At 38.7% G+C, this 57,219-nt stretch overlaps 2 protein-coding genes across 2 annotated transcripts; both read right to left on the bottom strand.

Annotated features, from left to right (window-relative positions):
* Window positions 1–940: 940 nt before the first annotated feature.
* On the bottom strand, window positions 941–15,839 carry mapk12b (mitogen-activated protein kinase 12b). The gene is made up of 12 exons (XM_063004653.1): window positions 15,646–15,839; window positions 12,854–12,983; window positions 12,665–12,723; window positions 11,393–11,504; window positions 11,256–11,285; window positions 11,019–11,066; window positions 8,929–9,043; window positions 5,274–5,345; window positions 4,580–4,659; window positions 4,397–4,475; window positions 4,116–4,289; window positions 941–1,697 (listed from the first exon to the last, which is right to left on the bottom strand). Exons 1-12 carry the CDS (start codon window positions 15,804–15,806, stop codon window positions 1,621–1,623), a joined length of 1,137 nt encoding a protein of 378 aa, XP_062860723.1. The 5' UTR covers window positions 15,807–15,839; the 3' UTR covers window positions 941–1,620.
* Window positions 15,840–20,093: 4,254 nt separating this feature from the next.
* On the bottom strand, window positions 20,094–56,107 carry mapk11 (mitogen-activated protein kinase 11). The gene is made up of 12 exons (XM_062994688.1): window positions 55,886–56,107; window positions 35,122–35,251; window positions 32,861–32,919; window positions 32,124–32,235; window positions 31,518–31,547; window positions 29,933–29,980; window positions 29,651–29,765; window positions 29,025–29,096; window positions 27,671–27,750; window positions 27,342–27,420; window positions 25,990–26,163; window positions 20,094–24,480 (listed from the first exon to the last, which is right to left on the bottom strand). Exons 1-12 carry the CDS (start codon window positions 55,996–55,998, stop codon window positions 24,407–24,409), a joined length of 1,086 nt encoding a protein of 361 aa, XP_062850758.1. The 5' UTR covers window positions 55,999–56,107; the 3' UTR covers window positions 20,094–24,406.
* Window positions 56,108–57,219: the final 1,112 nt, after the last annotated feature.

Genomic DNA, 57,219 nt, shown 5'->3' with positions numbered 1-57,219 from the left:
AATAATAAAGTAAAATAATAAAGTACAAAATAACCAGACCTCTTGCGGTAACACTCAAATTGTGCTCTATTGCATCTGGTTTAATTATCTCTGAGATGTGTCTAGAACTCAACTGGAGTCCACTTATTGAAATATAAATTGATTGGACATAGTTTACAAACCCTGTTTCCAGTTAAAAAATTCAAGTTGAGACATTTTGCAAAACACAGTAAAAAGAATCTGTGATTTGTTAATTCTTTTAATAACGTGACTTATTGTATTAAAACAACGAGTGAGAAATTTCATTACTGAAGAGAACTTTTGAGCAGTAATAATTAAGAGAGGTTTAGTGTTCCTATGTCGTGCTTTTAATACATTAAGTCACATTAAACATTTTTTTAAAGTTAATTGTTATAGACTCTCTTGGAAAAGCTGATTCTCACAATTTCTAAGCACCCTGAGCTGTAACACAAGTTTAAAAGTGAAACAGGAGCAAAATCCAGTTAAACACAGGTACATGTGGCCGCTTTTAGAGTTAATTAGACGGTTATTCCACACAAATGCAGATTTGTCTCATAGTTGCACTTTAATTATGTTTTACCGCACCGCTCAGCCCGAGTGCTGAACAAAGCGACAGTCGCACACACGTTGAGTTTAAGGGAAACGTTGAGTTTAAGGGTACAAATTTCTCGACAAAGGGTGTCGAGTTACAAAGATTTCGAGTTTAGGGGATGTTGAGTTACAAGGTACCACTGTACATGATGTTATTATGTATGCCTTGTGTAAACAGAGCACTAAGAAATCCAACATCATCCTCAACATCAGCAGCGATTGCTCTGTTCTGGCCTGCATTAAAACACCCCAACCCTGCTTAACCAGCCCAATGCTAATGTCAGCAAACTGATTAAGAACAGTTTTATTTAGGTTTTCACATAAAACATAAGACAAGTTTATGAGGCTGTACAATTTATTTTGTTTTACTGATTTTATGTCTTTTCTCATTGACAAAGAAAAATATACATTATTGTTTTACACCACCTTATTTGGACACAATTTAAATGTTTCAGTTTCACCCATTGCTAAAATGGGGGGGGGGGGGGAAGCAATTCATCATACTTTACACATGTATATGTAATATGACAAATTCCATATGCACTGAATTATTTTGATGAGTTTAAGACGGGCATTTTTTATTTTCTGTTCCAACAAGATTATGTCCGTATATGGTCTGACAAGTTTTGGCTTGCACAGAGCCCTGACCTTCACCTTATTTAACACATTTGGTATGAACTGAAACTTCAACCACAGGCCAGACATTCTTGTTTATCAGTGTCTGATCTCACAAATACTCTTTTGGCACAAAAAAAATTGTCACAAATTTTCAAATAAATAATTCAAAATCTCCAAAAACTCCAACGCCACAGGATAGGAGCTGATGGGGTGTGAATGTTCATGGTTTTAGAGCGATGTAAACCAAAGTCATGGTCAGATGTCCACATACTTACAAGAAATAAAAAAAAAAACATTCTGTACATAAAATATGTTGGTAAGTCTAAATGAAATACAAAAACAACACATATACAATATATATATATTTGTGTATGTTTTGCAGCACTGATGTAGCTTGGCAGATTTGTACATTCAGATTGTAGAATCTTTGGAATCTCTGAGCTCTTGCAGCGGAGGTTGGAAGGTAAGGATCTCTGTAAAGGTGTGTCCTGTAAAGAGACAGTTAAAACAGCTGAAACAACTACCTGCATTGATGCCTTAAACAATTTCTTTTACTTACTTATCCCATTTCTACCCACAAGACATGAATCACTTTACTGCTCACTTCAATCAGTGTGTAACATATATCATAGGTGAGTATAAATATGTTGTTACTCTTGAAGTATTGTTCATTTGAATTCATATATTTAACTTTTACTCAGTGCATTATTAAACACTCGTTATTATATGATGTGTGGAAAGAAATAGCAAATTCTTAACAGTGTTTATATTTGCACCTCTAAATGATTTCAGATTAGCCAAAATATCAAAACATAATATTAGACAATGGAAACTTATAAACACAATTAAACACATCATCCACCATTTCATTCATTTCATACCCAATATTAATTACCCACCACCCAAATAATACCTAATAATACTCTGTAGTGGTCCTGGGAGAGTCCTCACCATTGAAGAACAGAATGAAAGGGAGCTAACAAAGCATGCAGAGAGACAGATGGACTACAGTCGGTAATTGTAGAACTACAAAGTGTTCCTATATGGTGGAGATGACAGTGAGTGTAGAAACAAGGAGATGGTTTTAATGTTATGGCTTATATATATATATATATATATATATATATATATATATATATATATATACAGTATATATATATATATATACAGTGTATCACAAAAGTGAGTACACCCCTCACATTTCTGCAAATATTTCATTATATCTTTTCATGGGACAACACTATAGACATGAAACTTGGATATAACTTAGAGTAGTCAGTGTACAGCTTGTATAGCAGTGTAGATTTACTGTCTTCTGAAAATAACTCAACACACAGCCATTAATGTCTAAATAGCTGGCAACATAAGTGAGTACACCCCACAGTGAACATGTCCAAATTGTGCCAAAATGTGTCGTTGTCCCTCCCTGGTGTCATGTGTCAAGGTCCCAGGTGTAAATGGGGAGCAGGGCTGTTAAATTTGGTGTTTTGGGTACAATTCTCTCATACTGGCCACTGGATATTCAACATGGCACCTCATGGCAAAGAACTCTCTGAGGATGTGAGAAATAGAATTGTTGCTCTCCACAAAGATGGCCTGGGCTATAAGAAGATTGCTAACACCCTGAAACTGAGCTACAGCATGGTGGCCAAGGTCATACAGCGGTTTTCCAGGACAGGTTCCACTCGGAACAGGCTTCGCCAGGGTCGACCAAAGAAGTTGAGTCCACGTGTTCGGCGTCATATCCAGAGGTTGACTTTAAAAAATAGACACATGAGTGCTGCCAGCATTGCTGCAGAGGTTGAAGACGTGGGAGGTCAGCCTGTCAGTGCTCAGACCATACGCCGCACACTGCATCAACTCGGTCTGCATGGTCGTCATCCCAGAAGGAAGCTGACGCACAAGAAAGCCCGCAAACAGTTTGCTGAAGACAAGCAGTCCAAGAACATGGATTACTGGAATGCCCTGTGGTCTGATGAGACCAAGATAAACTTGTTTGGCTCAGATGGTGTCCAGCATGTGTGGCGGCGCCCTGGTGAGAAGTACCAAGACAACTGTATCTTGCCTACAGTCAAGCATGGCGGTGGTAGCATCATGGTCTTGGGCTGCATGAGTGTTGCTGGCACTGGGGAGCTGCAGTTCATTGAGGGAAACATGAATTCCAACATGTACTGTGACATTCTGAAACAGAGCATGATCCCCTCCCTTCGAAAACTGGGCCTCATGGCAGTTTTCCAACAGGATAACGACCCCAAACACAACCTCCAAGATGACAACTGCCTTGCTGAGGAAGCTGAAGGTAAAGGTGATGGACTAAACCCAATTGAGCACCTGTGGCACATCCTCAAGTGGAAGGTGGAGGAGTTCAAGGTGTCTAACATCCACCAGCTCCGTGATGTCATCATGGAGGAGTGGAAGAGGATTCCAGTAGCAACCTGTGCAGCTCTGGTGAATTCCATGCCCAGGAGGGTTAAGGCAGTGCTGAATAATAATGGTGGTCACACAAAATATTGACACTTTGGGCACAATTTGGACATGTTCACTGTGGGGTGTACTCACTTATGTTGCCAGCCATTTAGACATTAATGGCTGTGTGTTGAGTTATTTTCAGAAGACAGTAAATCTACACTGCTATACAAGCTGTACACTGACTACTCTAAGTTATATCCAAGTTTTATTTCTATAGTGTTGTCCCATGAAAAGATATAATAAAATATTTGCAGAAATGTGAGGGGTGTACTCACTTTTGTGATACACTGTATATATATATATATATATATATAAAATTAAGTTTGTGTTTAGTTGCTGGGGGACCTCTGCAGCTCCCCAAAATATATCACTGACTGTGAAACTAGAACTAAAACCCAGCATGTACAAAGCATTACTCTTACTCCTTCTGTACTCACGTTTCCACTGCTCCAGTAGAAGATCTGTGTTGTCCATGGAGTGATCGTAAGGCAAAGCTTCCGTTTCTTCTTCAGGCTCCCGAAAGTCAGTGAACATAGGGAGCTCCAGAGCCTCTGACGCACTAACACGCTTGTCAGGGTCCAACAAAAGCATTTTCTCCAAAGCATTTACCACTTAAAGACATACAGTAAGAATAGAATTGCATTTTAAGACTTCTACTGTAATAAAAATATATGAGATAATTATTGCCTAAGCAGTGTTCAAGTATTTTTCTGCTTACCATCTGAACTGGCTTTAAAGAAAATAGTATGCAAGTCTTTCTTTGGCACTTTGGGAAGACTCCTAATGTAGTTTTTGGCCTGTGAAAGTTACACATAGATGAAAGTTTAATAAACATACTTTACAACATTTCTGTACATTATATTGCATATTTATTGTGCATGTGGTTTTTCACACCACTTACATCCTGACTCTGTAGCTTCACGATAAAGTCTGGTGCTGGCGTCCCTGTGATCTTCATAATTTCTCTCAGCTGGTCCAGATCTCAGGCTCAGGGTCAAGGATTAAATCACACTGCAGCTAATCTGGTAAATCACTGGACCTTAGAGTTAAAACTATAGAAGTTGTAACGGTGTGAGTGTACTCCTTAGACTTGCTGTTCACTTCCAAGGCTACAGTTTAGTCCACACAAGCACATCAACATATGACACACCTGGTGATTTTTTTCGCTATGTTATCTTAACAGTAACAGCGACCAAACACTGTTCCCATGTGTATGTGTACACTTCCGATTTCTGTCATGACCCTTAACACTGCCTTTATAAGGTGTGATTGAGTAATAAAAGGTAAACACACTTTAATCCTGCCCTGATAAGTCTTTGTTCCCACTTACCAAAATCTCACCAGGTTCACCAGAAAATCTCGACAAGGCAAAAAGGAAACTGTAGTTTAGCTTGTTAAAAAGCTACTTTGTAATTGCTTTTCTGGGGTTTGTTGATGATTTTATATATAAATGACAACTATATGGTGATTCTAATAGTAACAAAAGATTACATTTAATTGGGAGTACCCTGACATAATATATAACACTGCAGCCCTAAAAATACATTTTTAGAAGTCAGGACTAATTTATTGAAATTAAAATGTATCAAGGATACGATCATTTCCTTTGAAGAGTGGCCTTCCAAGAATCATCTCTGCCATGATACACCCAACTGACCAGATATCAACTGAAAGACAAAAAAGTGTGTAATATGTAACAACAAGAAAAAGTTATCAAACCAATTAATTTAACTAATTTTATTTAATTCTACGAAATAGAAGTTGTGTTAAATTGGAAATTTGTGCTATGCTGATATAATCTAACCTTGTTTTCCTAATTGTCAGTTTCCACACACTAACTAGTTCAATTAGCTATTTCATTATAACAGCTAGCTAACACCTCATTTCTTTAGGACACGTACAGTCAGTCACAGTATCAAACTGTTATTCTTAATATGGCACCAGGCAGCTAAACATGTCTGTAGGAGAGCATTATGCCTATGATTTTTGTTGTTAATGACAAATTAGTCTGAGCAATTAAGTTTGTAACAATAGTACAACAAAAATAACAAAAGTAGTCAACAATTAGATGTAGATGAGATTTCTAGTCACATGTTTAGGGTGACGTATATTATGGACCAAGTAATACACTCCTCATACTTTTAATTCCTAAGTTTGATTCATTTGTAGTCTTTTTACTCAAGGCTTCATATAAAATGATTGATCATTATATATAGCGAACTTTGACACGTGTGCAGTAGCCAGCTGCATCTTTTCACCGGCAGGAGTCGAGTTCACATGCCATCAGCCTTGTGCACGGAGAGCCACACCCTGATCACATTATTCCTCCACTCCAATCAGCCAGCAGAGGTCGTAATTGCATCAGCTATGAGCTCCCTATCCAGCTCCTCACCCTAAATGAACAACAGCCGAACGTTGTTCATATAGCCGCTCAGCCCAGCCGGATGGCGAAGCTGAGATTCGATACGATATTTGAAATCCTAGCTCTGGTGTGCTAGTGTGTTTTACTGCAGCACCACCTGAGCGGCGATCATTATTAGATTTTGTTTATATTTTGAACAGCCTATGCTTGGTACCTGTATGAACCCATATAAAGTGAACCATGCCTTTTCATTTAGAATACTTTCATGTTTTTAAAAATTATTTTTCTTAGGGGGCACTCTTAAAGTAATTTCAATTATACCAAGATTAGTTTCAGAACTGTTTACATTCACAGTGTCTAGCAGGTGCTCTTATCCAGAGCAACATACAAAAGTGCAGAAGAACCCTGTTAAAAGAAAATATTAGTAGAAAAACAACAGTGCTTTTTATTTTTATTTTCTAATAAAAATAAAATAAGAAGACTAATTACTTGGTGCAGGGTTAGTTTCCAAAGTGAGTCTTTGTTTGTTTTTTAAAGACAGCAACAGACTAAGCTGTTTTAACAGACAGGGGAATCCCATTTCTCCACCTTGGTGGCAGTACAAAGAAGAGCTTATGTCTGTCTTTCTTGAGTTCTGAGGGGCGGATTAAGATGAGCCAGACTTGTGAAGCAAAATGTACAAAAAACAGAACAGGGTTTTATAAGAGCATGAAAGTAAGCCAAGGCTGATAGGCAGACATCCTTGTTTTAAATGTATTGCTGACATCTAGGGTGGCACGGTGGATAAGTGGGTAGCACTGTTGCCTCACAGCAAGAAGGTCCTGGGTTCAATCCCTAGGTGGGCGGTCTGGGTCCCTTCTGTGTGGAGTTTGTATGTTCTCCCCGTGTTCCTCCGGGGGCTCCGGTTTTCTCCCACAGTCCCAAAACATGCAGTCAGGTTAATTGAAGACACTGAATTGTCCTATAAGTGAATATGTGTGTGTGAGTGTGTATGTGTGTCTACCCTGCGATGGACTGGTGCCCCATCCAAGGTGTTACTGTGTGCCTTGCGCCCATTGAAACGCTGGGATAGGCTCCAACCCTGATTGGATAAGTGGTTAAGAAAGTGAGTAAGTGAGTGCTGGCAGCTACAGGAAGCCGGTGAAAAGAGCACAGCAGTGGTGTAGTGTGGAAGCATTTGGGTAGGTTTGTAGGTGCGTTTTGAATCAGCTGAAGTGGTCATATTTAGCTGTGGAAAAACCTGCCAGAAGGAAGTTGCAGTAGTCCAGCCTCATAATGACAAGAGACTGGACAAAAAAAAAGTGGCTGCCAGATGTATGGAAAGAACTGGCAAGATCGAAACAGGTTAGAAGCATGAGCTTAGAAGGATAGGAGTATATCCAGAGCAACACCAAGGTTTCATACATTCTCAGATGGTGTGATCTGAGTAGTATTAAGTGGGATGATTAGATCTGGACATAGAGATATACCCATGAATGTAAATCAGCTTTCTGGGGTTAGGCTTATGATGACAAGCTGACAACCATAGTAAGATCTGCCAGAAACACTTAGAAGCAAGCTAAAACTTGGGTGTCTGGAGGAAATAACTTAAATTGTTTTTCTCTTCACTAGTTATAACCTTTAGTTTAAATTATTTTGTGTATGTACGGTTTGTGTAAGCCCAATTCATTCGAATTATTCTCCAGGCCACCCAAGGAGGATGGATCCCTGCTGAGTCTGGTTACTCTCAAGGTTTCTTCCAGTAATTTTAAGGGTTGCCCTCGGCTTGCTCAGTGGGGTTTTTGGTCTGTTGGTTCTGGATGCTGCTTTGGATGTTGCTTTGAGACAATGTCTGTTGTAAAAAACACTAAACAAATACATTTGACTTGACTTGGCATAGCCCATTCAATGATTTATTCACTTCCTCTTCAGGAACTAAGGATGTGGCTTGTGTTTGATTGTTAGGGTGTTTTATTGGTGAAATCATATGACCAGAGATGTTCACAAGTCACAAAATACGAGTCCGAGCCGAGTCATGCGTCTTTAGGCTAGAGTCCGAGTCAAGTCACGAGTCTTTAGGCTAGAGTCTGAGTCAAGTCACGTGTCTTTAGGCTAGAGTCTGAGTCACGAGTCAATATAATATACACAAAACATACGTATATTGGAAACAAATAATATGTATGTTCAGATAAAAAACAACAACAGATTAGTGACTGTATTTTGCCGTTTTACTTAGTGCCTTTACTTTCCTAGGTACCAGTTAAAAGCTTAAACTGACGTTTTGTTTTCATTGCAAATTACAGCACAGTGGCCAAAATCCCAAACACAGCAAAAAAATCCATAATACCGCTTACCTTAGCTTATGTTGTTCCAGATACTATTAAATTCATAACCGTGTGTCCCATTATGAATAGAATCCGTTATTTTGTAAATGTGCTTATAATTAAAAACCTCCAAACTTCCCGGTTGTGAAGTAAAACACGAACTCGTTAGAAAGCCAATCAAGCGTTTCATTGACAATCATCTGTGTGACGCTGCAAACTAAATACATGCAAATAACAGCATTTCTTACAAAAAATTACAATCAGAAGGTCTGATTGGTTTAGAAAGCGGTTCTTACAATCATTAGCACCAATTCTGTAGGAGAATTTCATTCACATTAGCTGTTACTCTGAAGTGCACTACATATTCCACCATTTTAAGTGAGATTCATATTCAAAGTAGGAAGCGACGCGTGTGACGGAATTGTCACACGTAACTAATGTTGCTGACTTTTGTTGTCCACGAGTCGAGTCCGAGTCGCACGTAAGTCGACATCTCTGCATATGACTCCTACATTCATCTCTTCACACCTAAACAAACAACATTCCATGTGCTGTTATAAGTTTCACTGTATGGGTATGTGTTACCTGTCTGTGAGTAGTGCATCCAGTTGAGGATGACCTCAGGCGCTCTGTACCATCGGGTCACCACATAACCAGTCATCTCTGAGTCTGCTTGTCTGGCCAGCCCAAAATCTAAAATCTGCAGACATTACAACAGTACTATTTATAACTACATCTGAATAACAGCAGAGGCTAATAGCATGTCTTTAAACAGAGACAGTACCAAAAATATTACACTATTGGATAGCCCATAATAGCCCTTAATGTTTAGCCTGGAGCCAATTGCTTGAAAAGTCTGACACCACTAAAAGTTTTTTACCTTAGCTTTAGTTTAAACCCAAATAGACAAAGTCCATGTCATATGTAATTAAAATACAATTTAAAAAATATATAAAGCCATAATTACCAAACCCTGAATTAACTATCCTATCCTATATGAATTTATAATGGTATAGTGTACTATTTTGGGTCTGGAGGCATTCATTTTTTCCTTGTGTAGTGCACAAATGTAAAGAGTAAGTAGCAATTTGGAATTTGTGAAAAACTAAACATCTTTTACCCAACACAGCTTCAACAAATATGGTTCCTTTGATTTTTTTTTAGTTAAAGTAGGCAAATTTAAACTATTTCCAGTTTTAACAGTGATTATAAATATGTAATTGCCAGTTTTGGTTTTGTTATTAGTTTTAAAAGTTATTAAATATTAGTTTTAGTTATGAGTTAAGTTATTAGCTTTGGTGGTATAGGTCTCTTCCCATTCGGATAGCACCCTCATATTGTGTGGTTATAAATAACTGCTTGGATGCCTTGTAAACATGGCTTCTGAGTTCCTTCATAATGTATCTCTCTAAATGTCTGTTTATACCCTTGTGTGAGTCTGATAGCAGCGATATCATTGTGTATGTTTACATTTTTGGAGGACAGATTCACACTATATGGCAAAAGCTGTGTGGACACACCTCCTTATTACTGAGATAAGGTGTTTCAGCTGCACTTATTGCTATCAGGTCTATTAAAACATTCATTTATTCACTCACTGTCTGTTTAACCACCGCTTTATCCTATTAAAGGTCGCGGTGGGTTTGATTCACTGGATGAAAGGCAGGAAACACCCCGGACAGATCTCCAGTCCATCACAGGACTAGAGGGAATTAAATATCTCCAATTAACCTGACTGCATGTCTTTGGACTGTGGGAGGAAACCGAAGCTCCCGGAAAAAACTCACAAAGATATGGGAGAACATGCAAACTCCACACAGCAAGAACTGTGACCGCTCCACATGGGAATTAAACCCAGGATCTTCTTGCTGTGAGATGACAGTGCTACCCACCGAGCAACAGTGTATTAAAACAATTATTTCTGAATATCAGCTCTGCTACCGGTAGAATGGGCGCCATCTAGCTGGCACAATTGGCAGTGCCTGCAGCAGACAAAATTGGCCACAGAGCCTGCAGTGTGGGAAAAGGCCAGACTTAGTAGGTGGGGTCTTCAAACAAATTGTAAGGACTCTGGTTAGCAGACCGAGGTGCCTGTGCAGAAGTAGATGAGCCTCATGTGCGAAGCACGGCTGAAAAAGAAGGGGTTGAGGACCGCACACGAGTCGGAAGGGGCATGGAGCAGGAAAATATACTCTTCTCGAATGCAATCAGGATCCCCACAGTGGAAGAAATTAGTAGAAAAGGGGAGAAAATTCATAAATACACAGTTATATAAAATAATGTATGCTTCCAGTTAGTGGAGGTCCCTTTTCTGTTTTAATATGACTAAGTTCCTGTACACAAGTTCCATAGGGGCATGGTTTGACTTGTTTGTTAGGAGGAACTTTGGAGGGCTTTGAAAGAGCTTGGGCCTCAACCCCATTGAACAAATTGAAATGTCAATTGCAAGCCATGCCTGTGGAGGAACAAATACCTACACACACCAAAATGTTCCCAGAGGAATGGAAGCCTGTTGTGATCACAAATGGGAAGGCTTACTTTATGTTAATGCCCACAGTTTTGAAACTGGATGTCCAACAGCATGGTCAGGTGTCCACATTCCATTGGCCATATGGTACACATAACTCAAAGCTACTTATTTATATGTAAATTTTGCTATTTTAAATACATCATACCTTCAGCTCACAGTTCTGATTCACAGCTAAGTTTCCAGGTTTAAGATCCTGTCAACAACAACAAAAACACAAAATCTGTCAAAAAAAAAAAAAAACATTCAAACAAATGTTATATTTATTAAGAGAGAGAGACAGAAGTTCTGTGAACAAAGGATGAATGGGTGTGGGCGTTGAATAGAGTGGTCATCCGACTTCCCAGCCCCCACACATATAATTAACATGTCAAAGGTCACATACCCGGTGAATGATCCCAGCAGAATGAATATACTGAAAAGAGAAAGGCAACAAGTCAGAATCCAAGAAAAACACAAAGGAAACCAGTACATTCTTATGTCAAATGTCTTCAGATTTGTGAATCCATTTGTGTTTCTAACCTTCAACCCCCGCAGCATTTGATACACAAGAAACTGCACCCTGTCTTCACACAACCTTTCCATCTTCATCAGCTTTCCCAGGTCTGTGCCCATGAAAGGCATCACCAAATAACTGTCAGTATGAGAATAGGAATGAGAGACATTTGTGGACATGTGCAATACAAGAACTTGAATATCAGCAATGTGTATTCTAGTTACATTATGGTTAAATTGGTTTAAAGTTTCTTTAAAATAATGTAAGGATTTCATCAAATGTATCACATTATTTTATAATCCTTCCTTTATGTAAATATCTTTATTGTAATCTTTCAAATATAATACATTTAGTCATTTAGTGTCCCAAAGCCCAAATGTGCCAAGTTTAAGTGAGAAGATAGAAAAATAAACCATTAAATCCTGTATATTTGTTAAATTAACTTGATATTTGACATTTGAATAATTTATGTATAAAACCTTGCACATTATTTGATGTAAAGAATGATTTTTGACTGCATTTCCAATGTTGCAAAACTGACACAAGAATAAAGAAAATCTACTCTAAGTTACCTTTGTGGTGTGATGGCAAATGGCCTTCAACTAATATTTATTATTTAACCTAATATGCAGTCAAAACAGCTCTGATCAACTAAGACGCTGACTCCACAAGACATCTGAAGTAGTCCTGTGGTATCTGATACCAAGACATTCTGTATTGTGCAAAGTGGATCATCCTACAGTGCATAATAGTGCCATCTTCCCTCAGGGAAAGAATGCACACATGCCTCTCAGGATGTGTCAGACAAATAATCCTTCTTCACTGCGTTAGTGTCCAGTTCCAATACCTGCACAGCAGGTGTTTTCAACAGTTGACTTGAGTTAGCATGGGCACTTTGACTGAACTGCAGCTACACAGCCTCATATACAGAAGGGTTTGATGTATGTTGTGACACATTCACCTCATCAACAGTATTAAGATTATCTCAAATTTGAGCAACTGAATCTTTGCTGTTGGTCAATACCAGCCTTCTTGTATTAATGAGTCTTGGCTGCCCAACAACCTAGACTACTGTCGACGTGTACTCATCACAGCTACCTGTAAGGAACCCTTGCTCTTTTGGAGATACTTTATACCTGATCATATCTGCTGCAATAAACATTTATCATATAGCTGAGTGTGGCATGCACATCTGTTAAAAATGGCTTTGACATGTACATTGTGGCAGGGCGGCTCTTAAGTGTGATTAATTAAGCTGGTTAATTATTTAACAAAAAAAAAATTCTGAAATAACTTACAAGTCCTGCAGTCTGTCCAGAGATATTTCAGCAGTAAAGACATTCAACAGTCCAATAACCTGTTTTAGGTATAAAAAAAATAGTTAGTAAAACTGGACACTGACATTTATCAGGTAAAACTCTATGACTAAAACCCATCATCATCATCATTATCATGTAACTGAATAAGCTGAACCATGGCGTACTTACATTCTCATGTTTCATGTGTTTGAGCAGTCTTAGTTCTCTGTAAGCTCGCTTGGCAAAAAGTCGAGACTGAAATGGACGATGGAGTTTCTTGATGGCCACCCGTTCACCAGTCTTCCGATCAATGGCAGAACTATGTAAAAAAACATATGTATCACATTGAGGTTATGAAATTCATGACTGTAGTAGATAAACACAATTGTGAACACCTGATACAATAACATTTCCAAAACTATATGGTCCCCATTTGCAGCTATAATGGCATCAACATATCTGGTAAAGGTTTCAAAAAGATCTAGGAACTATGACTGTGAATATAAATACCATCTAATCACCAGGACATGACTAACTTGGTGTTACAACTTAACCCAGAGGTTTTGGGGGTTATCATACTTTACCAACCATTTCTTTATGAACCTCACATTTGTACACAACCAAACAGCCCTATTAATATGTTATAAAAGTATGAATTATTTATAGATATTATATTGCTTAGATAAATAGTTGTTTAAGAAATACTAGTTTTAAGTTTAATTTACCCTCTGCCTTCTATGTTTCCTATAAAGCCACATCCCCAAAATTCATGCAAACATAATGGGCAGCTAGTGATTAGTCATTTTGTGCTGATCTACTAAATATTGTCTGCCACTCTGAGGGCAGCCCATTGGCGCAGAAGCTAGCTGCCACAGGTTCCAAACATTTACAGGATCCCGAGATACCTTGGTGCCAGTCACTGTCTATGAGATGTCTGACATGGTCCCAAGGTGGATTTGTAAGAACTTTGGTCTTCTCTTACTTCTAAAAACAAGCATAAGGTGGACCTGCTGCTCTATATTGCTCTATATATACGTGAAGGAGAAATAATGTGTTTGATGCGCTCCAAAGTGTTTCTCAACTGTGAGCCAGGTTTTATTGGGAAACACAGGTGGAGGACAGATGTATACTGATGTTTATGGTTTTGAAAAAGGATGTCCAACATGCTCATGGTGCTCTCATCCTTTGGCCATGTAGTGTATTATACATTTTATAGAGCAGTAGTGATTGGAATGTTAAGGTTTAAGGTCCACCACTGCCAAGCTGCAACTGTTGGGAAATGAATTGTATCCTGTCCTGAATATATCTGTCAAATGGCTAAATGTTGATATTATGGTCAACTCTTAAAGGACCTGTGTGAGATTTTTTGTTATTAATGAAGATTAATTGATAAATAATCCATTAGAATAGTTATGTATATATGTGTGTATGTGACTTTGTGTGTTATTTTATGATCGGTGTAGAATCAATTAATTCACGTTATTAATTAATTAATATTACTTAAGGTGTAAATCATATATGTTATAAGGGATAGCCCAGTAATGTTTCAGATAGTTTTTATGTGTGTAAAAGGTGAATGAGGACAGCCTTTGGCAAGAGTGTGTGAGCAGGGTACTTGAGATGAGAAACAGAAAGCAGTTGATTCACATGTAACAACACCAAGGACATTTTGGGTGGGGGGGGGGGGGGGGGGGGGGAACTCAGAACATAACAGAAACAAAGTGCTCAGTGGTATTCTGAGAATCAAGGCCACCTTAAAACAAAAGTATTCATGATCAGGGTCACTTAAAAACGTATATTTTATTTGGAAATAATTAAATGTTTAAAAGATGACAAAATATTACATTATGGTGCTCAGTTGGCATAGAAATCAGATATCAATACTAAATTGTAAGAATTTGGTGGGAGGAGTTGAGTATAAATGGGACTGCACCACTTTTACTCACTCCTTGAGACAGGACTCAGTTCGTGATGGCTTTGTGAAAGCCTTAATAAACTTATTGATCTATCAATCTTCTATAATATACTGTCACAGTACTGTAAGTCGCATTGGATAAAAGCGTCTGCTAAATACTGAAAATGTAAATTTAAATCAATAACTGCTCCGTTCTTTAATCTGAATTAAAATAGGCATTTGGGGGAAAGTGTGTGAAAGTGTTTGCCAGACTAATGGGGCCATTTAGATGGATGGATGGATGGATGGATGGATGGATGGATGGATGGATGGATGGATAGATAGATAGATAGATAGATAGATAGATAGATAGATAGATAGATAGATAGATAGATAGATAGATAGATAGATAGATAGACAATTTATTGTATACATACAACATTCACTTACAGTATAAAAACAAGCAATAAGAATAAAAATGTACAGTATGGTACTATATACATGTAAACACTTTTTATGGTGTATGCATAGCATACAAAAATTTTTATTTATTGAGTTTAAATACTCATTGACCAGTTAGGACATAGACATTAGAAATAAACTACTTCATTCAGTTAAAGAAAAAGCAATTATAAATGTATCAGTTCCCTCAAAATAATAAGGAACTGAAGTTTGTTATAGACAAAGAAACTATAAAACACGAAATGAAGAATGGGGGTCGCCTGCCTAACGCGACCTTTCTACTCGTTAAACACAAACAATGCAGTGAACAGTTTCTTTGTCGTGCGCTCCCGTGAGAAAAAAATACTTTGGCGTAGCACTTTAAATCACAATAAAAGTTTAAAATGTTATTTATAAATAATATTAACATTTGTGCAAATGCCATGGCTGATATATCCTGAAATTATCCAGTTAGATAACTCAGTGCGTTTGGAAAGTAGTGCGCAGATGCGCTCTGTGCGCATTTACCTCAACACGTTCCTCAAATGTTACTTTTACTTTTACTTTAACTTTTAAAACAAAATATGTTCTAATTGTTTAAAAGCAATATTTAAAAAACCCTTCAGCACACGATGTGTTTACTCACCAAACGGTTCCATACGCTCCCGTACCCACTTGCAGGAGCTCTCGGTACCTCTCTGGTACATCCCATATTGTTTTATTAATCTCCTGCCGGTAGAAACCAGTCCTGGTCCGCAGTGACATTATATCCCAACAAGTTATTTTTTTGGATGTGCACTCTCTCATGGGTTCATGGCGCCCACGATCAACATCACGATCAGACACCCAAACTATAGAGCATTCAGGATCTCACAGACGCTGTGGGCGTTCCACTTCCTCTTCACCATACATACACAGTGGTGCAGCTCATTCACCAGTTAAAGTCCACTTGTAAGGCACATGTGCTTATTTAACTATTTCAGCAACTGTTCTTTTTTCTGAATGTTTGGACCATGTACACTGATCAGCCATAACATTAAAACTACCTCTATGTTTCTACACTCACTGTCCATTTTATCAGCTCCACTTACAATATAGAAGCACTTTGTAGTTCTACAATTGCTGACTGTAGTCCATCTGTTTCTCTACATGCTCTGTTAGTCCCCTTTCACCCTGTTCTTCAATAGTCAGGACCACCACAGGACCACCACTGAGCAGGTATTATTTAGGTGGTGGATCATTCTCAGCACTGCAGTGACAATCACATGGTGGTGGTGTGTTAGTATGTGTTGTGCTGCAGCTGGAGTTTTTAAATACCGTGTCCACTCACTGTCCACTCTATTAGACACTCGTACCTAGTTGGTCCACCTTGTAGATGTAGAAGTCAGAGACGATCGCTCATCTATTGCTGCTGTTTGAGTTGGTCATCTTTTAGACCTTCATCAGTGTTCACAGGACGCTGCCCACGGGTGCTGTTGATGGATTTATTTTTGGTTGGTGGACTATTCTCAGTCCAGCAGGGACAGTGAATGGTTTAAAACTCCATCAGCGCTGTTTTGTCTGATCCACTCATACCAGCAAAACACACACTAACACACCACCACCATGTCAGTGTCACTGCAGTGCTGAGAATGACCCACCACCCAAATAATACCTACTCTGAAGTGGTCCTGTGGGGGGTCCTGACCATTGAAGAACAGCACGAAAGGGGGCTAACAAAGCATGTAGAGAAACAGATGGACTACAGTCAGTAATTGTAGAACTACAAAGTGTTTATACTGTATATGGTAAGTGGAGCTGATAAAATGGACAGTGAGTGTAGAAACAGGGAGGTGGTTTTAATGTTATGGCTGATCGGTGTACTTCTTGCTTTGTCATACACTAATCATCGGTTTTCTAAGATAACACAAAATCTACTGGATCAAAAATCAAAATGTGTATAGGCTAAACACAACTGGTGTCTATTTAGACAAAATAGTAGTCACTTAAAAACGTTTCTAAAAAACATTTAGAAATATTTAAATACTGACAAATGTAATTTTCACAGAAAAACAAAATTAAATAACGGTGTCTATATGGCACAGAAACCAGAATTCAATACTATATTGTAAGGTGTCGAGTATAAATCACTCCCTGGGACAGAACTCAGTTTGTAATGGTCTTAAAGCCTTAATAAACTCATTGATTTACCAATTTTCTACAGCTTCAAGTGTAGCAGTGAGTAATTTCTCCTGCTAAATGTACTGACCTACATTTCTTTTGTGGTGAAGTTTTCATCCAACAGACCCCCCAGGCCTGCAATTACCATTTCAAATCACCCTAAAAGTGTTTTAACAGGGCTAAGTTCAGGGCTCAGTGCAGACCAGTGCACACTCAACAAGCCATGTCTTTATGGACCCCACTTTGAGCAAAGAAGCACAGCCGTGCTGGAATAGAAAAGGACGTATGCCAAACTGTGTCTACAATGTTAAAAGCATACACACGTACTGATTTTATACACATGAAACAACTGATCTCAGTAATTGGGAGGGGTGTCAATATATCATTGGCCATATAATGTACTTTTGGCCATATACTGTATTTGTGTGTGGCATCAAAGCACTGTAGTTTGTCACATGCTTAACAACTATTTTTGATTTTCTGATCAAAAAGTCTTAAGAAACATATACAGAGATCCCCAACTTTTTGGGGGGAGGGGATATAAAACACAACTGAATAGGGCTGGCAGGATTGTTAACAAAGACTAAGTCATTATTCTTGTCCTGACATAAAAGAACCCCTGAAGAGTCACTGATTTAAAGGACTGCAGGGAAAGAAGAATAAACAACAGACTTTACTTACTGTTGCTTTTTTTGCTTCACAGTGTTTTGGCGATCAAAATCAGCAAAATGAACAAAAACGGAAACAACCCAAGAATGACGTTCAGAATGAACTATTATGTGTTTTACAAATACATTGGTTTACAGAACCTCAGAAGCCTATGAGCTTTATTGTTTTCTGTATGTACTTGGTATTAAACAGATGAGTGCTAACCCCATTTTTGCAAAATTTGAGACATTTTGTAAAATGCAATAAAAAAAGGACCTGTGATTAGTTCATTCTCTTGAAACCTTATTTAACTGACAAAAGTAAAAAGATTTCCAATGTTTTTACTGACCAGCTTAATCCAACCTTTTAAATATAAACAAACTTTTACATTACATTTCTATTGTTTTGCAAATGAAATTTTGACACATTCTTGATTGATGCAAGACTTTATCTGCTCATCTGTCTGTGGTCGCCATTGTCTGATGTGCCATCCATTTTCAGATCTCGGCTGCAGGCAGGCCAGTCAAGTACACACAATCACCTAAATCCATGCGACTATATATACTGCCTGGCCAAAAACAAGGTCACACACACTGTAATATTTTGTTGGACCGCCTTTAGCTTTGATTACGGCACTCATTCGCTGTGGCATCATTTCCACAAGCTTCTGCAATGTCACAACATTTATTTCTGTCCAGAGTTGCATAAATTTTTCCCCAAGATCTTGTACTGATGATGGGAGATTTGGACCACTGCGCAAAGTCTTCTCCAGCACATCCCAAAGATTCTCAATGGGGTTCAGGTCTGGACTCTGTAGTGGCCAATCCATGTGTGAAAATGATGTCTCATGCTCCCTGAACCACTCTTTCACAATTTGAGCCCGATGAATCCTGGCATTGTCATCTTGGAATATGCCCGTACCATCAGGGAAGAAAAAATCCATTGATGGAATAACCTGGTCGTTCAGTATATTCAGGTAGTCAGCTGACCTCATTCTTTGGGCACATAACGTTGCTGAACCTAGACCTGACCAACTGCAGCAACCCCAGATCATAGCACTGCCCCCACAGGCTTGTACGGTAGGCACTAGGCATGATGGGTGCATCACTTCAGCCGCCTCTCTTCTTACCCTGATGCGCCCATAACTCTGGAACAGGGTAAATCTAAACTTATCAGACCACATGACCTTCTTCCATTGCTCCAGAGTCCAATCTTTATGCTCCCTAGCAAATTGAAGCCGTTTTTGCTGGTTAGCCTCACTGACAAGTGGTTTTCTTAAGGCTACACAGCTGTTTAGTCCTAATGCCTTGAGTACCCTTCGCATTGTGTGTGTGTAAATGCTCTTACTTTCACTATTAAACATCTCCCTGAGTTCTACTGGAGTTTTTCTATGATTTGATTTCACCAAACGTTTAGGTGATCGCCGATCACGATCATTCAAGATTTTTTTCCGACCACATTCCTTCCTGGAAGATGATGTTTCCCCACTGTCCTTCCACTTTTTAATAATGCGTTGGACAGTTCTTAACCCGATTTTAGTAGTTTCAGCAATCTCCTTAGATGTTTTCTCTGCTTGATGCATGCCAATAATTTGACCCTTCTGAAACAGATTAACATCTTTTCCACGACCACAGGATGTGTCTTTCAACATGGTTGTTTAACAAATGAGAAGCTACTCACTGCATCAGTTAGGGTTAAATAACTTGTTGCCAGCTGCAACATAATCACCCATGCAGTAATTATCCAATGGGATGCTTTTACCTATTTGCATAGTTAAAGCCAGGTGGTGACCTTTTTTTGGCCAGGCAATGTTCATTAATGTTCAACAGAGGTTTCCAGCCTTGCCCTACACAAACTAAGATTTCTCTGAATTCCATGAATCTTTACTTTGTATGGTAGATGGCAAAAACCTATATTATTTGCTATGTTACTTTGAGAAATGTTCTTTTTGAACAAACTGACCATTCTTTTATGACATTTGTCATAAAAAGTGGAGGGATAACCCATCTTTGCTTGTGAACACAGATGGATCCTGTTTTACATCCAGTCATGACCCCCTAATGTATTAGCAGTTAACCTGCTTATTGTGGAATGTTCTAAAACAGTGCAACTTGAATATTTTATAAACTTTTCACTCTTATTTTTTTCTAATGTGTTGCAGGCAACAAATTCAAAATGTGTTTATATACATAAAATACAATCAAAGTTATCCAGCCACAGTTTAAAAATCATTTCTTTTTAACTTATTATCAGTTATTTAAATAAATGTTCAAGAGAATGAACAAATCAGATTCCTGTTTTATTACATTCTTAAAAATGGTGTTTCCATCTTGGCTACATAAAAAAATCACAAAACATAAGGATGCTACACATCTACAAAGCTATAAAATATGAATATTCTCTACCAACAAAGCACAGGCAAACAAATGAATTATTACTTCTGGCTGCTCTTATTAGGGGTCGTCACAGCAGATTATTCATCTGCATATTTTTGAATCGGCATAGTTTTTACTCCAGATGCCCTTTCTGACACAACCCTCCTATTTAACTGGGCTTGGTACTGGCACCAAGGGTGCACTGATATGTATCCCCCTTAGGCTAGGTTCATTTAACACCATGCTCCTTCTGTATTGTGAACCTAACCTGGGATTCAATTCCCAGAACTCAGTGGCTCGTACTGATATGCCACACCAGCTTATGCCAAGTTCACACTACATGACTTTCCAAATAGTCAGGTCGCTGTACAGTTCACACTACACGACTGGATCTCTTGTAATTGGGAGTCTTTCAAGTCGGTGTGGCTTTCACACTACACGACTGGATCTCTTGTAATCGGGAGTCTTTCAAGTCGGTGTGGCTTTCACACTACACGACTGATCGGTGATAGGGGGTTTCACACTACACGATCTATCACCAACTGGTTGGAAGTTAATAAATATTTTTGTAATGCAGTGTTGGTATTATGGTTTGGCATGGATGATAAGTTCACAAATATTGTAAAGCTTGTGTGTGCCAATGTATTCTGATAGAAACTATATTATCCCCCTCACCACACTCATTGCCAGTCGCAACCGACTGATCCAGATATTCAACATGCTAGATATCTCTCCTCAGTCAACGGCGAACCACTCAGATCGAGTTGTTGAGTAGTTCACACATAGCGATTGAGGCCAGTCGGCGAGCGAAAATCTGGGCAAAAATCATGTAGTGTGAACTAGGCATTACTGGGTAAGAGGCAAATATAAAGTTAAAATATGACACCCCCACCCAACAAAAAAAATAATTCAAAATGCATTCAGCATAATACAAACCAACATAAAGCAAATCTAGTGAAACAAGTTCAAGTACTGATTAATAATATATAAAACATATGAGAAAAACACATTTTAATGTAAACATTCCTCAATAGAGGATATTAGGCCCAACACAGAAACACAGAATGCCAAATGGACTGTAATATCATAAACTCAACAACACTTCATTCTTTAAAAAAAGAAAAATACAGAAATAATAGAAAACTAAACAATTGTAAACAGATTTGTTTAAGAACACAATAAGGTAATCAAATTGTAATTACTTCATTATAATGACAGAGTGTACATGTGTAAACCAGTGCAGTGCAGTGTAGACCACCTGTGGATATGTAGCACTTTGTGTCTTTATTTTTAAGCTATTAAAACACCAAAATATCCATTCCTTACTATGTAAACTAAATAACTCCCAGCAAGCCTGCTACTTCCTCTTTCATTTAGTCAGTAATAAAATAACACATGAAAACACAACACAGCCACCCTCCACTTTTAAATCTGATCATTTTTAAACACAAAGTCTTTGAGGTACTACATGTAAGCTCTTAGTATTATAAGACGATTATTTCTAGATGGATTGTTTTGAATTGTGAGATACAGTATTTTTGTAGTCAACATGCTGAATATATTTGTTGGAAATAGTTAAATGCAGAAAGTTGACAAAAGGATGGAAACACAAGATAATACAATAGCTGTATGTGTAGTCATGTCTTCTTTTGCCTTTGGTTTACCACACCGGGATGAATACTGTTACACATTAAGAAGTTAAAGATCGGTTGGGAACATGCAACAGAGGTTTGATAGAGTATAAAATGACCTAAGACTAATTATTAGCATATTTCTGCTGTCCTGCATTACATATCACTTTTCAGTTTTGGCTGTTTAAACTATTCATATAATTTTACAATGCCGGACAATCATTCATTTGAGATGTATTTTAAAAACATTTGATTTGCCAGTGCCCTTTAAAAAGTATTAATTTGCCAGCTTCTTATCCATATAAATTGTCACTATTTGAGATTTTATCAATTGCAGTCAGGAGTTTCATTTCATTTTCATCACAGCTTTATCATGGTCTTGATCCTAGACACAAGGCAAAAATACCATGGACAGGGTGTCAATCCATAGTATGATTTTGGCTATCTATTCCACAGTCATAGACAATCGTGTCTGTGTAAACACCCGGACGGCTAATAGATTCACACCTAGATCTCAGCTTCCACAGTCGGTGGTCTTAATCAATTTGGCATTTTGGAATCATTTACATTTTTAGCATTTAGCAGACGCTTTTATCCAAAGCGACTCACAGTATACAATCTAAGCAATTGAGTGTTAAGGGCCATGCTCAAGGGCCAATCAGTGGCAACCTGGCAGTGGTGGGGCTTGAACCAGCGGCCTTTCGATTACTAGTCCAGTACCTTAACCACTAGGCTACAACTGCCCTAAATTTCATTTCTTTTCACAAACTGTTTCAAGTTGTGCCAGGTTGGTTGGGGAACAGTGATGTACAGTAATTTAGACGTCTTACCACAAGGGCCTATGACTGGACAACCTAAGCACATAATTTTTCTTCACCCTCTATTGGTTGGCAGTGTGCTGTGGGTCATTGTCTTGCCTTCTTTCCAGTTCAGTCTTTCTAGCAAAGATGCACCAATATGGACCAATTATTTATCTCAGCCGTCCTAGACAGTTGCCACTAAAGCCAAAAAACATGCCCATAACATGATGTTACCACCACCATGCTTTACTATGATACTACATATATGATGTTCTTGTTGTATTTATGCCACCCTTTCGATCCATGGCATTTACAATCAGTCACAGTTGTTAATGAAAACATTCAATCAAGGTGTTGATTATAAACAAATTAAGACAGGTGGTGGATGTTACACGTATTGGAAGCTAGTCCTACAATGTCTTACAATCTCGTTCTTAGATGAGTGAGTGTGCAATACACTATTTACAGTGTATTTATTCATGTGCCCAGTGACAAACTGATCCTAAATTGACATAAAAAAACTCATTTGTTTACAGTTAATTCACTATTTATCTAGTGTTTCCATTGTTTGGTGCAGCCACTGTACAACTCAGACATTCTTTTTCTGTAAACATGTTTTAGATTCCAGACTGATCCTTGTCTTCTTTCCATGGTTTGATTGCCAACTTACAACTATCCTGTACCAGCTACAAAAACAAATCATGCTCCCTCTAACAGTTGCATATGTAAGTCTGAATATGTTCTAGAGAATAGAAACACATTAGCTTCCAGCATCCAGGAGAATACGTAGATACAACACCACACACACATACACACAAGAAATTCACACAAGAAATTAAACAGTGGCCACACCAGACTGTATGATGTTTACATCCTTTTTATCATGTCCATTATCTTTTGCAACATGCCAACCCAATGCCTTTCTTCTTGCTGCTAGTATGTCTGTTGAACTTTTAAGGACTTGATTATGTCAATTCACATCTTTTGTTGGCGAAGCAGGTGCCTGACTGGCTAAACAGATGTACCATAAATTTAAGCTTCACTAAAGTTGCCACTGAACCAAAACCATCATGCACCATGTAGAGCCCTTAAATGTCAATACGGAGAGTAAATGTCTTGTATGGTTCGGTTGTTATTATTATTTTTGTAAGTCAAGTTGATTTGCTTGCTAACAGCAACTCATTCAACCAATGCAGACTGACAATGAACTACCAATTATTTTTTCTTCTTTTGGCTGGTTCCATGTTTACGGGTCACCGCAGCGGATCTGGTCTCCATAACAAATTTGCCACCGTTTTTACATGGGCTGCGCATGAGCTGATGCAACCCTCCTATTTTTATTTGAGCTTTGGACCAGCACTGAGAGCACACTGACAAGTACACCTCCCAGTGGCTAAACTGCTTCGGTTTTCCTATAGACATAGCCAATGACATTCGTGCAGATGTTTGACTGGCCAATAGCAATGCTGAAATTAAAAACCTAGATCTTAGAGGTAATGGGTAAGCGCATGTTACTGCTGCATGTAAAATTGGATTTACTTAAGTAATAACATCAATTTTTTATTTCAATTTCATGGTCTTAATCTGACACATTTCACAAAAGCAAGGCAAAGGGTAAGTGTCTGGTCTGGCCATGGTTTAATTCTTAAGGAATGCATCATTGTCACATCTAATAAGCGTTCAGTGCTACAACTTCTCGGTCTTGAGTAAACACACAGACAGAATCAAGAGAATCCTTCTTGTTGGGTAGCTGGCTAGACTTGCTGTTTGAAAGCTGCTTTCTTTGCTGTCCTTTACTGCTCTGCCTGGAGACTGTCTGTGTTGGTGACAGGTGCTTTAAAACTGTTCACCTCCTGAAACACCAGCTCTGTGGAAAGAGTATGGGAGGGTATAAAAAACAAACGTCTTTAGTTACTGACCAGTAAAGTATTTTAAAATAAAACTTGTCATGTTTGGCTAGGCCTAATATTATACAGCTTTGTAAAAACTGCATTGCATACTACAAGAGGTGCACAGGGTAGACATTTCCCAGGAGTTACAAGAGGTGCTTTATTTAACATAAATATTATATTTATAATTTTATCAAATTGTTTGATCGCCAATGGATAAGACAGTAAGACAATAATTTTACTGTTACTTACTACATATCTAGTGAGACATATCAATTTAAAAACTGTCTAGGAAATGCAGGAATTAATACCAAAGACAACGGGTGTTTCCCAAAAGACCTACTGATTCCACTTAGATTTCTAGCTCCAACATCCTTTATCCCATAACCTGGGATTCTAAACCAATCATAGTTGGCTATCTTAAAGGACATCTCATTTTTCAATATGTGCTCAGTGGAATAAAAGAACTAGGAGGTTTTAACAGATATGCTGTTTTATCCTACATGGAGGTCTTGAATCCTAGCTTGTGATGTAGCCTATAATGTAGTAAATTCTCCACCCCACTCTCACGTGGAGGAGCAATGGCAGGACCAAACAAAAGTGCTTTCAGATCCAATTCCAATTTATTTAACTTGATTTCATGTTTATTAAATGTTAACAAGGGGCGGCACGGTGGCTAGCACTGTCACCTCACAGCAAGAAGGTCCTGGGTTCGATCCCCAGATGGGGTGCTCCGGGTCCTTTCTATGTGGAGTTTGCATGTTCTCCCCGTGTCTGCGTGGGTTTCCTCCGGGATCTCTGTTTTCCCTCCCACAGTCCAAAAACGTGCAGTCAGGTGAATTGGAGACACTGAATTGCCCTAAAGGTGAATGAGTGTGTGTGTGTGTGTGTGTATGTGTGTGTGCATGTGTGTCTGCCCTGCGATAGACTGGCTCCCCGTCCAGGGTGTTACTGTGTGCCTTGCACCCATTGAAAAGCTGGAATAGGCTCCAGCACCTCCCCCCACGACCCTGATTGGATACACGGTTAAGAAAGTGAACGAGTAAATGTTAACAGGGCTGTTTTTAATAATGATTCAATAAGTCACTTGGGAGGGCATATAATTTTACAATTATGCTCAGCATTGATTCCTCTGTCTTTGTTGCCTTTCGTGGCTACCTTTCCTTGCGTCGTCAAAGCAAGGATTATAAGACCAAAAAAAAAAGAAACCAAGCTCAGAAAACAAAGAGAGGGCATTCATGAAACAGGATGCACCCAATATAATCACTCCTTAAACCAGGCTTTCATCTCTTTTACTAACTAGTTACTCCAAAATGAAATAACTATCTTTTTACATTCATTTCCATCACAGTTTATGAATACATATCCAGGTCTAGGTCAAGACATTTTCACTTTATGACCATTTTTTAATATTGCATTTTTAAGTCCTAATGACAAAGCTATGGTAAGACGTTATAAAGCAATGTTTTTTAATTTTAAACACAGACCCTTCCACTCCTCCAGGGTGCGGTCCTTGCTCTCTAAGGTCTGGTCATACAGTGTTGCCTCAGGCTCATCTTCAGGATCGTGATACTGGGAAAAATAAGGGTGGGACAGGGCCTCAGTGGCGGAGATACGCCTGTCGCAGTCTAACACCAGCATTTTCTTCAACAGATCCACCGCTGAGCAAAATACAGAGAGACAAGAGAGGGGTTAATTTTAAATAAGACAAAAAGACATACGAAAGTATACACGTGCATGGACAAAAAATGTGGACACCTGACCCTGAGTTTGTTGAATATCCAATTTAAAAACCATGGGTATTAATATAGAGTTAGCTCCACTTGTGTGGCTATAACAGCCTCCACTCTCCTGGGCTTTCAGCAATATTTAGAGGTAATTTTGTGGTGTTTCTGTGGTAATTTCTGCCAATAATCATCTGCAAGAAACTGATGTTGGATGAGAAGGACTGGCTCACAAATAAGTGTTCCATTCCCAAAGGTATTCATTAGAGTTAAGGTCATCACATCATGGCTTCATGGACCTTGTTTTGTGCACAACAACACAGTCATGGTAACAGGAAAGAGTTTTCCCCAAATTGTTGCCATAAAGTTGAAAGCAGATCATTGATTTTATACACCAGTTAGCAGCAGATGAACTCAATAATTAGCAGGAGTGTCCACATATTTTTTAGCCCGTTAGTGTATAGTATAACATATTAAATGTTCTCAAATCAACAAAATCTCCTAATTCAGTTCAGACAGGCAGCTCAAATCTAATTCACTGGCATCACTGGATAGACACATTTGCATAAGTACACAAAGATATTAGCAAAATATTTCTTTGCAGAGGGTCACGGCAGCTTAATTATCCAATAAATTCTTTAAGCGAGTAATTTTTAGATAGATAGATAGATAGATAGATAGATAGATAGATAGATAGATAGATAGATAGATAGATAGATAGATAGATAGATAGATTTGCTTTTATACCATAGCAACCAATCAAAATCCATTCAATACACCAATGCATATCAATTGGTCACTTCTAGTTTGCAGTGCCAACACTCTTGCTTGAAAATCTATTTGAGAATTTAATCAGACATGCTCTGCAGCCATTAAACACTGTTCTCTACTAAAAATCATCTTCCAGTCTGGAAATGTTAAGTGAACACATGCCACCCTCAAGCTACATAAAACAAGCTTATACAACATCAGAGATGAATGTGCCTGGAGGGGAACTGCACTGTTCTTTATGATTTAACTAATAAACACCTTTGATTGGTGTGCGCCATACTACAAACTCCCGATGATGAGGAAAATGCTACAAAGTAATAAAGTAAATTGATGATGAGTCTCACCTTGAGGATTGGCTGCTCTAAATATCTTCCCCAGATCCTGCTGGGGCATATAGGGAAGGGACTGAATGTATTTCTGTGCCTGGACCAAGAAAAAAAAGTCAATTAAATGTCGATAATTTGAGAACGACAAAGAAATATCCACATTAGTAGGCTGGAGATGGAGTTAACATCCCATTATTACATAGAACTCTAAGAAAATTTACCAAGCAATAAAACAATCTGCAAAATTGTATGTGCTCTTTAAACCAGTCTTTATTCTTCAGCTTAAAGATGGAAGATGGTTCTTGGTAAATCTGTCAGATTATAAATAAACTTGTGACCAGTCTTACATGCTCTGATGAGATCTTCTTCAGTAGGTCAGGGGTTGGAGTGCCAACCACCTCCATAATTCTTTTCAGCTGATCTATATCTGAAGAGGCAAAGTTAAAGAAAGAATACTGAATTGTAATCAAGCACTTGAGAATCTACCTGCCTGTTTTGTAAGAAAGAGCAACAAGCCTTACTGAAATGTAAGTTTTTTAAATTAATTCCACGGAAATTTATTATTCCGACTAGGCAAAACATTATGACGAAGTGATGGTGAAGTGAATAACACTGATTATCTCTTCATCACGGCACCTGTTAGTGGGTGGGATATATTAGGCAGCAAGCGAACATTTTATCCTCAAAGTTGATGTGTTAGAAGCAGGAAAAATGGACAAGCGTAAGGATTTGAGCAAGTTTGACAAGGGCCACATTGTGATGGCTACCCAACTGGGTCAGAGAATCTCCTAAACATCAGCTCTTGTGGTGAGTTCTCATTCTGCAGTGGTCAGTATCTATCAAAAGTGTGGTCCAAGGAAGGAACAGTGGTAAACCGGTGACAAGGTCATGGGCGGCATAGGCTCACTGATGCAAGGTGGGGAGTGAAGGCTGGTCCGTGTGGTCTGATTCAACAGATGAGCTACTGTAGCTCAGATTGCTGAAGAAGTTAATGCTGGTTCTGATAGAAAGGTGTCAGAATACACAGTGCATTACAGTTTGTTGCATATGGGGCAGCAAAAGGGGGACCAACACAATATTAAGAATGTGGTCATAATATTATGCCTGATCGGTAAATATCCATAGTTCCCAGCAGAAACCAATCCTCTGAATTACAAAAAAGTACTATCATACAGTTAAAATGTGCACTATATGGCCACAATTATGTAAACACCACTGGTAATTATCAAACATGTGTTTTAGCCAGAATTATTGCTAACAAGTATATAAGATCAATTATATACATATATTTAAGTACATATAAATAATAGGAAGGGTTTTCACTGTGCCAGCATGTTTCTTCCCATGTTACCAAAGCAAGGTTAATAAAAAGAGAGGTACTCCAAAGGCCCGCACAGACCCCTGTTCCAAACCCTAATGAACACCTTTGGGATCAACTGGAATGTGTATTGCAAGCCAGGCATTATCGTCCAACATCAGTGCCTGGCCTTAAAAATGCCCTTTTAACTGAACGTAACCACTTAAAGCTTTGCAGTAAGCTCTCTCAGAAGAGTAGTGTTAGCCATTCTAATGCCCATGGATTTAAAATGGGATGTCCAACAAACTCAGTGTCAGCAGTCTACATACTTTTGGCCATATAGTGCTCTTAATAAGAAATCAGCTCTTTTAAAAACACTTTAGTCCTTGGTAGATAAAGGATACAGTCATTGCCTGGAAACAATACCTTGCCTTTGATAAGCTCACCCATAATGCATCCCACAGACCATATATCCACTGAAAAAGAGAACAGATAACACAATACCAATCAATCAGCAAGACATGGCTGAAAAATCAAGATTTGATTACAATCATCACAACATTATAGGCTATATTATACACAGATATTGCTAATTGGTTAGAATGGTGGAACATGGGGTGTGCTTCACCATGTGGGGACTATTCCTCTTGATCCAAGAACAAACAGGTCCAATTTTGATTTGTCACTCCATAGAAATCCAAATTGTTCTGGGGTATTCTAACTGACTCTTCCTCAGCTTCTTGGTCAAAAGTCCTGTGCATTCTGGAGTCCAGCCATGAAGTGAAAATGAAAATGAAAGTTCTCTTATTATCTTCTTATACCCATTGCTCTTTTGGTGCAATGAAATTATCCCATCTCTGACAGCTCCTTAGTTTTCACCATGCTTACAGCACACTTAGAAATCATCTTTAGATGGTGTTTTATAACACATAACAGCTGAAGCAAATTAAAAGTGGTTATTGAGATCCCAATGCTTTAATCATGTTGTTAGGTCATACAGACCAGCAGTAATTATTTTGAGCTTTCTAACCTGTTTGATTGTAGTGCATCCAGTTGAGCATGATTTCAGGTGCTCTGTACCAGCGAGTCGCCACGTACCCTGTCATCTCATCATCTGTTTGCCTGGCCAATCCGAAGTCCAGGATCTGAAAACATTAGCAAATGACTAAGATAAAATAATAAAATCTTGCTTATGCAGTCAGTGCCTTAAGAATGAATATGTTGCAATATTTATTTGGATTGTATCCCAAAATAATTAAACTATCTCGGGCATCTATAACAAACATTAGCAATGATATGGTAAATTTCTTACCCTGAGTTCACAATCTTCATTAACGGCTACATTACTTGGCTTTAAATCCTAAAAGAATAGACAAAAACATACTGTATTGTAGCAGTGTTGTCTGAAAAAAGAAACATAAAGTAAACAGTATTTTTATGCATTATAGATGTATTATACCTATAAAAAATTATTGCACAATTTTGCCTCCAACCTCAATTATGACAGAAGTGCATTTAAAAGTGCTCTAAAACAGAATGCAATAACATCATATTTACAAATAATTGCAAAAATTTGCATCCTCTACATTGCATTGCATTTCATAACACACTAAATGCCAAATCTGTTCTTGGGGGTTGCAAACTTTTGCACACAACTGGAAGACAGCACTGCAGTACTGCATTCAGAAAATCAGGCATTGCAAATATGTGCGCATACAACCAAATTTTCACAATCAAATACACTTGTCATTGTCTGCCGTTTTTTGTTTCTGTGACTGAAAAAATGTAAACACACTGTAATAGACCCTCCTGACAGGGAGATTGTTAGGGGGCTCAGATCATGTCCAGTCATGTCTATTTGTTTTGCCATTTATAGATGGCATGGGACATGTAGATGCAAATGACTCTCTGTGGCGGTCTCTTTATTCAGAAAGTCTCTTTCTCTTATTAGCAGTAATGCACTGTAGCTGGGAGATCCTTTAAAATACCACTGTCGTTGGGCTTTTGATTGCTGGTTCATTGGTTTTGTATGATATGATGTCCATGTCTCAGTGATCCTGTACACTCTGCGAGGCCGGTATTCCACGGTCTTAAATAGATGCCTTTTTAAAAATATTTTTTTAAGGAACTTAGTGTTGTGGTGCCCTTTGGCCATCATAGAGTACCCACTCTGGACGGGCAAGCTGCCTCCAGAGGTGGTGTGACCACGCCCCTTTGAACAGATTCCTACAGACGAATCCACACTGCATGAGGGCTGCATCTGTTCTGCTCCTTTTTTGCCTTTATTTGTCATTTATACATAAACATGTGTACAGTACAACTTTCAATACTTTGAATAAAAGCATCTGCTTAATGCTGTAAAATGTCGACTAATGTACTTTGGAATACGTGCAGTCAAACTAATTCTTTTAAATGGGCACAGACAGTCATACATCCAATAATGTCATGTCATATGTATTTCATTTTCATCAACTGCTTTATCCTGGTCAGGGTTGTGGAGTCTGGTTCGACTAGAAAACACTGGGTGCAAGGCAGGAACAATCTAGACAGGGCACCAATCGCTTGGCTTTGGTCATCCCCCCTCAGACACTCAGACACAGCCAATCATGTCAGTAAACGCCCCGCTGGTCATTAACATTACCCATAAAATCCAGATTGGTAATAGATCACTGCATTACCTGAGCTCCCCTATAACTTTCTACACTATTGAATCAAGTTAGTGTATGAACGTTTTATACCCAGTATGCCCGTTATGTATGTGTTTCAATGTGATTTCGTTGCAGAAATCATTAATATTTCAAGACAAGTGCATTATTTATAAACTTTGAACTGTAACTGCTCCTGGTTTGTGAATATTTAGGAAGTGAAAAAAATAAGATAATATAAAAGAGACTTACTCTGTGTATGAGACCAGCTGAATGAATGTACTGTTTGGAAACAAGAAGAAAGAAGTGGGATTATAGATGTTTTTTCACATTCTACTTATGCATTATCTATATATTTTTTTAAATTTCTATTCATGCATTTTTCCCTTTTCTCACAGTCTAGTAATTTCCAATTACCCAGTTGTATCTCTCCACTACTCCTGCAGACCCCTACCCTGATCTAGAAGGGCTGTACCTAACACATGCCCCCTCCAACACAAGCAGTTTCAAAGCTTATTTTCACTTATTAGTATCAAGATTAGCATCACATTATGGAGAGCCCCGCCTCTGTGCAGGTGCCATCGATCAGCCAGCAGAGGATGTAATTGCAGCAGCACTTTTGCCCCACTTTCCAGTGGACATAGCCAATCTTGTCCATGTAGGCACCCAGACAACCAACAGCAACTCAAGATTTGAAGCTTGAGATATCAGCACTGGTGGGCTAGTATGTTTAACTGCTGCGCAGTGTAGATGTTGTAGGAACAATGTTAAGGAGAGAGATGAGTTCCTTCCCTCACCCCCCTTCCCAAATTCTCTTTTTACTTAAAGAGTGTAAATAAATGTTTATTTTGTTCATACCTTAAGGCCCCGGAGCAACTGATAAATGAGAAACTGCACATGCTCATCTGAAAGACGCTGAAACTTTACTATGTTGTTCAAGTCCGCTCCCATCAGATGAGTTACAAAGTAGCTGGAAAGACAGTTGGAGACAATGCATGACTTCAACAGGTAACATCACTGTAAATATGCACTAAAGACATCACTGTAAATATGCACTAAAGACATCACTGTAAATGTAAATATACACTAAAGACATCACTGTAAATATACACTAAAGACATCACTGTAAATATACACTAAAGACATCACTGTAAATATACACTAAAGACATCACTGTAAATATACACTAAAAGTCAAAATGCATGTGGACACCAGAATATCACGCCCATATGTGCTTGTTAAACAGCTTATTCTAAAACCATTATTAATGTGAAATTGGTACAAGACTTTAAAAGGCAGCTGCTGAGACTCAGGCAGTTTAGGGTAGGACTTGATTTGTAGTCACCCTTCCACCCGTCCTAACTTTTTTGCAGTGTGTTGCAGGCAAATTGTGAATGTGTTTCTATTTACAAAATACAATGAAGCTGATCACTGAAATCATTGGAGTTCTATGCTTTCTACCTTCATCAGTTAAATAAAGATTCAAGAGAATTAACAAATCACAGATTCCTCTTTTTATTCCATTTTATTAATATATCCCTGATTGTGACATGTACAATTGTTATGAAATACAAACTGTCATGTACAATACTTACACCTCATTAAATTCTTCAAGTGACGATGCAGGAGAGAAAACATCTAACAACCCAATAACCTACAAGACACACAAACACAAACACAATGGTTATTGTAATAATTACACAGCATAACTAACAGAAATATGTTGTTTATTATTAGTTTGATTAGAGAAGCATGTTTACATTATAACATTTGTATGATCAGCTTTATAAAAAATGTTTGGTAAAAATACCCAATATGACAGTTTGTGGCAGTTTAGAAATATTGCACTGTTTATTACAGGCACTATTTTGTATTCTTTCTGTATTGAATCTCTTTTTACTAAATCCCCATTCTCAGAAAAGTTGGGACAATTTGTAAAATGTGATAAAAAGAAGAATCAGTGATTTGTTAATTCTGTTTTCACTGATCAAGATCATTGTATTTTGTAAATATAAACACAATTAGAATTTGACACCTTCAAAAAAAGTTGGAACAGAGACAAAATTAAGAGTATAAAGTTTATAGTATACACTGATCAGGCATAACATTACGTCCTAATATTGTGTTGCCCAATACACAACAAACTGTTATGCACTGTGTATTATGACATCTTTCTATTAGAACCAGCATTAACTTCTTCAGCAATTTGAGCTACAGTAGCTTGAACCACACATGCTCCGCACATGCATCAATGAGCCTTGGTCGCCCATGACCCTGTCGCCAGTTTACCACTGTTCCTTCCTTGGATGACTTTTGATAGATACTGACCACTGCTTACTGGGAACACCCCACAACAGCTGCAGTTTTGGAGATTCTCTTCTTACACTTGTACATTTTCCTGCTTCTAACACATCAACTTTGAGGTTAATATATCCCACCCACTAACAGGTGCCATGATGAAGAGATAATCAGTGTTATTCACTTCACTTGTCAGTGGTCATAATGTTATGCCTGGTCGATGTATTTATATAAGCAGGTGAATTGGTAATAGGTAAGAGAAATAACTGATCATGGCTAAACACTGTGCCAAACTTCAGAAGAAAATTGCCAATCAGTTGAAAAAGAACATAGCAAGACTTCAAATAATTTAGTGTTTCATCATCATCATACTGTTACTAGTATTGTAAAAAAAAATTAGGAAATCTGGAGAGATCTCAGTCTTTGCAGGACAAAGCCAGAAACTACTGTTGAATGCGCATGACCTTTGAGCTCTCAGACCAGACTGCATAAGAAACCACCATGCTACTGTGATAATCATAGCCACATGGGCTCAGGAGTACTTCAGAAAACCATTGTCACTTAAGACAGTTCACCACTGCATCAGGAAATGCAACCTGAAACTCTATTACACAAAGAGAAAGACAGACATTAAGTCTATGCAGAAACGCCTCTGAGTTCTTTGGGGCCAAACTCATCTCAGATGGTCCGAACGACAGTGGAAAGTGTGCTGTGGTCCACAATGAATCCACAATTCAGCTTGTTTTTCTGGAAAAACATCCGACAAGTTCTCTGTGCCGAAGATGAGATGGACCTTCTAGTCTATTAATAAAGAGATATAAAAAAGATGCAAAAGCCAACATCTATCATGGTATGGGTGTACATCACTGCCCATGGCATGGGTGACTTTCATATGAGTAAGGCAAAACGATCACAGACCTCAATGTTTGCACACTACCACAGTGTGGCTTTGTAGACACAGAATGTGTGTGCTTGACTAGCCTGCTTGCAGTCCAGATCAGTCTCCTATTGAAAATGTATGGTGCAGCATGAAGTGGAGAATCAGATAAAAGCAACCACAGACGTTTGAGCATCAGAAGTCTAGTATCAAACCATTAAAAAGTCAAATTAATAGGAAAGGTGATGGAACACACACACACACACACACCTCTGTTCCAACCTTTTGGAGTGTGTTGTAGGTTAAATGTGTTTATATTTACAAAGTACAATTAAGGTGATCAGTGAAAACATTGGAAATCTTTTCTTTCTACTTTTGTCAGTTAAATAAAGATTCAAGAGAATTAACAAATTCCAGACTCTTCTTTTTATTGTGTTCACAAAATGTCCCAACTTTTCTCGAAATGCGGTTTGTATTTGAGTTGTTTGACACTTTCAGTGGCTCCTTCTTAGGCTTACAGCAAAGTGTGAAGTAGATCCAGAGGTTCCTACAATCCACCAAAACCATTTAGGACCATGATGGCCTTATTCCCCATCAGTTTCTTAATATACAAGTACATGTTTCTGTTATTTTGTCCACGCCATGTGTTAGGTAAATAGTTGTGTTGTGGAACTAACTCACATTCTCATGCTTCATGTGTTTGAGCAGTCGAAGTTCTCTATAAGAGCGTCTACTGTGGATGAGAGACTGAAACGGCCGAGACAGCTTCTTAATGGCTACCTTCTGACGGAGCTGCACATCGTACGCTGAGCTAGAGAAGAGCAGACAAGAGAAGACAGCATATATTACCAAACACAAACTAGATGAATGTACAGTTACCTAAGAGACTTGTAACTGGACATCCCCTTTAACTCAAAATCCTTGAAACTTGACGTCCTTGGTCGAGAAGTTTGTACCCTTAAACTCACTGTGTGTGTGACTGCCGCTTTGCGGTAAAACATCATCAAAGTGCGAATATGAGACAAATCTGCATTTGTGTGGAGTAACAGTCAAATTCACTCTGAAAGCTCCACATATATCTGTGTTTATCTGGATTTTTCTCCTGTTTCACTTTTAAACTTGTATTATAGCTTGGGGTTCTGAGAAATTGTAAGAATCAGCTTTTCTGAGAGAGTCTACAAAAAACTTATAAGTGGCTTAATGTATTAAAAGAACGACACAGGAACACTAAACCTCTCTTAATTATTACTGCTCATAAGTTCTCTCCACTAATGAAATTGTTGTTTTAGTACAATAAGTCACAGTAAGCTTTGTGCACCGGCACACTCTGCACCCTTATTGAACTTGCTAAGGAATACGGTATTCCAAGATCAAGAATCTCCATGATTAGGAAGCATAAGGAAACAATAAAGAAGTAAAGGTAAAGTGCAGATTTTATTGTATTTTTTGTTAATTTGTAACTGTTTTTCAATTGTATTTTAGTGTTATTATATTATATTTGTGTTATTTTTAGTGTATAAGGGTCAAAAACAACCCCATTATTTTAAATTAGCCTAAAATATATGCAGTTCTATGGGACCATGCATTAACAGGTTTCCCATACATCCTTTTGGGAAAAATACCTTGAAAATCAACACATTTTAAACTCAACACCACTCCCAGAACCAATTGATGTCGAGTTTCAGAGTACCACTGTATAAATTATTAATATTATTTAATCCAATCTTCCATCAAGACATAATAATACAGATAAATTCTACAAAAACTCATAACAACTGCCAAAACATTAATTCATTGCATTTACTGAACAGGTTGATTAATCATTTATAGTCCAGGCTGAAAAGTGTGTAAACCGTTGTGTATAATAAATGGTAGAACCTTGGAAGACACTTCCTCTAACAGCTATTTAAATTTGGACAGTGAAGATAATATATTTTAGCACAATACTTCTGACAAAACCTTTCTACAAAACCATTTCTGGGATTTCTTGAACTCTTGATTCTTTTAAAATCATTCTGTTGTTGATTCAGTTTTCTGTTTTGTGTTATTGCATCACCACTGATCACTGATTTGTGTTATTACATCACCACTGATGTGACAGGTGTAGCCCCATACCTGCTATATTTAAATAATGAATCCAATGTGCAGAATGCTTAAACAAGGAGGAAAAATACTGTGGCTAAAAGCCACAAAGCTTTTCACAAAAGATAACGGGTGGTCAAAATAAAAGTAAGAAAGTAAGAAAAGAATCTGCAGCCTGTAGCAGACAAAATCAAAACAAAAAGTGGTTGGCACAATAGAGTCAGCTGCACAATCCATCTGCATGTGGCAACCAAGTTCTCACAAAAAATAATATAGAGAGGGACCTCAGTAAAATCTGGGGGCAGTTATAAGAAGTGTGGGACAGCCACCATCAGCCAAAAAATCACAGCAACACAGTGAATTCCCTTGAAAGAAGATAAAGAATGATGACTTTCACGTTGACCAAAAACTGGACCAAACCAAGTCACCACCATTATGGTCTCAAAGAGGAAAGAAAGACCAGGTTGGCAACAGAGATACCAGCAACTCTGTGGGGAAGAAATCATTTATACCATTTACATTTTAAATTTTTGACATTACATTTGATCCAAAGCGACCTACAGTAGTCTAAGCAATTGTGGGTTAAGGGCCTTGCTCAGGGGCCCAACAGTGGCAACCTGGCAGTGGTGGGGCTTGAACCAGTGACCTTTCGATTACTAGTCCAGTACCTTAACCGCTAGGCTACAACTGCCAATTAAAAAGAAAGTCCACCACCTGGACTAAATTAATGCTCAATGAGGTGAAGACAGACAAATTAGCCATAATGGCAAGACAGATGGACATAACTGTAACCTGACAGTCTCTATGGAAGGTGGGCCCATTAAAATAGTGGTGTTACATCATACAAATTTAATTAAGGTATATGATTATTTATAGGTACAATTTTATATGTATTGTTTGCTAATTGTAAGCTGCATAATTTGAGGCAAAACACTAAATTATGGAAAGGAAAAATTATATTTTAAGCAATGATGTTGGCTGCAAATCTGCAAAATGCACTGCAGCCTCCATAACAGCTTAGTCATTGATCTGGTGAAAAAACCCAATAATTGTTTTGCAGGGTTTTAGAGTAGCCAACAAATGAGACGATATTTTGGTGTAAATACTAATTCCTGATGCCATATTTCAAAATTATAATGCAGATTATGCTCTATCAAATTCTGTTCAATGAGTGGTTTGTTAAACACAAGGGTGTAATTATGTTTTCTTCATGGTTTTCATGAACAATATATTTAAAAATATCTTTCTGCTCTGTTACTGCTCTGATTTGTAAAAACTGAGCCAGCTAAGCAATTATGTTTATTTGGATTTTTGTCTAATATTTTGTCTTTTTTCTGCCATTTCTTCTTTGTTATATAAAAACATATATATTATATGAATAAGTAATTCTATACAGAACATATATTAATATTTTTGTGGTCAAATAATCACATTAGTGTACAGCACAGTTGTAATAATCTTTTTTAAGCACTACATATTTTTATATAAATATATGTTAAACTTTGTCAGTTAACATAGTCCACCACTGCATCTGGAAATGCAACCTGAAACTCTGTGACCCAAAGTAAAGTGGTTTCTTCTCCTGCCATCAGCTTAATCAGAAAAAACTAGAAACGTGATGTGGCTTTGTAGCTTTTTTAAATGCGCTTCAGTTCCTATATTGATATTCAGCTTTACAGGGCAAGTGACTAAAAATCACACTAACCTTATTCTGATGAGTTGCTCTGAATGGTTTCAGTCAGGTTTATGTAGTCTGGACAATAGCTGCTGATGCCAATTCTCAAGCAGTTTCCAAGTGTTCATCAGTAAAGGTGGATTTAGACTTAATTATTTTCATATTGAAAAAGGCTGATTCACACAAGTAGGTTAATTCAAAAATGCTGTCAAATATGTGGCAGTCAAATATGTAGCACATTTTTATATGTTTGAATATTTTCCCCTTATCCAGCAAGTTCCAAAATTCTCCAGCAGAGGCCCTTGACTTCATATGAATGTCAAATTGTACGGTTAAAATGTCTCCGTCAGCAAACTGGCTGAATGAAAACTTTCTAGATTAGCTAGCGGTGCTGTAGGCGGGCTGAGTCGTAGCTATATTAGCAAAGTGTAAATTAAACAAACAGTGGCCACATTTCATGTAAATCAAGTTGAGCTGTTTGAATGAGGCGTGATCTACCAGCGTGTACTGTGCAATCGACTGGTAGATCGCAATCAACGTATTGGGCACCCCTGATCTAGACTCTCTGTCAGAATACATACTGCTAACCTGAAAGCATGGTTTGTTTATTGTCCACCGTGAAAAAGATCCAGACGTTAAAACATTGGTTCCGAGCTTCATTTCAGACATGTCACCACTGTCTGGAACACACTTCTGGACCTGAATGTGTGAAGATACCATTGAAACATGGCGTACCATGGGATTTTAGAGAGACCTACACGCCATAACCCTGTGCCTTCGAAAGCAGAGTGCATGTGCTTGGCTGGCCTGCCTGCAGTCCACATCTGTCTCCTATTAAAAATGCATGGCCCATGACCAGGAGAATCAGAGACTGTTGAGCAGCTGAAATCTAGTATCTTGCAAAACTGCAACTATTAACTCCCTCAGTTCCCAAACAATTAAAAAGTGTAATTAATAAGAGGGATGGTAAGCAAGCCCTAAACCAGCAAGACCTTTATTACAGTTCTGCAATTTAACATTAGGTTGTTCAAGCATTGTGGGCAAACAAAACCAACAATCAACAAAAACAAAAAGCTTGATTAGTCATTCAGAAGCATTGTTTTATCACCCAATGATTTAGTCGTGGCAAATTGTAGCTTATCTCTTTCTCATAATTTCCACCACCCCTACTCTCAATTGAGGGGGTCGAGGCGGTCATGCTCCTACACATTCACAGCTAATCGCTTCTTTTCACCTGCCAGGGGTGGGGTTTTCAAAAAATTTATTATCACATCACTCTGCCACCCATGATCAGCTGCCCCTTGTGGAGGTGACAGTAGAGGCTGCACATGCACCAGCGACAAGAAACCCTACTCCAGCCATTTCCTCTTCTCCCTACAGACATGCAGCCAATCATGTGTAGGCATCCAGTTGGATGATGTCCAGCCGCCTGATTCAGGAGCATTCTTTTACTAGTAATATAATACTATAAAGATTTATACTGCACTCTAGCTGACACTACATTTTAATTTTCTGTGCTGTTCTCACCGTTTCATTTTGTTAGCTCCTGATAACACGTTCTTGTACCATCTTGCCCAATATTTCCATACTTAGCACCTAAGCATGCTTCTGTTGTCTGACACTTCAGCATGTTAAATGAACCTTTGAAAGGTGACATCACATGATAACAATCCAGATCACAATGCAAACATGGGTCAAAAGCATAGTTAATGATTACATGAAACGTCTTCTTTCGGCCACTTCTGTTAGAGGTGGACACAGCGGATCAATCCTGCCCATTTACACCTTGCCATGTCCTAAACCAGGGGTATTCAACTAAAATTTAAAATGGTCCAGTTAGAGAAAATTTCTTGAAGCAAAGGTCCGGAATGTATATATATATATATATATATATATATACAGTTTATATATATAATGTAAATATATTGATATTTACATTTACATTTTCAGCATTTAGCAGACGCTTTTATCCAAAGCGACTTACACAATGAGCGGAACACAATGAGCAATTGAGTGTTAAGGGCCTTGCTCAGGGACCCAACAGTGGCAACTTGGTGGTGGTGGGGTATCAACATCTTGTATCAACATCTGCATGTTATCAATAACTGCCAAATCAAATGTCTGTTTATTTATTAGGATTTTAACGTCATGTTTTACACTTTGGTTACATTCATGACAGGAACGGTGGTTACTCATTACACAAGATTCATCAGGTCACAAGGTTATATCGAACACAGTCATGGACAATTTAGTATCTCCAATACACCTCACTTGCATGTTTTTGGACTGTGGGAGGAAACCGGAGCACCGAAGGAAACCCACGCGGACACGGGGAGAACATGCATACACAGAGAGGACCCGGACCGCCCCACCTTATAAAACCTTTCTCTTATCAAATTAAGAGAAAATAAAAATTAATTGTGCTCCAGTGGGAAGTAAGAACAGAAATGAGTCTGTCCATCGCGGATTAAATGCTGTAATTTCGCTGTACACGTTTCTTTTTTGGAGAGCGCCATTTGTCTCCTGTCTCACTCGTCTTTTTCTCAACTTTCTCCTGCACAGTTGTCTGTATCTCTCCCTTCGTTTTTTCTACATTCGCTATCTTTCTTTTTCTTTCCACCGTCTTTTCACATGTAACTCGCCTCTAACTCTCTCAACTGTCTGCACTGCAGTCGCAGTGTTTACCGGCTGGAATGCACAGACTTGATTGGCTGAGTGGTGTCACGTGATTGGTTCTCATCCGCTAAACCGCTACCGTAAAGACTACAAAAGCTGCGCCGGTTAAAATAGAAGCGCTCCGTCAGGTTTCAAATAATAACTTTCTGTTTTGGCTATAGGTCCGGGTCCGTATGGGACAGCTTCTGGGTCCTGACCCGGACCGCGGTCCGCCTGTTAGTGACCTCTGTCCTAAACCGTTACTGCATCCTCAAACCTCCTATTTGGCCCTCCTTTGGTCTCGCCTCCCTAACTTTGTCTCCAAAACTTCCTCATAAAAAGCACAGCATTTCTGTCACCTCACTGTCACCTCCCTTTTTTGTCATACAGCACAGTAGGCCTCACAACTATCTTGTAGACTTTATTTCCTTGTTTCTACACTCACTGTCCATTTCATCAGCTCCATTTACCATATAGAAGCACTTTGTAGTTCTACAATTATTGGCTATAGTCCATCTATTTCACTACATATCTTTTTAGCCTGCTTTCACCTTGTTTTTCAACAGGACCACAACAGAGCAGGTATTATTTGGGACGTGGATCATTCTCAGCACTGCAGTGACACTGACATGGTGGTGGTGTGTTAGTGTGTGTTGTGCTGGTATGAGTGGATCAGACACAGCAATGCTGCTGGAGTTTTTAAATACCATGTCCACTCACTGTCCACTCTATTAGACACTCCTACCTAGTTGGTCCACCTTGTAGATGTAAAGTCAGAGACGGTCGCTCATCTATTGCTGTTTGAGTTGGTCATCTTCTAGACCTTCATCAGTGGTCACAGGACGCTGCCCAGGGGTGCTGTTGGCAGGACACCAGTGAGGTGTTTAAAAACTCCATCAGCGCTGCTGTGTCTGATCCACTCATACCAGCACAACACACACTAACACACCACCACCAAGTCAGTGTCTTTGCAGTGCTGAGAATGACCCACCACCCAAATAATACCTACTCTGTAGTGGTCCTGTGGGGTCCTGATCATTGAAGAACAGCATGAAAGGGGGCTAACAAAGCATGCAGAGAAACAGATGGACTACAGTCAGTAATTGTAGAACTACAAAGTGCTTCTATATGGTAAGTGGAGCAGATAAAATGGACAGTGAGTGTAGAAACAAGGAGGTGGTTTTATGGCTGATGTTATGGCTGATCGGTGTATGTTGCATCATGGTCCTGGAGGAACATTGTTCATTATGTTCATCATATCAGCCAGCTAATACGACTAGTAACACAGACAATAGAAAAATACAGTGTGACAGTTTGGTAGAGGTGACTCGAACTTCATTGGTGCAGTTTGGCTTATTGTATTAGACTGACTGCTTCAGTAATGTCAAGATAAGCCTAAAAACAGCCTAATACCAAAACCTCAATGCGTACTATCTAAGCCTAGTGCATTTAAGCCTACATCACTTTTAAAAACCATGTGCTTTAACCAACCTTAGACAAAAAGCCTGCATTATGCTTGAAAGATGCTCTGAGAAGAATAGACCAGCTATGTAATGCAGTGCACGTGTCGTGAACAAACAATGAAAATCAATAAAAGTGTCAGGAGCATATTGCAAGGTGCATGTGACAATAGTTGGTGTAAAATAAAGCAATAAGCCACGAGAGACCATGCGTTACTGCAATTTTATCACGGGGAAGGTTGTTTTGTCCAGAAGACTAAAACGTCTTTCCTCATGATAAAATCATAGCAGTAACGCAGGGTCTCGAGTGGCTTATTGCTTTTATAAAACGGCGGTCAACATAAAATATAATAAAACTCTCCCAAGACCACTAAAGAGCAGGTATTATTTAGGTGGTGGATCATTCTCAGCACTGACATGGTGGTGTGTTAGTGTGTGTTTTGCTGGGTATGAGTGGATCAGACACAGCAGAGCTGCTGGAGTTCTCAGAGGACTGAGAATAGTCCACCAACCACAAATAACCAACCAACAGTGGTCCATGGGCAGTGTCCTGTGACCACTGATGAAGGTCTAGAAGATGACCAATTCAAACAGCAGCAATAGATGAGTGATCGTCTCTGACTTTACAACTACAAGGTGAACCAACTAGGTAGGAGTGTCTAATAGAGTGGACAGTGAGTGGACACGGTGTTTAAAAACTCCAGCAGCACTGCAGTGTCTTATACGCTTATACCAGTACAACACACATTAACACACCACCACCATGTCAGTGTCACTGCAGTGCTGAGAATGATCCACCACCTAATTAATACCTACTTTCTGGTGGTTTTGTGGGGGTCCTGACCATTGAAGAACAGGGTGAAAGCAGGCTAAAAAAGCATGCAAAGAAACAGATGGACTACAGTCAGTAATTGTAGAACTACAAAGTGCTTCTTTATGGTAAGTGGAGCTGATAAAATGGACTGAGTGTAGAAACAAGAAGGTGGTTTTAATGTTATGGCTCATCGGTGTATGTAGCCATTGTTTATAATTATTTAATTTGTAATTTGTATGTGCAACAGATTTAACCAGACTTTTACGATAATAAATAATTAGCTTTGTGCTTTTTGACTGATGAGAATATTGGGTACGTTTGTTTTCTTTGGCCATGATGTTTTAATGATTAAAACTGATAGTGTTTCATTTATTAATAGCATCCACCTGCTTATTTATATTTAAAATCGACCTGCAAACAAGAAGCAAGCTGCCAGCAGATAAAATGAGAAAACTACAGCTGCTGCATGATTTGGATTTCATTTATTCATGAGTTTTCATGTTTTATAAACTCTTTATTCTAGGAAAGCTTGCGGTGAGTACAATTTTCCCATAATTACTGGGCACAATGCAGTAAAACTCCAGCTAGAAATCGGATTTTACTGCTTCTGACTGAACTTTGGCCCAGTTTGTCACTGACCTTTTGAAAGCGCTGCCAAGGAACCAAATTGTGTAGACAGACATGGCAGACAGAAACTAGCTTTCACTGTTTCACAAAACCCTGAACTGTTTAATTGAACTTTAAATTAAAACCATGGCATTGTATGGAAAAAATAAGTATGGTGACCAGTGAGCTGTGAAATAGGGAGACCAGGTTTGCATTTTAGATAGCAATCCCAGATCTGCTAGTCTTGAAATCGCTTGTTTTTGCTTTGTAGCTTTTTAAAAAGAGTTAATGTGTCTTTTGACTGAAGCAGTAATGATTCTTTAACCCACTTCCTTTTTTATCTTCATACGTCTTTAAATAGCAACCATTGCTTTCTCATTTTAAACAAAAATACATTTAATACAAAGTTGAATGTGAATAAACTTGTCACTACTTTTGGTCAATACTGTGTATTGATTTTAAGCACTTGTCACTCGGAGGAATGACCAGCTGAAAGGGTTTTTACCATGTACAGTAGACCCTTGAGTTACGAACAGTTTACCATACAAACATTTTGGGTTACGAACGATCTTTTTCAACTTAACGTACAAACAAATTTCGGAATACGAACAGAAATTCGTGAAACATGTGACGTCACGAACACGTTGACTCCAACTGTCTCTCTCTCTATATATACATACAGTGAGCAAACATTCGGACAGTGGATGGTGTTTTTCCGATGTTTTTATATTTTGTAAAATTCAATATTAAAATGTCCCCAAAGAAAGTGCAGAGGAAGCGTAGTGGTGAGAAAATTAAAAAATCACTATTTGTTGTGGTATAATTACTACTGCCAGTAGGTGTAACTGTGTATCAGAGGGGACAGTGAGTGAGAGAGAAGAAGGAATTCGGCTCAGTAAAGTATTCTTTCTTTCATGCAGTTACACCTACAAAATACAATACTATTTAAATAAAGAAGGAAATAATAGAAAAATATGGGAGTTGTTGTTTCTGGTAGATACATTTTATAAAAATAAAGGAATTTATTACGGTGTAAGGTACAGCACACATACTGTACTGAAATGTGATGTGTGTCCAGTACTACTGTGTATTGTTGTTTATTATTGTTTATTACAGTAATGTCTATTCTATAATTTAAGATTTAAGGGAAAATATACTTGTATTTATAACAAAAAAGACCATTTAAGACATTAGAAAGGTTAGGTAAGGGGGTGGTTTGGGGGGTCTGGCACAGATTAATTCTATTTACATTATTTCTTATGGGAAAAATAGGACATTTTGACTTAAGACCAGCCCTTTGGAACCAATTAAATTCGTAAGTCAAGGGTCCACTGTATCAGGTGAAAGATGTAAAAAGCATGGTTTGCATCAATATGCACCCAGCCTCGGGGTAAACAAAGAGCAAAATGCTTATCATGTGAAACCAAACTCAGACTAGATGTTAGTAGACAATCACAGATATAAATAAAATTGGGATGCAAATTTTGCCAATTTTTTTTAGCCAATAACTGACCATCATAAGTACATACAAAACATCAGTTTGATATAAACAAGTCTTTGTGTTTTATTTATTTAAAAAATATATATAATGTAGTGAATGTGGCAGTATTGTAGAATGGCAAGATAAACATAAACTCCATAAGCTAGTTCTGTGTTCCAAATGTACCCTGATTGCGTTACACTACCCCTCTACTGATACAACCCCTGATGAGGAACCCTGGTACAGCCAATCGTTGTTCATGTAGCCACCCAGCCCAGCCGGATGGCAGAGCTGCGATTCGATACGATATATTTGAAATCCTAGCTCTGGTGTGCTAGCGTATTTTACCGCTGTGCCACCTGAGCAGCACCAAAAGTAGATTTTAATCAAAGTAGCGAACAGTTTATTATAAAAGCTAACTAAGCATAATCCAGTAAAAATGATCATTAGTATATTAAAACTCTGATGACATTACTGTAGTTATTACAAGATTTCATTTCAGTTCATTTTTTTACTACTTTATCTTGGTTAGGATCATGTGTGTCCAGTTTACCCAAACTTACTGGGCGTAATGCAGTAACACACCCTTTAGTGGGCTGTCCAGGGCGTCACTTTGTAATATATATTTTGTGTATTGTTTCAAATAGAGACAGTGGTAGCCTAGTGGGTAGAGCTTTGGGCTATCAACTGGAAGATTGGCGGTTCAAATCCAGGCACTGCTATGCAGCCACTGTTGGGTCCTTGAGCAAGGCCCTTAACCCTGTCTGCTCCAGGGGCGCCGTACGATGGCTGACCCTGCGCTCTGACCCCAGCTTCCAAACAAGCTGAGATATGCGAAGAAAGAATTTCATTGTACTGTATATGTATATATGACAAATAAAGTATATCTTCTTCTAAATCCAAAGGCCAACATCAGTATTCCTAAAATTTGGTACAAATTTGTCTGACCTAGGAGCTAATCTAAATATCTGCAAGTGTTTTCGAAGCCTAACATGACTGATAACCATGGTGTAAACTAGTCTGGATTGCAAATCTATGGATCGTTGCTTGATTGTGTATCCAATTTCGGTTAATTCCACAGATTCATTTATTTTATTTCAGTAACTGATTCACTCTGACCAGTGTCATGGTGGGTCTGAAGCCTAATTGGAGACCCTGTCACAGGGCAAGAACATACCCTTTTATTACTTGCTCATCCTTCCACTCACCCATATTTAAGGGCAATTTAGCACAGCCAGTCCACTTACTGACACTGTTTTTTGGAAGGTTCAGAGAAATTTAAGGAATGTGACATGCTACAGGCCCAATTTTGGACCCTGGGCTCGGGGAACTGGGTTGTCGCAGGTGCTCTGAGCAGCTTGCTATATTGTGACAACCAGTTTTTATTTCCGCTCTCTCACTTTTCTATCCACTTTCTCGTTTGTGGGCTGTAGATGTTTTTGTGTCTTTCATTTGTTATTTTGTTTTCATTATTTACATTCCACTGCTATATACTGTATATACGTATATATATATATATATATATATATATATATATATATATATACTCTCACTGTCCATTTTATCAGCTCCACTTACCATATAGAAGCACTTTGTAGTTCTACAATTACTGACTGTAGTCCATCTGTTTCTCCACACACCTTTTAAGCCTGCTTTCAACCTGTTCGTTAATGGTCAGGACCCCCACAGGACCACCACAGAGCAGGTATTATTTAGGAGGTGGGTCATTCTCAGCACTGCAGTGACACTGACATGGTGGTGGTGTGTTAGTGTGTGTTGTGCTGGTATGAGTGCATCAGACACAGCTGCTGGAGTTTTTAAATACCGTGTCCACTCACTGTCCACTCTATTAGACACTCCTACCTAGTTGGTCCACCTTGTAGATGTACAATGTATGAAGTCAGAGACAATCGCTCATCTATTGCTGCTGTTTGAGTTGGTCATCTTCTAGACTCTCATCAGTGGTCACAGGATGCTGCCTACGGGGCGCTTTTGGCTGGATATTTTAGGTTCAGTGACAGTGAGGTGTTTAAAAATCCCAACACACACTAACACACCACCACCATGTCAGTGTCACTGCAGTGCTGAGAATGACCCACCTCCTAAATAATACCTGCTCTGTGGTGGTCCTGTGAGGGTCCTGACCATTGAAGAACAGCATGAAAGGGGGCTAACAAAGCATGTAGAGAAACAGATGGACTACAGTCAGTAATTGTAGAACTACAAAGTGCTTCTATATGGTAAGTGGAGCTGATAAAATGGACGGTGTAGAAACAAGGAGGTGTTATTAATGTTATGGCTGATCGGTGTATGTATATATATAATACGCTTCTTAATTCATATGAAAAAACAATTCAGTGATTTTAAGCTTAAGCTTGAATGTTTTACTGAGGCGAACATTTATTGAACAAATTAATTATTCACCAATTCAGATTCATCCAACAGTTTTCACTGCAAATATGAATGGCTGCCACTTTTTTCTTTTGTATTTTCAGGAACAAAGACAAACCTTTTGTTTCCTATTGTGTCATCGGCATCCGGAATTAGGAGGCGAATGTTATGAGGAGAGCTTAAAGGTTTTTTTGACTGAAAATTTCAAACCCCCCATTTAATATTTGTTTTTTTGTTTGTTTGTTTTTTTGCTTAATTTTGGAGGTAAGTAAATTGTTTTAAGTTCAAGGTGCACTGACGGATGTTTAATTGTTCTTACTTTTTTAAGCAAAGTAGAAATATCTGAAGAACTCGATGAAACAGATTAAACAATTTAATCACAGTTCAGCATAAGAACTGCATCTGAAAAGAGCTGGGCTAAATTATTGACATTCCTTCTTTTAGTCCTTCAGTGCACACAGCAGTTTTCTACAGTTACCTGCTGTTCCACCTGAAGTTCCTTCATGCTTTGTAAATCGTACTTTACATTTTTGGCAGTTAGCAGACGCTTTCATTTCAAGCAGCTTACAGTATTATGACAGTATATTGTCCAAGCAATTAAGGAGAAAAGAGCCTTGCTCAGGGGTCCAACAGCTGCAACCTGGTAGTGGTGGGGCTTGAACCAGCTCGTCTAACTAATCTGTACCTTAACAACAAGTTGGACCACAAGAACTGCTTAAACAGATTGTACAGGAGAACTGGAACACCACACCGTGAGTACTATCAGCCAAATTCTTTTCTCGGGTGTTCAGCTTGATTAAACTCCAATGACTAGGAAGGCCATTGTAAAACATTAAGGGGTGGTTTCCCAGACAGAGATTAAGCCTAGTTCTAGACTAAAACAGCCTTTTAACCTAGATTAAAAGAAATCTGCTTTCTCAGTCGTGGCTTAAAATAGTTCTAGATTTAGCCTAATTCTGAATTATCTCATTTGATTTCTTGAAGGATGATTAGAGCTATTGCAGGACTAAATTGAGGCTTAATTTAAACCTCACAGGAGGCAGGTTTAACTTCAGATTAATGTTGTTTGTCAAAGAAAACAAATGAATTACTTACACTATGTCAATGAAGATCAGCGAGTACCACCAGCTAGACTTGTTCTTGCTGACAAAAGTGACCCAGTACTTAATTTTGATGACATTAGTTTTTGAGATTGTTTTAGAATGTACAGCCCCAAATCAGAAAATTTTGGGACAGTATGGAAAATGCAAATAATAAAAACACAGTTTCTTACATTGACTTTGGTTTTATCTGATGTCAGACAGGATGAACCTGAGATATTTCATGTTTTATCTGCTCAACTTTTATTTATTAATAAACATCCAGCATATGTTGCTCTAAGATCTCAATGTACTTTTCTGCATTAATGCTGCCATTACAGAAGTGTAAATGACCTTTACCAAGGGCACTGACACAGCCCCATACCATGACAGACCCTGGCACTGATACGCCCCATACCATGACAGACCCTGGCACTGACACAGCCCCATACCATGACAGACCCTGGTTTTCGGACTTGTTGCTGATAACAGTCTGGATGGTTCTTTTCCTTTTTGGTCTGGAGCACACAGCATCCATTTTTTTTCAAAAAAAGACCTGGAATGCTGATTCATCTGACCACAATACACGTTTTTACTGTGTGATGGTCCATCCTAGATGCCTCCAAGCCCAGAGAAGTCGACACCGCTTCTGGACATGGTCAACATAAGGCTTCTATTTTGCACAGTAAAGTTTTAAGTATCATTTGTGCATGTAACTCTGTATTGTAGAGCTTGATAAAGGTTTGATAAACTAATCCCTCACCCATGTGGTTATATTAGCTATTGTTGAGTGGCGGTTCTTGATGCAGTGTCGTCTGAGGGATTGAAGATCACAGGCGTTCAGCTTAAGCTTGCACCCTTGGCCTTTATGCACTGAAATTCCTTTCCGATTCCTTAAATTGTTTAATGATATTATGCACTGTAGAGGGAGAAATATGCAAGTCCCTTCCAATCTTTCTTTGAGGTACATTGTTTTTAAACATTTCAATCATTTTTTCATGCATTTGTTGACAAACTTTGCTCATCACAGACTTTCCTTTCCTGGAAGCTGCAATCATCTGTTGACATCACCTGTTTGGAATCACATCATTAATTCATTTTTTCACCTCATTACTAGCCCTAAAGGGCGGCACGGTGGCTAAGTGGGTAGCACTGTCACCTCACAGCAAGAAGGTCCTGGGTTCAATCGTGGTCCGGGTCTTTTCTGTGTGGAGTTTGCATGTTCTCCCCATGTCTGTGTGGGTTCTTTCTGAGTGCTCCGGTTTCCTCCCACAGTCCAAAGACATGCAAGTGAGGTGAATTGGAGACACTAAATTGTCCATGATTGTGTTCAATATGAACTTGTGAACTGATGAATCTTGTGTAATGAGTAACTACATTTCCTGTCCTGAATGTAACCAAAGCGTAAAACATGACATTAAAATCCTAATAAACAAACAAAATACTAGCCCTAAATTGCCCCATCCCAACTTTTTTGGAATGTGTTGCAGGCCTGAAATGCAGAAATGGAGGTATATTAAGAAATACAATTAAGCAGACAAAATATGAACTTGGGTTCAAACTGTCTGCAATCAAATTAAATTCAAAGTAAATGTAAGAAACTCTGTTTTTATTTTATTTGCACATGATTTACTATTCCAGACTAAGGCCTACTACTGTCTTAAGTTAAACCCTGTCTGGGAAACCACCCCTAAGTGATTAGTCATGTTAAGTGGATGGGGGAATTATGATCCTGGAAGAGACCACGTCCAATCAGAATAACAATGTTTTATCTTATTGAACAGCTGATCAGTTGAAATAATGTGTGGGATCCTAAAGGGGTATCAGTCAGGAAAAGGTTACAAATCCCTGGCATTACATATACCACGGAACACAGTGAAGATGGTCATCAAGAAGTAGATAAAATATGGAAGTGACATTACCAAGAACTGGACGTCCATTCAAAATTGATAAAAAGACAAGAACAAAACCAGTGACTTTCTGTCAAGTACTGGTGGTGTATTACAAGTGACAACAATCTCCCATAATCTTAATATCTCTGGGCTGTGGGGTAGGGTGGCAAGACTGAAACCTTTTCTTAAAAAAGAAAAACACCCAGGCCTAGTTACATTTTGCAAAAACCTGAATTACACCTGCCAAAAGCATGTGGAGAAATGTGGTCTGAAGAGGTCTGAAGAGGCCATAATTACAATAGGTATGTTTGGCACAAAAACTACACTGTATATCAGCGAAAGAACACCATACAGTGAAGCACAGTGGTGGTAGCATTATTACCAGTTTTTTTCATCTGGAACTAGGGTTTTAGGTTTCAAGGTGGGGGGAAATGGTAGTGCTTTCTTTTACAGTCCTCTACAAAGATCAGGCATAACCTTTTGCTGCCAAACCTGCCCTGAACCGTGGAAGCATGGACTCCACCAGACCCCTGAAGGTGTGCTGTGGTATCTGGCACCAAGGTGTTAGCAGCATATCCTTTAACTCCTGTAAGTTATAAGGTGGGTCCAGCACATCCCACAGATGCTCGATTGGATTGAGATCTGGGGAATTTGGAGGCCAAGTCAACACCTTAAATTCATTGTTGTGCTCCTCAAATCCTTATGGCAGGGTGCATTATCCTGCTGAAAGAGGCCACAGCCATCAGGGAATATCATTTCCATGAAAGGGTGTACATGGTCTGCAACAATGCTTAGGTAGGTGGTACGTGTCTAAGTAACATCCACATGGATGGCAGGACCCAAAGTTTCCCAGCAGAACATTGCCCAAAGCATCACACTGCCTCTGCCGGCTTGCCTTCTTCCCATAGTGCATCCTGGTGCCATGTGTTCCCCAGGTAAGCGACACACACGCACCCGGCCATCCACGTGATGTAAAAGAAAACATGATTCATCAGACCAGGCCACCTTCTTCCATTGCTCCGTGGTCCAGTTCTGATGCTCACACACCCATTGTAGGCACTTGGCAGGGGACATGGGGTCAACATGGGCCACTTGGACCACTTTTGATAGATACTGATCACTGCAGACCGGGAACACCCCACAAGAGCTGCAGGTTTCGAGATGCTCTGATCCAGTCATCTAGTCATCACAATTTGGCCCTTGTCAGACTCGCTCAAATTCTTACACTTGTCCATTTTTCCTGCTTCTAACACATCAACTTTGAGGATAAAATGTTCACCTGCTGCCTAATATATCCCACCCACTAAGAGGTGCCGTGATTAAGAGATAATCAGTGTTATTCACTTCACCTGTCAGTGGTTATAATGTTATGCCTGGTCGGTGTATGTTTTAGATATTAACCAGGTGAGTGTAAGGCACAAACCCCAAAACACAGAGCACCACAGCAAAATCATGTATTGGTACTTACCATCATGTTACCCAGGTTTGTACCTCACACTTAACTGGTTAATATCTAGAACCTGTGAGACATTTCAGAGTAATTAAATTACTTGCAATATGACAGATTTGAAGAACTTTTGCCAAGTCAAAATGTGCCATGCTGATAGACACATACCCAAAAAGACTGAATGCTGACATAAAATCAAAAGGTGCTTCAACAAAGTATTTGTTTAAGGTTGTGCATACACACAGTGGTGTTCAAAAAAATAGCAGTGATTTTAAAAAAGTGAATAAAGCACAAAATCATTCTAATAACTTTTATTTCCATGAATGCAAATGCACTGAAAATACTACACTTTCAATTCTAAATCAAAACATTAACAAAATTTAGCCAGTTTGTGTTCATCATTTACAGAAAATTAAGAAAAATGAATATTAGGCTGTTCAAAAAAATAGCAGTGCCAGCATTTTTCTCAAAAAATGTATCTATAAACTAAAAATGTTTGAGGTTTCACTTTACTTTAAATTACTGAACTAATATTCAGTGGCATAACAATTGTTTCCGAGATCTGTGTTGCATGGAGTCGACCAACTTCTGGCACCTCTGAACAGGTATTCCAGTCCAGGATGATTAGACTACATTCCACAGTTCTTCTGCAATTTTGGGTTTTGCCTCAAAAGAACGCATTTCAGATATCAGAACACAAGTTCTCTCTGGGATTAAAGTCAGGGGATTGGGCTGGTCACTCTATTACCTCAATCTTGTTTGTCTGTAACCAAGATGTTTTGGGTCATTGTCATGTTGAAACACCCATTTTAAGGACATTTCTTCTTCGACATAGGGCAACATGATCTCCTCAAGTATTCTGATATATTTAAACTGATCCATGATCCCTCGTATGCGATAAGTAGGCGTAACACCATGATATGAAAAACATCCCATATCATCATTTTGTACCACCATGCTTTACTGTCTTCACAGTGAACTTTGGCTTGAATTCAGTGCTCAAGGGGTGTCAGACATACTGTCTACGTCCACTAGACCCAAAAAGAAAAATTTTTCTTTCACCAGTCCACAAATGTTGAGCCATTTCTCTTTGGACCAGTTAATGTGTTCCTTGGCAAATTTGAACCCATTCAGGACGTGTCTTTTTCTTAACAACGGGACTTTGCAAGGAGTTCTTGCTGGTAAATTGGCTTCACTTAATCATCTTCTGTACTCACTGGTAACTTCAGATGTTCCTTGATCTTTCTGGAGGTGATCATTGGCTGAACCATTGCCATTTTGGCTATTCTTCGATCCAATCGAACAGTAGTTCCACACTTCACCAATTGAACTCCTCACTGCTATTATTTTGAACAACCACCTTTCAATCAATGCTTCGATTACTCAGAATGAACGGCATGCATGTCCTAATTGTTGGGTTTGTTTTGTTTTCATTACTCTACTACACTTTCAAGTAAAATTTTTGCTATGTAGAAATAGCATTTCTACTAAAAACAGTGATTTATCAGGTCAATGGTGTTGGACTGCTATTTTTTTGAACACCACTGTATGCAACCACGGTATTGTACGTTTTTCCTCCTAAAAGATTTCAGGTACTCTACATTTACTAGTCACATTCTGATGATTGTGCCATCCTGGAAAAGATCTCTCCTATTAGAATAGAAATGTTCTATCATTTGGTAATGTGATCAGTTAACATCTTTTGATCTATTGATTGACCTTCTCAATTACCTTAAGAACATCATCTTACCTCTTTTTAAAAATTTTAATCAAGTGGGTCTGCTTATCATTGCTATACATGCCACAAAGCATAATATAAACAGTCCAGATTTTAGACATGACTAGCTAGACTACTGGCACCAATGTGTCTATCTAGCAGGATTAAGAATTCCCCTGCATTCCCAAGACTGCTTGTTCACTGATACCAAAGTATTTGGACTCCTGACCATGAGCTTGTTGAACATCCCATTTAAAAAACCATGGGCACTAATATGCCCCATCCTCCTTGCTGCAATAACAGCCTCTACTCTTCTAGTAAGGTTTCCCACTCTTTTGTAGAGTGTGTCTGTAGAAATCTGTGCCCATTTAATCAAAATAGCATTTGTGAGGTCAGGCACAAATGCTTGACAAGAAGACCTGTCTTACAGTCAATGTTCTAATTTATCTCAGAGGTGTTTAGTGAGGTTGTGGTCAGGGCTCTCTACAGACCGTTACAGTGTTCTTCCACACCAAACTGGTGAAACCATGTCTGTAGGGACTTTATACCTGAACAGGAAAGGGCCTTTCTTGATTTGTTGCCACAGTTAGAAGCACATCCCCATTTGTTGTGTTTTTACTGTATCTGTTGTGTTTTTACTGTATTTCATGATGAAATCATGATGTTATTTTTTGTATGTTTTGGTGTTTATGTTTGTTCTGTTTGTCCTGTGTTTCTTTTTGTGCTTTTTGTGCTGCAGAACAGGAACCTGCTGTAAACCAGTTTTTAACTGAGTCAGGCCAGTATAAATGTGGCATATTTTGATGTTGCTTTAAATTTTCCTGTATAAATAAATAAAGTAAAGTAAAAAACATCATACATTTTCTATAATGTATTTTATACAGAGCGCTTGGGTGGCACAGCAGTCTATTACACTAACCCAACACAGCTGACATCCGTGGAATCTCAGTGGTGCTATCGGCCGGCCAGTCTAAACAGACATGCTTGGCTATGTGTGAGGGAGAATGGCCTTCTCGTCCAGGGTATCCCTGCCTTGTGCTGAGTTTCCCAGTGGACCAGGATAAATCGGTTAATTAAAATCTAAAAGAAAAACCAGCTAGTTCTCAGATTGACGGCACGATGGCTTAGTGGGTAGCACTGTCGCCTCACAGCAAGAAGGTCCTGGGTTCGATCCCCAGGTGGGGCGGTCCGGGTCCTTTATGTGCGAAGTTTGCATGTTCTCCCCATGTCCGCGTGGGTTTCCTCCAGGTGCTCCGGTTTCCTCCCACAGTCCAAAAACATACCACCAGGCTTATTAGAAACACTGAATTGTCCTATAGATACCTAGCCGCTAGATGCACAAACCAGTGCATTGTAGTGCCGGTCCCAAGCCCGGATTAATAGGGAGGGTTGTGTCAGGAAGGGCATCCGGCATAAAAACTGTGCCAAATCCCGCCGGCGACCCCTAACGGGGAAGAAGCCAGAGATGCCGACCCCGTAATCGAAAAACGGGACAAAGGCTGAGGAACAACAGCTAGTTCTCAGATTGGGAGCCAGACTGTCCCTTCCTTTCAGGTTACAGAGACGTTGATGTCATTGGTCCATTGGTCTTCACCCAGGATTGAGTCTTTTTTGGTTGTTGTTTCTTTTATTGTTCTTGCACAGCTCTGGCACTGACCAGCCTAATTTAAAAATAGTCAAACATGACTGTTCATCTTTAATTCTATTAAGCAGTACACCTGACTGGAAGCATTTGTACTCGGTGTGGTTCTCCACTCATTCATTTTTACCGTATGCAGCTCATAAATTGGAAATCTGATATCAATAATAAAATAAAAAAAGAAGCCGGACACACGTTAAGTGGATAACGAGTGGATGATTCGATTCCCAATACCCACTCTTTTGCGCATCCAATCCCAGTCAATAAGCGCTGGTTTACACTATGATGTTTGCGTTTTCGAACCCAATATGTGCAGGACGGCCAGCAAACTCCATCTATATATAATATTTATTTCACAATATTTATTGCTCAACATTCGCTGCTGCAAGACAATGCTGACAATCAACCAGTTGTACTGGGTGTGTTTAATAAAGAGCAGATTAAATAACAATAATGATACATTTAAATAAAGTGTATGATGCTGATCAGCCAGCTGAATGAAACTCACCACACAGAACCGTAAGCGCCCGAACCCACCGGGGTGAGCAGCTGATAGCGTTCGGGCACCTCCCATACGGTTTTATTCAGCTCCTGACGGTAAAATCCAGGTCTGGATGACATTATCGCACATAAGCACTAAAAATCGGCCAGGTTGCAATTCTCTGCTTTATGATAAAGCAGGATAGCCCGAATTTTAACCTCAGCAATCCTGGCACTACAATAACGGTCCCGTCTGTGTTTCCGCTATTTACCAGAATGGGAGGCACCGTCAGTGTGTGTTTGTGTGTTTGTGTGTGTGTGTGTGTGTGTGTGTGTGTGTGTGTGTGTGAGAGAGAGAGAGAGAGAGAGAGAGAGAGAGAGAGAGAGAGAGCTTATTATTATTATTATTATTATTATTATTATTATTATTATTATTATTACTCAAATTGTAAAACAACAATAACAATACAAAATGTAAAACAGCTGCATATATACAGTATATATATATATATATACTGATCAGCCATAACATTAAAACCACCTCCTTGTTTCTACACTCACTGTCCATTTTATCAGCTCCACTTACCATATAGAAGCACTTTGTAGTTCTACAATTACTGACTGTAGTCCATCTGTTTCTCTACATACTTTTTTAACCTGCTTTCACCCTGTTCTTCAATGGTCAGGACCCCCACAGGACCACCACAGAGCAGATATTATTTAGAAGGTGGATCATTCTCAGCACTGAAGTGACAATGACATCTATTGCTGCTGTTTGAGTTGGTCATCTTCTAGACCTTCATCAGTGGTTACAGGACGCTGCCTACGGGGCGCTGTTGGCTGGATATTTTTTTGGTTGGTGGACTATTCTCAGTCCAGCAGGGACAGTGAGGTGTTTAAAAACCTGTCTTATCCACTCATACCAGCACAACACACACTAACACACCACCACCATGTCAGTGTCACTGCAGTGTTGAGAATGACCCACCACCCAAATAATACCTACTCTGTAGTGGTCCTGGGAGAGTCCTGACCATTGAAGAACAGCATGAAAGGGGGCTAACAAAGCATGCATAATTGTAGAACTACAAAGTGCTCCTATATGATAAGTGGAGCTGATAAAATGGACAGTGAGTGTATAAACAAGGAGGTGGTTTTAATGTTATGGTTGATCGGTGTATATTTAATATTAAATATTTAAAAGAAAAACAGAAAAGTAGTAACGACAATAAAAAATATTAACAGTGCAAGTAAACATAATAAATGTAAGCTGTGATAAGAATAAAAATGTGTGTGTGTGCGTGTGTGTGTGTGTGTGTGTGTGAGACATGGTCAAACACTGTCCCTCACCTGGTAGCAGGT

The sequence above is a fragment of the Trichomycterus rosablanca genome, chromosome 1, assembly GCF_030014385.1.
Source record: "Trichomycterus rosablanca isolate fTriRos1 chromosome 1, fTriRos1.hap1, whole genome shotgun sequence".
Taxonomy (NCBI): Eukaryota; Metazoa; Chordata; class Actinopteri; order Siluriformes; family Trichomycteridae; genus Trichomycterus; species Trichomycterus rosablanca.
The sequence above is the reverse complement of the archived record's forward strand: the minus strand, read 5'-3'. Positions and strand labels throughout refer to the sequence as shown.

Coding starts and splice junctions, on each gene's coding strand:
- mapk11 (XM_062994688.1), bottom strand. CDS start 55,998: ATGTCATCCAGACCTGGATTTTACCGTCAGGAGCTGAATAAAACCGTA. Junction 27,751..29,024: donor ATTGTTTCCAGGCAATGACT/GTATCCTTTATC, acceptor TTGCCTCTTCAG/ATATAGATCAGCTGAAAAGA. Junction 24,481..25,989: donor CACCCTGGAGGAGTGGAAGG/GTCTGTGTTTAA, acceptor CTCTTTCCACAG/AGCTGGTGTTTCAGGAGGTG.
- mapk12b (XM_063004653.1), bottom strand. CDS start 15,806: ATGAGAGAGTGCACATCCAAAAAAATAACTTGTTGGGATATAATGTCA. Junction 4,660..5,273: donor ACTCTTCAAAGGAAATGATC/GTATCCTTGATA, acceptor CCTGAGCCTGAG/ATCTGGACCAGCTGAGAGAA. Junction 1,698..4,115: donor TCTACTGGAGCAGTGGAAAC/GTGAGTACAGAA, acceptor GTCTCTTTACAG/GACACACCTTTACAGAGATC.